At 37.9% G+C, this 72089-nt stretch overlaps 3 protein-coding genes across 3 annotated transcripts; 1 reads left to right on the forward strand and 2 right to left on the reverse strand.

The window, feature by feature from the left end:
* Positions 1 to 8280: 8280 nt before the first annotated feature.
* Positions 8281 to 10373, forward strand: LOC104590212 (glycosyltransferase family 92 protein RCOM_0530710-like). Its single transcript, XM_010248784.3, has one exon. It carries the CDS (start codon positions 8454 to 8456, stop codon positions 10191 to 10193), a length of 1740 nt encoding a protein of 579 aa, XP_010247086.1. The 5' UTR covers positions 8281 to 8453; the 3' UTR covers positions 10194 to 10373.
* A 2942-nt stretch (positions 10374 to 13315) lies between these two features.
* On the reverse strand, positions 13316 to 21734 carry RKD5 (RWP-RK domain-containing protein; the record flags this gene model as incomplete). Its single annotated transcript, XM_010248794.3, is given in 6 exon segments — positions 13316 to 13644; positions 15840 to 16051; positions 16877 to 17115; positions 21169 to 21368; positions 21371 to 21414; positions 21656 to 21734. Coding segments are annotated over 6 exon segments (975 nt in total), but the record flags the coding sequence as incomplete, so codon positions are not given.
* Positions 21735 to 28675: 6941 nt separating this feature from the next.
* On the reverse strand, positions 28676 to 40884 carry LOC104590213 (uncharacterized). Its single transcript, XM_010248785.3, has 9 exons — positions 40303 to 40884; positions 39650 to 39695; positions 39478 to 39556; positions 39341 to 39386; positions 39149 to 39247; positions 31186 to 31254; positions 30751 to 31108; positions 30491 to 30642; positions 28676 to 30034 (listed from the first exon to the last, which is right to left on the reverse strand). The coding sequence occupies exons 1-9, from the start codon at positions 40795 to 40797 to the stop codon at positions 28973 to 28975; spliced, it is 2406 nt and encodes an 801-aa protein (XP_010247087.1). The 5' UTR covers positions 40798 to 40884; the 3' UTR covers positions 28676 to 28972.
* Between the last annotated feature and the right edge of the window lie 31205 nt (positions 40885 to 72089).

The following is a 72089-nucleotide window of genomic DNA, read 5'->3' on the forward strand; positions in this document are numbered from 1 at the left end:
GGTTTTAAAAAATGACCCGGAAACAGAATCGTTCTAGCTATCGGTTTTCAGGTCGACGGTTCGACCATCTGGTTCAAACAGATGGTGTGTTCTGGCAAAAAATTTAGAAAATAATTAAAAATAAAAGCGGCCAAAAACCATTGAACAGGTCGATAGGTTGATAGTTCGACCGCCCGAGTCAACGGGTTGTTGACTAATACAATGGTTTTTTGCCAGAAACTGGGTTTGGGGTAAAACGGAACCAATTTCCTAGATGATTCCTCGGCCAAATGGTCCGACCGTTCATGTCAACGACAGTTCGAAAACCATGCTTTTTAGTGAATACGCTTCTAAAGGCTGAAACTGAATTTGGGTAGACTACTAAAACCCTTGAATATTTTATAATTAATTATTTTATCCAAAAAGACAAAAGCAAGAAATTGTTGGATTCAGCAAATTCAATGTTATGAAATTAGCTTAATTTTCAAAGGAAAAGTCTTAATTAAGACGTAATTTAATTGTTTACCTTTTAATATTGGATTATCTCATTGTTTGGGGTACGAATGACAATTTCTACCCTACTTGATGGGTATACACCCTGGCGGGGCTTTTTGCTTGAATGACGGATTTTGGGTCAAAAACAGGTTTTGGGATTCTACAACACATATGGGTACAAGTAGGGTACAGTATTGGATTAAACCCAGCCCTCCCTAACCCACATATTGTTGGAAAGTATATGATCTTTATGTATTAGGCATTGAATTTAATAATATTCTAAATTTTATGTGAAGAATAATTAATAGTTAAAAAAAAAGAAACGGGTCCTATATATTTTTTACATGTCTTAATCAAATAATTGGAAAATTTTACCGTTTCTTCATGTTATTTAACTTATTTATTGCTTATATATAATAAGAAATAATAGGAAATTATATTCGGATTCTAACCAAACCTGCCCTATTCTTGAATGTGGGGAAAATAGGATCGAGAAGGGTTTTGCATTTTCATGTACAAAGAAAATTTAGATTCTCAAAATCCAACATGCTACAAGTTCTGAGGCAGATATGAACTGAGAGATTTAAGAAGACATATATTGTCTATAATTTACAAAACCCTCCATGAATCCACCTATTGCCATCCCTAATTTGGGGTGGAGATTCTTTGAAAGAAATTCGTCACTAAGCTTTGGGTAGAAAATGGCTCCACATTGTACCAAGGTCTCGAACTAGACAACGAACCGGTCAGGGGTCCGGTTCCCAGGTCGAACAGTCAGATCGACCGCCTGCATCCGCGGTTTGTTGACCAAACCAATGATTCTGGGGTAAAACGGAACCACTCACCTGACCGATTTCTAGTTTTTCCGGTCCAACCGTACAATCCGTTTTTGAAAACCATGCATTGTATTGCTTGATCACCCCAAACTACAAAGTCTTCAACTTTTCGAAGAAGAAATAGAGATTATATAAATAATGGCACCGCCACGTGGGTGGTTCGATGAAAGAAAACTTTGGGTTGTTGATTTGGTTTGAATTATATGCACTTGGTAACTGGTATAGTAATAGACCGATCAATCCGTTAAGATTTTCGTTGTTATCAGAAACTAGGATGGGCCCAAGTATTTAGGGGTGCTTGGCAAGTTTTTTCATGTGATTTTTTGGGTTTTTCAAAATTTGGAAGATCAAAATTTGGTCTTTCTCTACTTGACAATGAAAGACAGAAGTCAGAAAGACCTATGCCTTAAAAAGTTCATGAAAGCTCAAAATGGCCAAAAATCTGAAAGTTTTCTATCTTTCTACATCTAAAATCTTTCATTTAACAGCTCTGTAAACTATGGTAGACTAATGTGCTTACCAAATGGTTTAGATCTTTAAAACCATGACCCCAAAAGCTCATTAGATGTTTTAGACATCTAAACTGTTAGAAGATCTTCCTAAAAAGACTTATCAAATGGCACCTTAGATATTGAAATATTTTTATTTTTATTTAAAAGTCAATAATACATCCAAAAATAATTACAAAAAAAATTGCAGCTAGAATTATTCATGGATCAGATATTTTTACGCTGTTTCAGGTTCGGGCTTCAGGCTGGGCCCATCCGAATTTTAGTGAAAGCTCAGCCTGAGACCGCCCATGAACAGCTCTTACAGCCCATGATGAAATTCCCCCTTGCTGTTTCTTTGTATGTAGGTTTTAGAATAAAACTTGAGACTCTTTGAAGATGCCGGAAGGTTCAAATCAATTGAATGCAATTTTTTATTGTTTTTTCTCTGAATTTACCTTGTTTTGTGGGGGAGATCATGGGCTGGGCTGGACTTGGCACCTGTTATAAGTGATCTAGTCTGGGCCCAGGTGTACGGCCGACGATCTATATTTATCCTTCTAATTTAATGAAAAATAGATTTAAAATTTACAACGTTTGAACAGAAATTATTCACAAACATTAACTTTATATAATAATAACAGTAACAACAATAAAAAATAAAAATAAGGCCCCGTTCGTTTTTACTTATCTAGATAAATATGTTTATCCAAGCAAGTGTTTTCTAGGTAAAACTTGTTTGAATAAGTAAATTGTAAGTTTCCAGCATTTTTGTACGCTACCAGTTATTCGAGATAAGAGAGAGGAGAGGGAGAGAATGCTTTAGCTTCAACAAGGGGGCAGGTAACCCTCCACAAAGGAGGGTATCAATTATTTGGGTATCTTAAGGGGGTGTTTGCTTTTTGGATTTTGAGAGGGGAAAATATTGGTCAATGGGATTTTGGTTCTCATTGATTTAGAATACCATGTTTATTTTTCAGATTAATGTGAGGGTAAAAGAAAATTTATTTTCCTGGATATCACTTACTCGGAAAAAATTTACCTAGATAATTACATTTATCCAAATAAATAATTTATCGAAAAACAAACGGAACCTAAATATTTTGAATTACTATGACCCCCTTCCCCTCTAAATACCGGCAAAAGAATAGGGCTTAAGAGGAAGAAGAAGAAGAAAGTTGAATTGTTATTTAAGAATGCATTGCGGGCCAAGGTTAGAAAATGGTCACCTCTACAGTTTTGCCTGTTTGCAATGTAGATGAGGTAATATAAAACCTCAAACAAAGTGAAGGGAACTAAGCTGCAGATTGGTTATTAGTACATGTCAATATATTGAATGAAGTGAAGATAACCAAATTGATAGTGAGTTGCTGAAGCTGGGAATAGAATATTACTTGAAGATTCCTGGATTGAGCAACCAATTGTCTCCTGTAATTTCTTTTTCTTTTCTGTTGATGTAAACCCCCACGGCCCCACTCCCACCCCACACACACACTAAAGCAAAGGTGATCTAGAATTCACAATATTTGACACACATACAATCGTGGTGGTCCATCTCTCTACAAAGGCAGCTTCAAGTGGTTCTACATGTTCATTCACGTTTCTCTCTTTCTATTGGCATTTGTAACCGTTTGTTCTGTTAATTTCCCCCTTTTTTCTTAATAAAACCAGCTCAGAAAAGTCATATTTGGCAAATTAGAAAGAGTCCAGAACCAATGTATTGTAACAAACACTAACACTGAAAACGTGGTGTGATATAGAGACAAGCTCTAAGTCTCCACCTCAAACCAATGAATGGATGGATGATTGCCCTGTCTCTTCCCTGTCATTTCCTCTCATCTTCCTGAATTAATTGCTTTAGTCCACTGCTTACTGCTTACTAATCTTAATGCAATACACCCTATAAAGTAAATAAATAAATAGTTCAGCTTTTTTACTTCTTTCTCTTCTTGTAGTTTATGTTTTAAATATATGAACAAAAATATCAATATAAAAATTTAAAAGAAAACAAACCAAAGTTACGAGACTAAAGAGAATCATACTAGCGGAGGGGCCCTGCTTGGCAGGGCTGGAATGGAACCGACCTGTCGATCCGTTGATTTAGTCTTTGGTAAAAAATCATTGAATCGGTCAATGACCTATTGATCTAAGTAATCGAATTATTGACTCGTTGATCTATTCCATGGTTTTTGTCTGTTTTTTATTTTTTTAATCGGCCTTCTGAGCAACTGGTTCCATTTTATCTTAATCTCGGTTTGTAGCCAAAAATTGTTGAATCAGTCAACGACCCATTGACCCAGGGGGTTGAACCGTTGACCCGTTCAATGGTTTTTGGTCATTTTTTATTTATTTTTTATTATTATAACGGGTTATCCGTTTGAACTGAACAGTCAAACCGTTCACCCAAAAACCGGTGACCATAACGGTTCCATTTTTAGGTTGTATAAGTCACACACTCAAATGACATAACACGTATGGTAATGCTTAATGGACCTCACACACTCAATTTTTTGCATGTAATTTTTATTGTCAGAATGGGTCGTCCGTTTTTTTTTTTTTTTTTTTAATTGGAAACTGTCCAGATAACCAGTTTCGTTTTACCCCAATCCTGGTCCCTGGCCAAAAACCATTGAATTGGTCAATGACCCATTGACTTGAGTGGTCAAATCATCAACCCATTGACCCATTCAATGGTTTTTTGCTGGTTTTTTTTTTTTTAACTTTTGTTGTTAGAACGGGTCATCCGTTCAAATTGGACGATCGAATCGTCAACTCGAAAACCAGTGGCCAAAACGGTTCCATTTTTTGGTCGTATGAGTCACATGCTCGAATGACATAACATGTATGATACTTCTTAATGGACCTCACACACTCAATTTTTTGCATGTAAATTTTGTTGTCAGAACGGACTGGACGGTCGAACCATTGACCCGAAAACTGGTGGCCAAAACAGTTCCGTAATTTTTTGCTTATAATTTTTTGTTGTTAGAATGAGTCATCCGTTCAAACTGAATGACCGAACCGTCGATCAAAAAACCGGTGGCCAAAACGGTTCTGTTTTCGGGTCATATGAGTCATACACTCAAATGACATAACTCATATGGTACTACTTAATGGACCTCACAAACTCAATTTTTTGCCTATAATTTTTGTTGTCAGAATGGACTGTCCATTTGAACCGGATGATCAAACTGTCGACCCAAAAACCGGTGGCCATAATGATTTCGTAATTTTTGCTTGTAATTTTTGTTGTCAAAATGGGCCATCCATTTGAACTAAACGGTGGAAGAGTCGATTGCTAGAACGTTACTAACAACATTTATCAATAATAGTAATTAATTATACTATTTAATTAAATAATCATTAATGATAGTTTTAATAATATTATTTAGTTATTTTTAATATAATAGTAATTATTAAGTTTATGAATAGGATTTATTAACAATATTCATTAAATTAATAATTACCAAAAATAAATTAAATTAATAATATTTATTAGTAATAGTCAGTAATTATAATATTTTATTAAATAATCAATAACAATACTTTTAATAACATTTTTTAATTATTTTGAATATAACAATAATTACTGTATTTATTAACAGTAATTTTAATTTAAAGTAAAATTTAAGTAAATATCTATTTATTAACAATATTTATAATAACAGTAATTATTAATTATAATAAATAATTATATATTTATTAAATTACTTTAATAATCAGTAATTATTAAAATTGGGTTACTAAATTTATTAACAGTATTTTTTAATAACAATATTTATAATTTTAATTTAAAGTAATCTAGTTATTAACAATATTTATAATAATAGTAATTATTAATTATAATCACTAATTATATATTTATTAAATATATAATCACTAACAATAATAATTACAGTAATTATATAATTAGTAACATAATCAGTAGTTATTATTACAGTAATTATATAATTACACTATTAATTACTGTAATTAATTAGTAAATATTGTTATTAATTAATAATTAATTAGTAATTAATTACTGGAAATGGGTGCATGTTACTACACTATTAATTACTGTATTAATTAATAATTATTGTTATTAGTTAGTAATTAATTATTGGAAATAAGTGCTCGCACGTGAATAGATCCCACATGCGAACACCTATTTCCTTAGTGGAGAGAGCACCCATATCCTTTTAATAGTGGGTTATTTTTTAAAGGTCAAAATTATTAATGAAAACCAATAATTATACTAGCTTAAAATCAATGGACTTGATGGTCCTTGATAAATCAGGATTAAAAAATTGAGATGGTATTAGCTGAAGGCAATAAAGGTTCAGCAGGGAAATGAAGGGAAACCTGTATATGTGAGCCTCTTGTATTCCGATCAGACCTTTTCTCTTCTCGATGGTCGGGTGGCCAAACAACGAGTTGCTAAGTGTCTAAGGGTCCAGGAGGGAATAATTGTAAAAATGGCAATAAAAATTCACCCATTCATTGAATTCTATGGCCAACATAAAAGATCCAGTTGTTCTCTATTCATATAATCATATAATCATGTATTTACTTAGACACTCCCCTATAATTTCACATGTTTACTAAAACCTACCCTCCTCCAATTCAACTTGGATGAGCCCAAACTAACTTTTTACACTGCTTCAGAGTTGGTCCTCCAGGCCACGTGACTTCTTAAAATGAGTGAAAAATGTGAGTGCATGAATGAAGTTTCTTTTTTTTTTTCAAAAATATACATAATAATTCTCTTATAAACATTTTAAGAAACAAAACCCTCTCGAATCCCTAAACCCATTTTCCACTCATTTTAAGAGATCACATGATCATTCTAACCAAAATATAAGTGGTTTCTCATCGAAATTTGATTAAGTAATGCAAAATTGGAGGGGGTGATTTAATATTATACAACTTAGAGCATAGGTTTTAATAAATATAGAAAACTATAAGGGTGTCTAATTAAATTGATCCTTCATTCAATTACTCTTTCCTTCCATAAAGCCGCCGGTTGCGTCATTATTCACCTGCTAAACTAAATGACTTATTTCTTCGTCTCTTAGTGAAAGTCATCAAGGTGGCCGTGAGCTGCTTCAATTATTTCTTCCACTAAAAGATAAAAGCAATAAGCGATTCAGTTCAACCACTTCCTTTTTGGGTACTAATTCAGTTCAGCCACTTGAGCCGTTATTAAAACTTCCTTTTAGTCTTTGGCCACAAAAATTGAAAGCTTTGCTGATAAAAGACGAATCATTAATATTAAATTAAATGTTTATGTTTTATTCGAGTGTAGATCTGTTCATGGGTTAGGCTAACAATTTAATTTTTTGTTAAATTTTGAATAGCTCCGGTCCACTCTGAAGTCCAAGTTAAAATTAAAATTCTGTAAAATGTTCATGGGCCAAACCCAAATACTGGCTATTTAAAATTCAAAGCATGGTTTTCAAAATCGGACCGGACTAGAAAAACAGGGAACCGGTCAGGTGATTAGTTTCGGTTTTCTCCAAAACCAAATTTTCTAAAAAATCATTGATTTTGGTCAACAAATAGCTGACTTTGGTTAATCGTCCGAACAGTTTTGATCATTCTTTTACTTTTTTAGTTTTTTGTTAAAACGGGCCGACCGTCGACCCAGTAACCAAACCCCTGACCGGTTCGGTCTCCAAGTCGGTTTTAAAAACCATGCTTCAAAGTGTTCTTAATAATCTCTTCCTTTTGTATCTTAAGGTTATGTTTGAAAAAAGTATAAATAAATAAAAATAATATAAAATATAAGATTTTGTACTCTACATATTTGTACTTATATTCTTTCCAAACTGAGCCTAATAATCAAAATATTAGCTTTGTCTCGAAATTTTCATTCCCATCCATCTTACTAATAGAGAAGTTTAGAGCTACAGTTGGTTAATGGCGAGTAACTGAGCATAGTGCATGTAGAGCTCTATATTTACCGAATCTATCTCCCATTTTCCCTTTCTCAATGGGTTGAGTACTTGAGTCTACCCAATATTAGATCCGAACTGACCGAACCAATTATAACGGTTTTAATTATATGATTTTGTCCTAATAAATAATTTGATTGGTTTCGATTCTTAACCATCTCAAACCAATTCACACCCAGGCTTGATTATTTTGTTAAACATATACTCTTTTTTTAATTTTTTATAAATCTTTACCATGTTTTATTTTTTTAAATGATAGATTTGATAAATAATAAATAAGACAATATTAATTAAAATATTTAATTTATTAACATATAAATGATTTAATATTTTTATTGTTTTTATTAAGATTATATTATCAAAATTTAAACTTTAAAATACAATTTAAATAAACAAATATTTTTGTTCCGATTAATAATCGGTTCGGAACTGGTAATATCGAAACCCGACATATAGATCCGATCCGTTGACAGCCCTACGTTTCTGACTCTGAGTTCTGACCATGTAACGTATAATACAGCCGTCACCGGATCTGACCCAAATTTCCTGTAATCAAAGTAGTAGGCAATCCACACACGTTAGGAATAAGAATTGAAAGCTCGATTCGATACCTTAAAAAAAAGTAGTCTCAGAAGTCGGAAGAGAAGAAGCCGACTCCCCTCCCCACTCTTCCATGTTCAATACCTCTCATTTCCTTTCCTTCTGCAGGAAACAACGTTAACATGCGAAGGAGGATCCATACACCGCCGGCCCTCTCAATCTTTATCTCCGTCCTTCTCCTCGCTTCTTTCTCTCTGTATCTCTCAAGAGATGTCTTCTCCGGCGAAGAATCCCGTCCCTCTCCGTCGCTCTTTAGAAAGCGGTTCAGTAATCTCCCCCTCAACTTTGCAGTAACCGAAAATCAGTATCGCCACCGCAGCAGCCATCACGTCTCTTCTCTCGGGGAACTTTCACCGGATGCAATCCTCTTTCCCGACTGGGAGGTCCTCCTCGTCCTCTCCCCGCGGGATTCTTTGCCGTCGGATTCCAGTGATGGTTACTTCTGCCTTTTCCAAAATAACGCCACTTCCCCGGCTAGACCCACCGGATTTCTGCCGTTTCATCAGCTTGTCACCTTCAAGTGTGTCCTTCCTAGCAGCGTCCGCCGCCTACGTCCGTTTTACCAGCCGATCCTGACGAAATCACCGGAATATTATTGGCTAGGAAACGATTCAGGCTCGCCTGAGTTGCTCCGATGGAGCCACCTTGCTTATGAATCCCTATCAACGGAGAATGATGTCGTCTTGTTCGCCAAAGGCGTTAACCAACGTCGAGACCGCAGCCGGCCCCCATCGGAGCTCCGGTGCGTGTTTGGCGACGACGCGACTAAGGCAGTCAGGACGGAAGTTACGATCTCTTCACAGGAGGTTTTCCGGTGTCGCCACCCCGACGAGGCATCGCTGCGCCGTCTGTTTAATGGAAGGGACGACGAGAGAATCAAAATTTCACTCGAAGTTAGACAACAGAAGAAGGTGACGGTGGTGCCATCGTTGGCCTATTACTCCGGCCCCCGTAAAGTAACCAGCGAGAAGGGGAAGTCGCTAGTGTGCGCATGTACGATGGTTTACAACGTGGCAAAGTTCTTGAAGGAGTGGGTGATTTATCACTCCAAGATCGGAGTTGATAAGTTCATCTTATACGATAACGGGAGCGACGACGGCCTGGAGAAGGTGGTGGAGCAGCTGCTTCTGCAGGGATACGACGTCAAAACCTTACTCTGGCCATGGCCGAAGACGCAGGAGGCCGGGTTCTCGCACTGTGCTGTGTATGCCAGAGACTCATGCACATGGATGATGTATGTCGATGTGGATGAGTTCGTATTTTCCCCATCATGGCTCAAGTCTCTTCACCCATCTCCTGACATGCTGAAATCTCTTTTGCCATTGCCGAGAACATCTCATGGATCATCGTCGTCTTCATCAGGACTACCCATTGCACAGATTATGATGAGATGCTTGGACTTTGGGCCGTCCAACCAGACATCCCACCCAATTCAGGGAGTGACGCAGGGCTACACTTGCAGAAGAAAGATGGAACAGCGGCACAAGTCGATAGTGTTGCTGGAAGCAGTGGATACGACGTTGATAAATGTAGTTCACCATTTTCAGCTGAGAGAAGGGTACAGAGGGAAGAGGTTGACGAGGGGAGAAGGGGTGGTGAACCATTACAAGTACCAAGCTTGGTCGGAATTCAAGGCCAAGTTCCGGAGGAGGGTCTCGGCTTATGTGGTGGATTGGAGACAAGAGTCGAACCCTATGTCCCAGGATAGGACCCCTGGACTAGGGTTCGCACCCATCGAGCCCAAAGGGTGGGCTACCAAGTTCTGTGAGGTGAATGATAGTAGGTTGAAGGTGGCCACTCAAAGATGGTTTAGGTTCGGGTTGGATTCTCCGACTGGGTACAAGATGGCTTGGCAAGATTAGGGTTAGGAATGGGGACTGGGGAGGCATCAATTCTGTCTACCTCCCTGCTGTCATGGTTTGGACCCAAGCTCTCAGCCAGATGGACATGGAAGAGAAAAAACAGAGGAAACATGGATTGGTGAATACTGTAGTCTGTAGAGGATATACATACACATTTGGAATTAATTCTTTATTTTTTTTCTTTGGATTTTCTTTTATTTTTGTTTATTCTCTTTCCATTTTAGGATATAGGAACAAAAACGGGCACATACTTTCCATTCTTGTAAAATAAGTTCAAAATATGGGTAACACAACAAATATCCAAAAGTCAATTTTAACCAGGGTAAATTGGTGAAGCCTCCGCTAATAAGTTTTTTGTTTTTTTTGGCTGTTGCTTAAACCTCTTGTGAATTTTTTGACATAGTTGCAAACAGACCCCTTTTGTTAGAATCCCTCTAAAAAGAGACATGAAAATGTTCAAAATACCCATATAGGTACTTTTGATGAAAATGTTTGTTTTCCAAATTTTCTCCTTATATAAATCACTAGATCAAACCTTCAATCTCTTTTCTTAAATTGACTTAATTTGTTTTTCAGATCTCCATTTCATATCAAATGCTCAAAGGTAAAGGTGCATCTTTAACTCTTTTTTTATTGTTTATAAAGTTTGTATTATTTTCTTTTTGTAGAAACGGGCTTCAATAGTAATTATATGGATATTTTGGACATTTTATGCCTCTTGTTAGTAGATTCTAATAAAGGGGATCTACTTGCAACTGTCACAAAATTCAAGGGAAGTGATTATAATTACCAAACTTCAGGGGAAGTTTCAGCAATAGTCAGATACTTCAGAGGAGGTTTCAACAATTTACCCTTTTAACAAACATATTGGGAGATGCTTTGAATACATATGAATACAGTAGAAAAACTAGGATGCGCTAGTAAAATTCAAATAAATCCCCCACCAACTAGACATTCTCTTACTCACTTGATATGTTGCTTGGATTAATGAGTTGGGATTTCCTATCCACAAGAACCCTATCTACACTTACCTATGCCTCACTACAGCTGTATATTTAGAACATCATCCATATTTGTATGTTAACATTCATGGAAAGATATTCCCAATGTACAACTTTAGTATCCTGTAGATATGATTCTTCTTGTGGATAGGAGATCTGAATTCTGGATTAAGGTGCAATACATTACTTCATTTATATATTTAGGATGAGCATGAAAAGACAAATGGTATTTGCTATCAATATGATGACAAAAGCCTCCATCTTTGTCCAACCTGGGACCAACGACGACCTAAGACAAGCTGTATTAACCGGCGGAGTTGCTTTCTGGCTACAAAGGATATTTCTGAGAAATTGAGACTTGATGACCCAGTCCTTGATTAGAGGTCTTACGTGGTGAAGTCATCAAAGAAAAGAATTCAGTGGGCAGCCAAACACCATAGCCGTTGGTACGTCATCTTAACTTGGATGCATCGCATACTCATTTGGTCGATGGTCGTCTAGATGATTTGATGGAGAGAGGTTACCTACCTGGGTGGAGCAGGAAGTTTCCCAAGAATCCCAACACCAACACAACCTACCAGAATTTAGACACCTGGAGTCATCCCTGATGGGATAGGAGAGGTTCTGGATTGACCCACCATATCATATTAAAAAAAAAATGGTTGTGAGATCAATTTCACCAACAATTGGTTTTGTATTGATAAAACGGAAAGGTACATGATGGAATCAAACTCAAGGTGAGAGTTTTGAGAGCTCTTTTCTAAGCAAGATTTTTCCAGCCATTAATTTTAGTGTTAATTACTCTGTAACCCAATACAGAATTCTGAATGACAGCCCCCCATGGTTTATTAGTAAATCTCCCCCCCCCCCCCCTTCTTTATAAATCGCATCCTATCCGTAAATTTGACCTTAATTCATGGTCAGGATTCATCCTCTGCACGATGGAACTACAAAATTCTGAACTGGATTGATCAGTTATGGATTTGATGGTACTGAAGAGCGGGGAAGGAGCCATGGGCCCCCTATGGCCGAGAATTCTCCATTTGAAATATAATTTTTCATGTAAAATCCCCCCCTCCCAAACTCTCCACCCCAATGGTTGCCTTCCCTATGGGCCAATCCATACATATTCCCCTTTCTCCCACTTCACTTTAGGTTTTGGCCCCCTCACAAAAAATTTTAAGCTCCGCCCATGATCTAGACACTGCCGTGGTCTCCCCCATTCTTGGGTTTCTACTTGCAGAGCTGAGTTCGCATTTGCTGCAACACTGTCGTATAGTGTCGTAGCACGCAAGGGTAAAACATAAAATCATAGCCTTGGATCTATTACAGTGGCCCCATCAAAAAGTCACCTCATCTAACTCAAGGTGGGGTCATGACAGCAAATCAAAGGCTTTGATAGGCTACAACACTATCGTAGCAAATGTGGATTGCCTAGACCGGGCTTTGAATTGCCATCTAATATGTCCGAAGTACAAATATGGCGTTTGAGTCGCCATTCCTTTCAAAGTGAAGAGCTCTCTACTCATGCTTTGCCACTCCTTAAATTTGTTCCAAGTTTTATCCAGCAATTTTGGATCGCCATTTTCAAAATCTATACCTTATCCCAACTATATAAAATCTAAATCTGCTACATAAATCTTATTTTATCAATCCATTCCATTCAATGCCATATCCACTATTAAATTATGATTAGTGATTAAATCATTTTTTAATTAATTATATCATATTATTTGTTTCTATCCCAAGCAACTTCGGTCTCTTTCCAGTTAAATATAAATGACCCTTTTCATTATTCATAAATCATTTTTCTATCAAATAAAATTAGGTTTTCGGACATAACTGTACAACCCGGTTGTGTGTATATTTTAGAGAGTCATTGTTGGGAGCAGATCTGGACCCCACTAGCGACCAGGTTGAGGCCAACTCATTCTCACTGTCCCAAAACTTGAAAGTTCCAATCCAACACTTCTAAGGTAAGAAGCCTGGACTGGAAGGACAATCACAACTGTCCTCCCAACGGAACGCGTTGTCGTGACCCAAACGGAAAAGCAACTGCTCTACCAGACGCTGACCCGAAAAAAAGGCAAAAAATAAAATGAAATGAAGTGAAAATGAAAATGCTAGAATCAGTACTCATTTTAATTGATGGATTATTTTTAAGTATGATTATCTGTCTGTATCAATGTTATCTCTTATTATTAACTGAATGGATGGTCCAACTTTCAAATTGGGCCGGAGAGACTGATTTAGCTTTTGCTTTTATTAAGAGAAGCTCTAGCTCTGTGCCTTCTCTTGAAAACATCTTGTCTGAACCTCTTGGTCTCGGTCTGTATCTCCATGAAGGGTTTCCTCTCTATGCCTTGTTTCTCACTCTCCAGCATCTTTTGCCTCTTTCTTACAGCCAGGGCTGCCACCTTGTTCTCCTGTTCCTGCCGCTTTGCTTCTTCCTGCAAATCGGTTTTTGTTGAGACCAGCTCAAAATGCAAACTGCATGTGTGTGCGTGCACGCATGTCCATTGCTAGCAGGGCTTTAAAGGGCAGGAGAACACCTAGAAAGGCGCTGGGATCTCTTAAAGAGTTGAGGTGTAAGGTGCAAGGATGCATTAAAAATCATACAAAGCCAGAAAGGACAAAGACTACTTTTACATAGAATACAAATAACCTTCAAAGAGTAAAAAAACAATAATCACATTCTTAAAGATAAGTGCTAAAACTCATATAACATCACTTTTACACACAAGGAAAAACAATATACTTGAGAGATGTTTGGGATCGATGGTAGAGATTTTTCAAAAATCACCAATTTCTGAGATCGAGAAATTGCTTGTTTGGAAAATTGGTGTCATGCCAGTCGGTTATAAGTTTGTTTGGTGGTGATTATCAACAGTGATTTTTGTGCTTATAAAATCTCTCTCTCCTATCCATGTCAGATACCACATCATCCAAAAATAATCGGAATCGATTTTAATATTTGATTTCTGAGAAATAGGCCAACCAAACAGTAAAATAATCAGTCTTTTTTGGAATCGTTGATGTGGCACCAATTTCTAAGAAACTTTGGTTTTTGAAGAAAACTCTACTTTAATGAATGTATAAAATACATGAAACATATCAAGGCAAGAGGCTTGTGCCTTGTACTTTTTACTTTTTAGGCTTGAGCCCCAAGGTGAAGCCTCAGGGAATCTTCCTTAAGTCTCACCTTAAAGTCAGCCTCAAGGTGTTAACCTCAAACAACTTTTAAAATGCTGGTTAAAGCATGTGAAATTGTGAATGATTGTATACATCCCCCAAGACACCTAAAACATTTGGCATCGATAATGATTCCTCCTTGCCGATTATCCAGAAATCAGTGAAAATTTTCGAAAAATTGTTGTTTGCCAATTGTTGAGAAATCGGTTTCGAGTCTGTTTGGTACTGATTCTCAATGGCCAATTATTTTTGTATTAGAGTTATTAGTCAATGCCATGCTTGATACAATGTCAAACTCAAAAAATCGGAATAAGCTAAAAAACAGAAAATCATCATTAAAAAAAAAAGAAAAAAAAAATCCCTGAAAAAGGGTTCATTTTAATAATCGATTTTTAACTGATTTCCTAAAAACCACCAAAATCAGCCAACCAAAAGGAAATTTCAACGCCAATTCCTTTTAATGCTGACATGGCTGCAACATGGCAGTGGTTTTCAAGAAATGATCATCGATGCCAAACATCACCTTAGTTGTCGTCTTGGGAAGATATTTTCATACTATGCAATTGGAGAATGCACCTCAAATGACCAAAGAAGCAACGAAATATAGGGGTTACCATTTGGTTGGGTCTAGGCCAGATTGGGGTAGACCTAGTCCCTAACTGAAGAAAAACAACCTAAGGGGTCTAGGGGTAATAAACCGGTAAAGGTTAAGAACCTAGACCGTGCATGTCATATAAAGGTGATTTTTTTAATTTGTTGTTTGAGTTGAGGTTCTGAGACAGCCTTACCATGTGTTCTTTCGGAATTGAAGATCCCATGCGGTCACACCTCTGCCTTCTAAAACAATATATCATAAAGGTATTATAAATCAACTCTAAAATTACAAGATTGGATTGGGCAGCCATTTGAAACACACAAACATATGCATGAAAGGGTTTGTCTACCATGCAGGGTTCTAAATATCGATACAGGCCGACAAGCCGGTTGGGGTGTATCGGCCTGTAAACATTGGGCACTTTTATTAGTTTTTTTCTTTTTTTTTCAAACTGGTTCAGGGGGGGTCGGTTTAAGCCTGTCTACCCCCTGAACCAGGTCAGACCCTGAAACACCTACTGAAGGGGCATATCGGGGAGGGGGGGTTTCACCGGTACGTTGCAAAATTTCAATCCTTGATACCATGTGATGTACATATATGATTGATATATCTAGCTAAAGTGGTTCAGCTAGGTCCTTGTTCCACTGAATTAGGGTACATCTGGTGCAAAAACCAATTGTTCACGAGTCCCAGTAAATTGGACCAAGAACTAACTCGTTGGAACAAGGACTTTTCCCAGATCTTACAATAAGGTTGGATTCATTCAGGTCTGTCAGGTAACCTATTGACAGTCCTAAATGCAGTACCAAAATCAGAAAATATGCAATGCAACTTGGCAGACCAAGAAAAGCAGAGTACCTGGAGGCTATGTATTAGAGTGTCAAGAGATTTAATCTTCCTATGTGGCCAACGAGGAATACCAAGTTCCCTGCACTTCCTCTTCAGCACAGTAACTCCAACCTTCAGATTTCTTGAAGCTTCTGCTATCGGAAGATTGAAGTATTTGACAATATCAGATAAAGCAATTCTAGCTATGTCTTCTGTTGTTGCCCTCTTCTTCTTCAAAACCTCTGCAATCTTTCATTTAAACTATAAGAAGATGAAAATGATAAATTGGAGGATAAAATGCTAAAAAAACGAAAAGATTTTCTAAATTCTTTTATAGGAATGGTCACAATGAACCAATGGGAACCTCCTTCCACAGGCTACAACTAATTGGCATTCCTAAGCACAATGGCATAGCCGCATAGGTGAAAGGTTGCATATCTACAACTTTACAAAAATAATTTTAAGGTCAAAAGAGCATATAGTTTGAAGAAGATGAGAGGTAGTCAAGGTTACTTGGAAATACAAGAACACGAGAACACTTAATAATAAAATCAAATATTCTTAAATGGAACATATCTGATTATATGATTAAGTGAAAATAATGAATAGCTTTTGGAATGTATGCACTGCATGAAAGCACAAGTATAGTTGGAATTTCTGTCACTAATATATATCGCCTGGATAAATGAAACAACCACCATCTTATTCATTATTAAGCATGTTAAGAATTGATTTTTTCTTCACATAAAGATAATTTAACGTAACATGGGTGGACACCATATAAGATCATGAATCAAACAATGTCAGATTCCTATTGGCAGGCACAAGTTAGTTCCCCATGCTCAGTCTTCCTTTAGTTCTAGATGATTCTGCAAGTGATGGCCGAGAATGAGAAGTCCAAAATTAAGTTCCATGGCATTTTAGTTGCTTATTTAATCAATAAAAGAGAAGTTAGCTGCTAGTGTATAATAATGCCATCCACCATGCCATTTCCTGTCTAGAGATTAGCTTTTTGTCCATTATGAAGAGAGGAAAAGAAAAGATTGAGTAAGAAAATAATTTCCAACCTGGTACAGCTTGGTTCAATTGCTGGTTTTCTGTTAACTCTGGTGAAACAACAGGAAGAGGGAGACAATTAAGATCTTGATTAAACATGGGTCTTGTTGATTGATTATTATCTTTCTTCTCTTCACACATTTTCTTAGGTGCAAACGGTGATGGCTCTTGGTTTTCACTTTGGTGCTTCAACTGGAAAATCTCTTGAAGATCATTAGCCAATGTTGAAATTGATGTCAATTTGGAGTTTCTGAAAGGTGGAAAACAAATATTACGTAAGTACAATAAAAAGAATTTACACCTAACTTTCTTTGAAATGCAATGACCAATGATGCCAATAAACATAAAGGTTAGTATCTTCTGATGGATAATGAAAGATCAGTGCCTAAGATGTTTTAAGCTTCAGTGGCCACCACAAACTAGTTTAATACTGTTCAGTCATGGGAATTCCCATTTAATAATCCACAAGAAAAGCCATAGTTTAATAGTCTGTAAATCTATAAACCAAAAAATCACAAAAGAAAAAAAAAAACAGGGAAGACAAGATTTGACATGGTTCAGCAACATTGCCTACATCCATGGATGAAGCCCTGCAAATTTTCATTATATTCTCTTAGTGGAAATACCACACTAGCTCTCTCCTGCTAACCTCTAAACAATAGAGTTTTCTGACTTTCTCCTCTACATCTTTTTCTTTGCTTTAAGAACAAAGATTCTTCATCTGGTGGAGAGGCTCCATCTTATTTTGCATTTAATTTTTTTTTTTGATAAATGACAGACTTTTATTAAAAGATAATAATAGAAAAGGTACAAAAGGAGGGGTAAAAATTCTTAACCCTCCCAAGAAAGCAATTCAAATTACAATGTTGCCCAGAAGAAATTAACTCTTCCCACCCTTTGTTTGGCCAATGAATCTGCCAAGGAGTTGGCGCACCTCTTTATACATTGAAACTTGACTTCCATATTTTGCATTTAAATTAGTGAGACTCCAAACCCCAAGGCAGGAATCAGGCAGAGAGTAAAGGTCATTAATCAATGCTGGTTCCAGTTATCAGGGGCCTTTGGAGGGGTGGACTGGATATGAACCTAGCACCTGGCATTCCTAACACAAAGTGGCTGCTCTCGTACTTGAAAACTCAATCTTGTCAGCCTGAAATTTTACCATGGCACAAGAATAGAGGAAAGTTTATATCCATATTTCTCCTCTCTCTGCCCTTCTCTTTGTCTCTTCTTTTTCTTTCCTTGTTTGTCCAAATCCATAAAAGATCCACTTGCAAAATGATCTATAAGATGCCATTACTGCCTCGGACATGGTATATTTACCCCTTTTAGCTCTTCTTTTGTGAGTAAAAAACTTTTTTTCCATTATCTTTCATCTGAGTCACCTAATCCATATCCTGCCAACTTTTTTTTTCAATAAGTTGTTTTCAAGTTACTACATCCATAAGGAATTTTGCTTGTACTCAGTGGTCTAACACCTATGATGAGCCTTCTTCTGCATTTCAAGGATTTACTTTCTACCACAGTTTTCAATGATTTACTACCTACAGCACATTGCACCTAGGCAATTAGATGCTGACTCCATTAAAGCTGGCATCCTCCATATGTGTGAAGCTTAGGGTGGATCCACAAAGCCCGAGCTGATGATTGTAATTTTAAGTGGCCTTGGGGAGACATTTCTGTGACATCTTCAAGGTTCAAAGAGAACAATATATCCACGATTTGTCACTGCAGGATAACATAAGCCTAGGATCCCTCCAAAGCCTAAATACGACCAAAGACTACATCCTACAACATTCAAATCTGGTGGCAGCCTTCTTAGGGTGGAGAAAGTTTAGAAAGATAAGAATAAGAACTCTTACTATTAGAACAGAAAGCAAAGAGATAAAAGAATGAAAAATATCTGGATACAACCAGAATTCACTAGACCAAACTTTTGTTCATCAAATAAATTCTTCTGAATTTCAATTACAATGACTATATTTATAGACCCAATATAAAGGCTGAGATGTCCCTTTACAAACTCCAAACTCAACTAGAAAACTGACCACTTACTTTATAATAACACAACTCCAAGAACAGCTTACTAATCCATTTGTAACTAAACAAACCCAAAACAGCTCCAAGAAAGTCCAAGAAGATAGAAAGACTAAATTCCTATCATAGATCAATGCCCTATCAATTGAACAGGCGTAACTCTCCCAAAACAAATAAGATTTACAAGATATTGGTCTCATTGGATAAATAACTCCATAAACTATCTAACGGCACCAAACTAATGCAAGATGGATGAATTTTGGCCCCTGAAAAGTAGGCTGAAAGAAAAATGAGATGATTTCATTTCAACTTTTAAAATTCTCAAAATTTTCTAATAAGACTATAATTTAATTTGATCCTTTGAAATGACCAACCCTGTTACTAAGATACTAACAAACTAGAAAATAACTATCAAAAGATTCAAATTGACCAAAATTAGAAACACCCAAAAGTTATGAAGTTTCCATTTGATAAGGAATTGGGAGAAAATGGCTTCTTTCCTCATGGATCCTTGCTTCCATCCCTGCACTAAAGATCCCATTCTCCAAAACTCAGTAAGATGATCTGCTTCTTGAATTTGTAAACCAAATAAAAAAACAAGAAAAAAGAACAGAAGCTAAAAATTGTTTGGAATCATCTCTTCAAGGAACAAAGCCAAAGTGGTTACCAGGAATTGAGGAAGAGCTTGAGAATATAAACAATTTTGCAAAGGAGAGACTAAATAATGGAAACTAGGAGACAAACCTTGAAATAGGCAATACCATGCTTGAAGAAAAGGGAGAGGAACACAAGATGCAGCCACTGTCCAACATCAAGTGTTGCCATAAGAGGACAATCAAGGTTCAATATCAAACTTAATGGCCTTCTGAGGCTTCCAGTGAGGCAGGATCAATAGTTTTCATGAAGCTTAAAATATATCCGAGTCAAGGTTCCTGAGTTTGCAACGAGGCAAATCTAATGCTATTTCATATATTGAATTATAATAATTTGGTATGCAATCTCCAAAACCAGTAGAGGGCAAGTCTAAAACCTATTCTACATATCTGATTAAAATTGGGTCAGATGCATGAAGGGAAATTTCAAGAAAATCAGATATAGCGGAAATCATGTGAGGATTTTAAATCTATAGGTTAAGGAAATTATAAGATCAAACAAAGAAAATAGGTAGGATGTCAGCAGCCTAATTGCATTTATATCTTGGAGATTTTATTACTTTGGTTGAGAGATATAAAGCAATTATAAACCTGGAAGGAAGTAGAATCTAAATTCAAGAACTAAAGAAATACAATAGTTCAATAACTAGAACAAGGGAAGATAAATAATCAAAGATAAATCAACAATTATAAGATAGTAACAAATAACAGTAGGCCAGACCCCACCCCAGCTTCAGTTAGAGCCTCACCAATTCTTGAATGAAAACCTTAATGTAGTTGCACTTCCAAAAACAACTAGAATATTTCCTGCAGAATTGTATAAAATAAAGCAATGCCAAAGGCAAAATCTTTATTTGAAACTCATAATTGTATTTGCAGCCAAATTATGGACTTCGTTCATTTTTTTCCCAAATGTGGCAATCATATATCAGACCCATAACTTGTATCTTCACCAGTCAATGAATTCCACTGTACTGAATGGAGAATAACTCTCTTCCCCTCCCGGGCCTCCCCCAGTTGGTAATGCTTCATAAAAGAGTTCTCTGTGGCAGAATTTTATTTGGATGCTAATATATATTGCCACAAGAACAGAAGCACCAGCTAGAGCTGCCAGCATTATAAGAACGGTCTGCTAAGAACACTTGGGATAATTCTCTATCGACCTTATTGCAATAACTATCTTAGGCCATTGCAACACTTCAGACGAGACCGAGGACATAATAAGGTATTAACTAGTAAAGACTACAGAGAGAACCTTAGAATTACGTCAAATCCTATAGCAAAAGGTAAGAGAGGATATTGATGGTATTATAATTGTTGATAAAGAAATGGCGCAAATAACAAGAGAGGCTACTTATGGTATTATCACTGCTGAAGAATGGCATGTGTATCACCCTCAAGCCTCAATTTGAATCTAATATTCTTTTACTCTGCTCTTTTACCCACTAACAATAAGGTTAATATCTTGGAAACACGAAACAGAGGTTCTAGATGGCATGCACTAATAACTGAAATTTATAAAAAATCGTAAATGATCAACTCAGAATTTTCGACTGTTTTATCCAAAATCATGTAAAAATAGAAAGAAAAAAAAAAGCAGCTGAAATGGGTACCTTGAGACTGCGAGAATATAAGGAATGGGGGTCAAGGGAGGGGGACAATCAGTATCAAATGCGAATATACAGAGCCACAGACCAATTACCAAACCTTGGAAGAGCTCCGAGAACTGGCGCCTCGACAACTTAAGAAGTGGTTGGGCTACCATTTCCGCATAACAATTCGGAGAGAACATGAATTCTCTCTCCACGCCCTTTTCGTCGCCATCCTCGAGCGATAGACATGAACGCTCCTGATCAGTTCTGCCAAGTAATCAGAAGTAAACGTGGAAAATGCTCATCAGAATATCGACAACTTGGAAGGTACCCAGCCAAAACCAAAAGGGAGGGAGAGAAGGAGAGGTGAGATCACGAGAGAGAGGCCCAGATTGACAAAAAACAAACGACACAGAGAACCAGGGAAAAAAGGGGAGCAGCTAAAAAAGAAATACAGAGAGCAACAATCTTCCCGCCACGGGCGAAAGCAATAAAAAGGCCTGTGTACCTCCATTGAGGATGTTCTTCAATACTGCGAGAGAACAGAGAGCCGGAGAAGAGGACTTCCAGAAGATTCCATGATCATGGTTTTATTTTTAAAGTTGGCATCGGAGAAGAAAAGCGTGACCTAGGTGAGAGGAGAGACTGTGGAACATCACTTTCACTTACATATATTGAGGGTCTGCATGTCTGGTCTGAGTTTGTCGTCCTCCCAGTCTGAGCTCAGGTCTGTTACTTGTTTGGTGGCCGACCAAAAAGTCCATATAGTCTTCACTAATCTAACATAATTCCAATCATATCCCTAAATTTTTTGTTACCGAATTTGGAGTTTTTTTGGAAAATAAATTAATAAAATAAAGGAAATATCATAGAAAAGACATGGTATGTGAAGAGATTTGAGTCATTTGACCCTTTGATGAATATCACCTTATTTGTCATCTCTTTTATGATACCTATTGAGCTCTAAAATAAATAAAAATCATAGTTTTTAAAATCGACCTGGAGACTGAATCGGTCAGGGTGAACGGTCCGATAGTTCGATTCGAACAATTGGCCCGTTCTGATAAAATAATTAAAAAATAAAAAACGGTTAAAGTTGTTCAAACGATTCAAACTGTTTGAACGGTTAATTGCCTGGGTCAACGATTTATTAATCAAAATCAATGGTTTTTTAAGAAAATCTGGTTTTGGGGAAAATCAAAATCGTTCCCCTAACCGATTTCTGGTTTTTCTGGTCCAACCATCCAGTTCGGTCCAATTTTGAAAACTATGATAAAAATTTATAAGATGGGATAACTTGAAGATTTCTATGGTGCTGAAAAGGCATAATACAAGAAAGGCTTTGAACAATTGATTGATTATAAGTTTTTTGGTATCATATGTTTTTGTGATTTACTTGGCCTCTTTCATGACTTCACTAAAACTACCCTCTAATTTGTATATTTATCTATTCCATTTTATGAATGAAAAGATTCCATTCTACGAATGGAGAAGTATGTGGGCATTTTTGTTGTTAGGTTATATATAGATATTACTATAAAAAGTACATATGAGGATATGAAATTTTTTTTACTAAAATAACTTCACATTAGAATTTAGTTCCCCTCTACTTGTGATGACTAAAAATGTAATTTGAATTACTACTTTTTACCTCATTTAACTCTCTCTCATTAAATCTTAAATATTTAAGGTATTAATTACTATCACCTCATTTAATTCCCTCTCATTGTATTTTATACTTAAGATATTAATTTCCATTTTCTCTCATTAAATCTTATTTTTATGGTATTTTTCTTACTGATAAATTCTATTAATTATCTAAAAAAGAGAATTCTACTAATCAAATCTACATCTACTACTTTTAATAATACAAAACTCAAGTTTTCTAAAACCAACCAAAAAATAAAATCATATTTCTATTCGGTGGCAATTAAGTAATTCAACCATCCAAGTCAAATGTGTCAACCCGTGATGTCATAATTAAATAATAAATTTTTTTTATTAATGATGAAAATGAAATGCAAAATTTAAAACTAACCAAAAAATTAAAAGTTTTTCCCATTTGGTGGTGAGTCAATAATTCAACTTTCAAGTCAAATGTACCAACCTTTGATGTTTTAATTAAACAATAAAAATTTAAAAAAATGTAAAAGCAAAAAAAAAATTACATAAATTTTGCATAAAAACATTTGGGCATATCTTTAATATTCCATATTCATCATATTAAATAATAGGGAAAATTCCCGATTAGTACTTTTTACTTTGGCCCCCAAACATTAAAACACAACAATTTAGTACCCGAACTTTTAAAATGTGTCAATCTAGTACCTACCATTAACCAATCATTAAGTAGCATTTAAAAAGGCACAAATACCCTTCGAGTGTCATCTAATTCTCTTTATCAACCATCCAAACGTTGATAAAAAAAGAACAGTCACAAATCCTTGCCTCTTCTATTCAAGAAAGTTTGGGTCATGTGAATTGTCGCATTTTTAAGTTCGATCACCAAAGTGGCACTAGACCCAAAGTATAGGGTTATTAATTGTGAATTCTCCCTAAATAATAATAATTGTGATGGATCATAATTATTTTTATACACATAAATATAAAAAAGTGTAGAAAATTTTGAAAATAAATTTTGTAGAAAATATTTGGACACATCTATACTATTATATATTCATCATATTAAACAAAAATAAGTGTAATAAATAAAAATTCTTTTTATACATATAAAAATTATAAAAATATAAAAAAATTAGACAAATGATTACTATCTCCTTTTATACTAATACTACTAAAATATCTACTATAATTTGCAACTGTTTTACTTAATTTCCGTATAAGAATGGTCCACCTATTCTTTTAAAATGAGTGAAAATGTGAAAGGGTATGGGTTCAAGGTTTATAATTCAAAAATACACATGATAGTTCTCAAATCACCTTTTGGACTCTCCATGCCTTCTTTATACGAAGCTATAAAGTGGGGGAGGGTTTAGTTCTTAGATCTCATTTGGTTTGCAGGAATAGGGGTTTGGAATCAGAATTGGAGTGGTTCATTCCGATTCCAACTATTCTCTCCCCCTCCCTTGGAAATGAAATCCCATTCTAGCTAATTTCAATTCCCATTGTAATTCCTGTTTGAATCAAATAGACTATGGAATAAACCATTTCTATTCCAATTATAGGGGATTTAGATTTGAAATCTTACTATAAAGTATAAACCAAATGGACCCTTAATGTTTTACTTTCATTTTTTTTGTCAGACTATATTACTTGGTTCTGTAGTCTAGACATTAATGAATGAATTCTACCTTCATGGCCATAGATTAAGAAAAAAGAAGTCACTAAACTATTTCAAACAAGGTTTTTAAAACTGAATTGGACAACGAACCAGTTAGGGATCCGATTTCCGGGTCGAACAGTCCAACCGTTTGAATTGAACGAATGGCCTATTTTGACAAAAAAATTAAAAAATAAAAAAGAATGGCCAAACCATTAAACGGTTTGAACAATTTAACCGCCTGAATCAATAATTTACTGACCAAATCAATAATTTTTGGAAAAATAATAATTCTAAAATAAAATGAAATTAATCATCTAATCAATTCCGGATTTTTCCAGTCCAACCATCCGATTCGGTCCGGTTTTGTCTCGTCAACAGAAGAAAGAGAGAGGATATTAAGGAATATGGAGAGAGATGGCAAACGAGAAGAATAAATATTCCTTAGCCGTTACATTTAATGGCTACCATACGCGTTTGTGAGCGTGTTAAAAGAACACACTCATTTCACGTGTACTCACCTCGACTCGGGATTGATTTATGTCCACACATCATGTATGGGACCCATCACAAGACAAAGACAGGAACCACCATGCATCATGCATGTGATGTGATGTGATAAATTGATAATATCCTCTCGTTTTTGGGTTAAATATGTCCACAGTCCACACCTCTGGCTAAATTAATTCATGGGCGATTGGGCTCTGGTTCTGATTGCATCCGTGGATACCCAACAGTCTGACACTAATTCGTTAATCAAGGAGTGCTTTTCAGCCATCAGACTGGTCCGGGTATGGGTGACACAGGACCGTTTCTTGGATTTGGACGACAAATAGTATTCCATTTACCCTAAGACAGCCCATAATTCAGCAATCAAGATCATATATATATACACGGTAAAATAAAATACAAAAGAATTATATAAGAGAATAAATGCTAAGAGGAACAAATGGGAATAAGACACGCCACAATCAAGATAGTCAACCAGCTTTGTACACTCTTTGACAATGGTCTTCAATTTGCAAGTGCCATCAACATGCTTCTTTTTTTTTATCAATAGTATTTTTATTAGTTCATCAGTAGAAAATTTATAAGTGGAAGACAAACATATTTATCTTCCAAGAGTCACAAAGAGCTTCAAGAAAGGAAAAAAGAAAATACAAAGACATTAACGTTACAGCTTAGCCCAAAACAAGGAATCCCTTTCTGCCTTTTGTTTAGCTAAACCGTCAGCTAGGGAATTAGCTGATCTTTTAATCCAACATGTCTTAATTTCCATCTCCCGCACCAGCCACTTGAATCTCCTCTTCTCATTATTATACTTCCATAAATCAATTTTATCTTTAGTCAGTCATCCTATCACCACCTCTGAATCCCCTTCAATTATAAGTTTATTGATGTTCAATTCCTTAGCTTTCTGGACTCCTTCCATAACTGTACAGATCTCAGCTCTAAGGGAGTCCTCCACTCCAATTGAGCCTGAGAACATAGTAGAGATGACCCCATTTTCATCCCTAAAAACACCCCGATCCCCGATTGTCCCGGGTTTCCCCTACTACATCTATCAAAGTTTAATTTCAAGAATCCACTAGGTATGGGGGGGGGGTCCAAGCCACTCAGTCACTGTACCGCCCTAAAATGTATGATAGTCCTCAAATCTGTTGTTCCTCTCTAAGTTTCTGAGAATAACCTAGAGTTTCTTTCTTCCCACAGTGTCCAACATACTGCAGCCCTTAGTCCTCTCCACATTGTCCTTCCCCTTTTTAACCGCCACCTAAAAAAGGAAGGGGAGAAAAGGCCATGCATGTCTGATGGGGGATTCTAGTTGCATCCAAATAAGGAGAAAACCCAATCCCACAATGATCTCGCGAAGTGGCAAGACACCATTAGGTGAAAACCAGTCTCCCCATCTGCTTTTCACAGAACACACCACTGAGGTGACAAGCAAATACTAGGTCTCTTCTTTTGGAGTAGATCACCAGTGTTGATTCTTTTCAGATAGGCTTCCCAACAAAAACTACCAACCCTAAAAGGTATAGCTCTGCACCAAACCTCACCAACAGGGAAAGGGGACAAGGTAGGACTAGTGGACTGACTTAAGACTTTGAAGAACGAAGCACAAGAGAAAATTCCATTGGGGGTAGGTGTCCAAATTCTAGAATCCTCCCTAGTGGGGTCCAAGACAACGTTATCAAGAAGTGCAAGAAGGCTCGAAATACAGTCGAAGTCTGAATCCCTCAAATCCCTTCTTAGACCCAAGTTCCACCCAATCCCAGAAGTAGAAGATGACAGGGTGGTGAAAGACGAGATCGGCTCATTTTTCAAATCAGAAAGAGCATACAAAGACGGAAATTAATCCTTTAGAGGGGCTCTCCCCACCTAGGTTTGTTCCCAAAATTTTATGGAGTTACCGGAATTCAAGTCATACCTGATATTAGGGAAGAAAATTGGTAGCAGGTCATGAATGGCTTTCCAAGGAGAATTGCTTGTGATCCTAGCTCTGATTCCAGTGTCCCATCCATTAGCCCGTAGCTTCTCCTTCTCCATAGGAAACCTCCACAACCACTTCCCCAACAGAGTCATATTCCTTCTCCTAATACTCTCAAGCCCCAAACCACCACACAACTTACTCCTACACACTATTTCTCAACTAACTCTATGATCCCTCTTCTCCTCTCCCGGCTCCCCATCAACATGCTTCTTTAGGCAAGAGATCACCGCAAGAGAATCACCTTCAATGCTGATATATATAAAGGTTCCTGAAATTTAGGGTAGGGGTGCAACTTTTTCGGATTAGAGTTGGGTTTTTGTTAAAATTTTAATAGGCCCAACTCGAAACCCGAGCCCGAAACAGTGTAAACTGTTAACTCGGGCCAACCCGACTTGCACCCCTAATTTAAGATAATAATATGAGCTTTCCACACAGTACACCAATAAAATAGGCTTTTGCATCAAGGACTCCCCTCTAGATGGTTCCTAGCAATATAAGCAATTGAACAATCTCCATTGTCATTTCTAAAAGCATAAAAGTTTATTTGTATAACCCCTTTTCCTGGGCTTTTCCATAAAGTAGGTCTTCAATTTTTCACATTACTAAAATTAGAATTTCTAGCATCACAAGCTATAAGTTTTATATAGGAATTTAAACCTCGATTAACTATAATCAATGGGGAGGAGGGGGAATCGATTATAAAAAATTTTTCATTCGTATTCTTCTATAGATACCAAAGAATGAAACTACATCTATATAGAATAATCAATAATGTTGGTTTAAATGTATGCTTGGTAAAGATTTATAAACTTAAGTCGTGTGAGAATTATTATCAATTCATTTTATTAATAATATATAATATCTTTGATAATTTTTAGTTTGATTTATCAATTGCACTTAATATCTAAAATTCTAAATACAATCCAAATTTGACCTAGATTGGATCTAAATCAAGGATTTTGCAAGAGTCACTACAGAACTTTTGACCACCATCTAAACAAATGCATGGAAATACAAATAAAGTGTAAGTTCCAGTTTACTTTTGCTTCAGACCTAATCTATTATTCTTTGTTTGTGAAAAGTAAAATGGTCAGATCTCATCACCTTCTATGCAAGAGAATGGAGGTAGAAAGAGAAAAATGTATCACATCAGGTAGAAGTGTAAATCATAGTTGCAACTTACAAACAAAAAGATGCAAAATCGAACCAGGTACAAAACATGTATCCGATTCAGATTTTCCTGCAACCAAATAAAGACTCACGTACAAAATCCAGGTGGACGGTTATACCTCCATTGCAATTCAATAATGGTTGCTTTATCCTTCCATAGATCGAGCATACAGCAAGCAAGGTTCAAAATATATATGGCCTATGCACAAGGCTCATTTCTCCTTTTTTTTCTCAAGTTTTTTACAATCTGGTTCATAGGGTCGATTTAAAACCCATCTACCCCCTGAACTATAATCTGACCCCAAAACACTCACTATAGATACATATTGGGAAGCCCCCGATATGATACATATCGACCAATACAGCCCAATACATATCGGAACATTGAACCTTGACGTCAATGCTTGGTATTAGTCGGCATTAGAGGACGAAGCAACCTGGACCACAAATAGAAAACCATACCAGCTACCAGCAAGATAAACAGAAAAGAGCCATCAATGCATGTCACTGTTGATTCTGGTAGCAGAGGGACGAGGTTTCCACTTTCCTGGAGATGCACCAAATAACTTAAAATTGAAAACCAAGCATTTAAATTAATTGGAATAAAAAAAATTTCCTTCTGCTAAATGATGGATTTAATGTTACAAATGGAAGTTTAGTTTCCTTTTGGACCTCAGAATTAGGATACATTATCTGTACAACGACGCCCCTCCCGGCTGCCGGCGGGCAAGGGAATCAAACTCTTTTACAGTGCAATTAGAATTAGAGTGTGGGCATGCGCCTTGCTCCCTCCTCTTCAACAACTTGGAGCTGCAACTCCTCAAAGCTGCAATAATAATATCTTACCAAGCTAAATAATAAATAACCACCCAATCCAACCATCCTCAAAGCTGCAATGCCAAGTCCGGCTGTGGCGACTCAACCCTGACGCTGGAGTTTGGAGATCCTGGTGACTGGAATCTGACATTCAAGTCGGGAGGAATTGTATCTGGCTTCTGCTGAAGTGACAGTCCCCGCCAAGTTGTTATGGGTCGGAGCCCAGATCCAGGTGCTGTTGCTGCTTCCTGTGTCTTGTCACCAGAATCCACCAAAGCACTACTGCTGATACTGCTGGGATTCATTGAACTCCCAGTCACAGGCAGCTTTGTATTATCCGACTGTAGATGGTTTACGGGTGCTGAATGGACAACGTTGTTATTATTATTATTACTAGTATTGTTATTATTATTGTTATTTTTATTATTATTATCACTACCACTATTATTAATATTAGTAGTCCTGGAAACCATGTCAGGAGGTGAACGAGAGGGCATTGACGTTTCTGAACCAAAACTCCCAGATGGCCTAGCTGGTCTGACCACTTTCCCCATCTGAGCCGCAAGGTTAGATCCAAATCCACCCCGAACACCATTCATTGCAGGTTGAAGTATAGGACCCTGATGAATCTGAAAGGGAGGCCTGGGCCTGATGGCTCCACTACCACCATTGTTCAGTAAAGTAAGCCCACTATCTTGTTTTAAACATCTACCAGCTTCCACACCCTCCGTGGTAGGCACAACAGATCTGTTTGTGGCTTCGGAAGATGAAAGGGCAGAGTTAGCTGGAAATCTGCTTGAAAGCCCATTTGAGGGCAAATTTTTCGAATGCTCTTGATTCTCTGGTGGTCTGTCTTCTTTCAACTCCATCAAGCGAGGTGACACCATAGATGACGAAACCTGGAGCGGAGGAAGTGACTGAGACGGCAGCTGTCCTGGTGGAGATGTTGACTGCAATTGCAGCTGTTGCGGTTGGGCATCATTTTCCCCCACCCAACCAGGACCAAACTTCATCCCAGCAGGCAACGTCCTTGATATCTTCTTTGAGGCAACTCTCCATGCAATGGGCCCAAGATTTGCGGCAAATCGAGCCAAACTCCTTGTATAACCATGTTCCGAGTGGAGACCCACCTGATTCAGATGTAGCCATTTCACAATTAGAGCACTCAAAAGTCAACAGAAAAAGAGGAATCTTAAGGTATTCAATGGGAATGTAGGGATTCAGGGAAGACAGACCATCAACAGCCAATAATGCACTTACCAAGGAAATTTAAAGCCCCCTCCTTCAGTCTTCAGACTGATCAGGGTATGAGCACCTCCCAAGCCAAATGACTCCAAACATCAGACGTACTGCGTTTTTTAACCTTTTGGCCACTATTTCTTGGGGGTTTTGTTTTAAGATTCATAAAGCAAGCACACCTATTTTGGCCAGGTATTGGGAATGTTTCTGGTTAGGGGAGTAATTAGATGATATCTTCAACCACATATATCCCACTGGTACCAATACGACCATGTGCACTGGTAAAATTTATTATAGGTATACAGTAAAATATATTCCTCAAGAAGGTAAAACTACTTGATACTTACAGCCATTAGCAGTTTCTTCTCTCCATCAAAGGTAGTAAATACTGAAGGCTCACGTCCACCAACTAATATATGTGATTGTAAATAAGTGTTACGCCTATTTTCATCCAGTATAAACTGTTTCTTTCCACACTTCATTGACATACCTTTCAACCCTGAACCAACATAACAAAAAGGTGCATTAATAAGGTGGGCTACACTGAGGAGAAAATATTGAACCCAACCATTTATTTAAAAATAACCAAGTAGACCCAATCCCAAACCTGAAAATTCATCATTCCTCTCAGTTTTATGGTCAGCCAACCAACTAGTATATGCTTCGCCACTGCCAGACCCCTGGATAGCCCTTGCTGATGTATCAGTAGGGCCAGACCCGTCCAAAGGAGGTCCTCTTTTGATATCATAAGAGTGGGACCACATTGCACCATCTCCTCCACTAGCAAGAGTTGCACCTGAGAACTCAGAACCAGCACGCTCAAGGGAAGGTCTGCCTTGTGGCTTTTTAAGATTTTTGGTTGGTGGCCTACCCCTCCTTACTATTTTGGGTTCTGGTTCATTATCATCACTATCTTGCCTTAAATTTTCAAAGTTCTTCTTTGCCAATTCTTGTATGGACCGTGCCTGAAGAAAAATTCATATTTTCAAACAACAAATAGAAAGAAGGTATAAAAGAAAATTGAAGTTGGGAATAAACGTACCTGTCGGAAGTAAATGGTATCCGATGCATTATATGTCATTGCATTTGAACAAATCAAGAAGACATCTTTCTGCACAATATCACAGTAAAAATTGTTAAAAGAATCCCTTTTAAGCAAACAACAATTTTCCATTTTCTATCCTTTTCAGGATACCCAAGAGGCTAGCAAAACCACAATTTCAACCGAACCTCTCAAAGCTCCAATCTATGTTATAATAGAAAGATGGAATGGTGGGAGGCAAGGAGTCATCTCACTCCAGTGCTTCCTCTCCACCACTTTGGCTCCATTTGGGAAGAGTGCAAATACAAATCAAATACAAATATGCAAGGTTCATTAAAATGACAGCATTTGTATTTGCACTCTTCCCAAACAGAGCCTTATGTGCAAATTAACAATTTTTTAAAAGATAAAATGGTAAAACAAAATATCAAATGAGTAAAGTCCACTTTGATTATTTCTCAAAATCAAGGTTCAAAATTTTGACACGATACACCCCGTATCAGGCTTATCGTATCATATCGTATTGGCAAGACAGTGATACTACAAATACAAGGTGTTGGGGACTTTGGGCATTTTCAGAGGGTAGGCAGGCCTAACACTGACCCCGTGACCAATTTTGAGAAAAAAAACTATAAAAAAAAAAAGATGTTTTGTGGTATCAAAACAACCAATGTGCTTGTTCATGCATATAGGGTGTATCAATACTTTAAACCTTGCTCAAAATTTTCTATTAATGATCTCTATAATGTGGCTTAGTAACCCCGGAGAAACATCCCTAATAAATATATTTACCACTGATGGTTTAAAACTCATTGAACTTTCTATTTGGAAATTCTCCAATCACCTCTACTTGTAGAATTACTCCTCTTTAATTCTCTTCCTGCTGATACCAACATTACCACATCTTTTACTGATACCACCTTGCCATGTTCTCTAACTCTATTGTAGTAGGTGTGTTGAGAGGAAAATCTAATTGCCGCAGCATCTATCCAAGGAAAAGAAGATTGTAGGTTTCCTGGTGGTTCTTTTATCTATAATTGTAGGTTTCCCTTGTTTGGCATCAAATAATAGCCCAAAAATAATGCATAGATTTTATAAGGCACACAAATGTACAAGGCCACAGAAAATCGGTAAACCAGCCTGAAAAGTTAATAACTAAGTCAATGTCCAGCTACCATATACAGGACAGTGGGGGAAGAAGTTCAGCAAGAACATCAGGAAAGGTTGAAAGTGATGCATAAAATAAATCTGTTTGCCTGTAGAGGTTTGAAAGAAAAGGTAGGGAAGGGTAGGGAAACCTCTACAAACCTTGTAGAGGTTTCCCTACCATTTCTTTCAAACCAAACACAAGCCTAAATGACTAAAAGTCAGATGGCCTTACTCCAATAAATGGTCTCGATCCTCAAAATACATACAAGATGGTGAGTTGTGGTAGGCTGGTAGCCCCAGCCTACAAGTCTACAACTATAGACTTATAACCCAAAACCCCAGCCATTCCCCACTAAAAAAGTCATCTAGAATCTATTTTATTACACTTATCAACACCTAAAAAATATAATTTTACATACATTTAAACCTTACACAACTGGCAACCAAAATGGTTTAAGCAAACCTTGAGTTTTCAATTGAAAAATGATAGTATTTGAAGTAAGAAGATGGACCAATACTGATCTATTCCAGATTCAGTCAGGCCAGGAATTTATATTCCCCAAGCTAAATCCACCCTAGCTGCTCCTTCCATACCTTCCCTGGCCAATGTATCAGCAACTATTACACCCAAATATTGATGTGGACATGGACATGGATAAGGGAAACAAGGATACGGCTCTCCATTTCTAAAGTCATGGACACAGATACAGGAATAGTTGTCCCATGTGGCATGCTTGTATCATGCATTTATATCTACTTTAAAAGCTAAATGTCATTTTTTTATTGGAAACAGTAACTTCATTAATCAATTAAGATATATCAAGTACAAATGTCAGCCCCTGAACAAGGTGCCAACCCCCAAAAATCTTTTTACAATTCTGCCCAGAAAAGATTCTCCCTCAATGCCCCCTGTTTAGCTAAAGTATCAGCTACTCCATTAGCTGATCTTCTAATCCACTTGACAGAAGCTCCAATCTCCTTTATTATGTTGGCAATCTCCCTTGTAGCATGTCTATAAATCCAAGCTCCCAAGCTACCCAATTTCAACCAGTCAATGAGCATTTTAGAATTTCCTTCTATCTCTATTTGGTTTAGCCCCATCTGTTTGGCAAATCTCACACCTTGAAGCAAAGCCATTACCTCCCCCCTCAAAGAGTCTCCTACTCCTACAGGCCCTCAAAACATAGTGACAATTTTACCATCTCCATCTCTAAATACGCCCCCAATTCCTAGCAGTCCTGGGTTGCCTCTAGGGCTCCCATCAAACTTTAGATTCATTCTGTGTTGTGTTGTTGAGGACCATAGTTCCTGCACTTTAGGACTAAAGGAAGATGTAGCTGCAATCTCTCTCCAGTTTCTGTAAATGTCCTCAGCTGAGAAATCCTTAAACAAGTCAACTGATTTCAACCAGTGTATGACCCTGATGGATATTCTTTCAATAGTTTCCTTCTTATATTTCTCCACTCCATTGAAGATCCTATTATTTCTTTCTTCCCAAACTGACCAGAGAACCAGTGTATGACCACACGACTCTACCACGCCTCTTCGGTTGCCTGAAAAACCTGGGCTGGATAGGCTTACCACATCCAAGGGAGGTGTCCACCTGCTTCCAAAGAGAGAAGAGAACCAAGTCCATATAAAAAGTACAAAGGACAAGTGATTAAAAGTTGTCTGAATGTCTCACCAGCACTCAAGCAAAGACTACAAGCATGGAGAGAGAGGCAGAGAGTAGGCCTCTTTCTTTGCCATTTCTGACTCCCTTAGCCCTCTCCTCAACCCCAAGCCCCATGAATTATTAATATAAACCGAAAAGGTTTTTCTTTTATTCTCTGAGAGTGAATAAATAGAGGGTAATCTGTCACTAAGGGAACTCTCCCCAACCCAGACATCTTCCTAGAACAGCACTTTGTTTCCTGCACAAGCATCAAATTTGAAGTAAGGAAGCATAGAGGGCAAGGTACCGTGAATCACTTTCCATGGAGAGCAACAAGAAGCCCTAGGATCGAGACCCACATCCCAACCATTGCCTGCCAATCCGTGAATGCTCACCATCACTCTGTACCACCATCTATCTTGTTCCAACGGCAATATCCATAACCATTTCCCCAACAAAGTTGTGTTTCTTAACCTGATATTTCCTATTCCTAGGCCTCCATCATCTCTACATCTAGAAACCATCTCCCACTTCACTAAGCAATCCTTCTTAGTGTCTCTTGGTTCCCACAAAAAGTCCCTCATGATCTTCTTGAACCATTTTGCCACTTTCACTAGAATTCTAAAGATAGAAATGAAGTACACTATTATATTGGCTAGAGTTCACTTTATGAGAGTTATCCTAACCCCAGTGAGATGTAGTTTCTCTTCCAATTTGCCAATTGTTTGGTGAATCTCTCGATCACTAGGTACCAAAAACTATACGAGTTTGGATTCCCTCCCAAAGGTAGCCCCAAATACTATAATGGCCAATATCCCACTTCACACCCCAAAAGCCTAGCTAGAATATTCACCTCTTCACTCTCTAGGTTCACTCCCGCCACACAACTCTTGCCCCAATTCACTTTAAGGTTGGAGATTCACTCAAAATTATTCACAATCCTCTTTAGGTTCACAAGCTCTTCTATTTTTCCTTCACAAAATAAAATAACGGCATCCACAAACTGTAAGTGTGTAACCACCACTTCCTCCCAACTCTCCAACCTCTAAGCAAATTATTAGCATTTGTCTTTGTAATTAAATCACTCAAGACATTGACCACTAAAGTAAATAGAAAGGGGGACAAGGGATCTCCTTGTCTAGGGCCCCTCTTAGTAGGAAAAAAATCCCTAGCTACTCCATTCACCAGAATTGAAAAATGGCAAGAGGATATGCAACCCTTCACCCATTTACACCATCTTGCTCCAAAACCCCTTCGGTTAAGATTTTTTTTTTTTTTGAAGGATAAAAGGAAATTCATTAAACTGAAAAACACAATGCATCTCAAAATGTTGGTTGTCTAGCTGACAAACCAACTTCACAACAAAAATTACAAGAAATAATTTCTTGAAGAAGAACCACCTCTGGATTGATACTTTGAAGCATGTTCCTCACTAACTTCCTCCTTCTTCCATTCCTTATACCCCTTACAACTCAACTAAGAATTCTCATCTTCCTCCCCCATTCCCTATCTTCCCCCTCCCACCGATACACTCAATTTCGTCCCGCCCCTCCTCTTCTCCTCCTTCCTCATCCCACCCCTTTACTTTTTCTAAGTATTCTTCCCTCTTCTTTTTCTCTTCTCTTTTCTTCTTTTCAAACTTCTCAAATGCTATTTTCGCAAAACCTTTGCCTCCGCAAAAAACTAGGCCGAGAGACTTTCCAACCTTCACTTCCCTCTCCACTAGTTTATTAATATTTACTTTTCCATTTTGAACTATTTCCTTGACTTCTTGATCTTTTGTGATTGTTTTTCTTTATCTCTCGTTGTCCCTATCCCCCGTCTCTGAACCTTCTCCTTTTTCCCCTTGTTTCTCTTCTTCTAAACTCTGAGTAGTGTCTATTGGCCTTCTTTTTCCATAAGGAATTCCCAAATCCCAATCAACCATGTCATAAGCCTTTTCTAAATCCAACCGGCATATCGGCCCCCCTTTGTTTTTCCCTTCCTCTAAACTCGACACATGCATTGGCAATAAGAATTTGATCCATTATTTGTCTCCCAAAAACAAAGGCCCTTTGATTCGGTGAGATCAGAGAAAGAAGTACCTTTTTTATTCTTAAGGCCAACACCTTAGCAATAATTTTATACATACTCCCCACCAAACTTATAGGCCTGAAGTCCTTTGGCTGAAGAGCATCTACCTTCTTGGGAATCAAAGCAATAGAAGTCGCCTTTGCTCCTGAATTAAACCTGCCCCTCTCAAAGAGTTCTTCAAAAACCTCCATTAGGTCATCCCCAACAATCTTGATAAAATGCCATCGTGAAACCATTAGGCCCAAGAACTTTAGACCAGTCCATTGAAACCACTGCATTCCTTACTTCTCTGTATTGCAAAATTTTTCTCCAAAAATCTCCAACAATTCTCTATTCCCTGCCAAAATTTAATTAAATTTTTAACATGTGCAAACCACAATTCTCATTATGGTATAATTTGTTAAAACATAGCCTCTACATATTTTAGAAATGTTAATGCTCTAAAGTACATCTAGAAGTGTCTACAGAATCTACTACCGTATCCGACATTGGCAAACAAGGCATGTATAGGTATCTGGGTATCATAGATCAGCAAGAAAATTACCCAATCTTGACCGGGCCCAGAGAATATGCAAATTTTAAACTTAAAGCAATGCCAATATCTCTACCTAAGCAAGATTCCTACCCCAACAATATCTAAAAACTCAATCGAAGTTGCCCATCATGGTCCCCAAAGAGACCACCAATGCAGACAAACCTGGATTTCATAGAGAGCATTAGGGTTGTCAATAGGTCGGTTCTACCCGACCAAACCGATTATATTGGTTCTGGTTCTCTGATTTCATTCCAATTTGAGTTAATAATATATAAAGGTTTCATAGTTTTTCTTTTACTTTTATCATATCTTATGTCTAAAAGGGTAAATTTTATGAATAATATAGTGTTTTAAAAGGCGTGGGAGGCGATGCCCTGAAGCGTATGCCAGAGGCGCTGACACCTCTGAGGTGTACGCCTCTTGCGCCTCATGCACATCTGATATGAAAATACAGAAAAAAAAAAGAAAAAAAGGAAAGGAAAAGAAAGGAAAGGGAAAGAAAAGGAAAGGAAAGGCAAGAAAAAAAAAGAGAAAAGGAAAGAAAAGAATAGTAAGGGAAGGGAAGAAAAGATAAGGCGTACGCCTCTTGCGCCTCATGCACATCGACAAGACCCCCCCCCTTTGAACTTCTGTTATGAATCTTTATTCTTCTTAATATAAAAGATTTTTATTAAAAATAAAGAAAAAATGAGATCTCCCTACATTTCCATCCTCCTCATAACCCCCCTCCTCTTAAGGAGGACGCCTCCTTGTGTTCGGGAGGCTTATGCCTCTTGCGTTCTGAATTACGCCTCACGCCTCTAGGTAGTGGAACGCCTCTTGCGTTCTGAATTACGCCTCACGCCTCTAGGTAGTGGAACGCCTCCGCGTTTTAAAACACTGGATAATATATAAGATAGTTTTGGTTAAGAACACTTGATTTATATAAACAATATATTATTTTACTCTCATTTTTATTAAGTTTTTTTTGATAATTGGTTATTTTTTATTAAGATTATATTATCAAAAATGAAGTTACATGTCCCTCATTCATCATCTTCATCTAAAGCCTTGCCCCAACTATATAGGGTCGGCTTATATATCCTTCATTCTCTTTATAAAATGTGCTGTGAGAGACTTTTTTAATAAACTAAATAAAAAGAACATGAGATACAAGATAGAGGGATAACATATAAATCAAGAAAAACTTAAAAATAAGACCTTTGCTTGGTATGATGGTAAAAACTCAGGCTGACAAAACAGGATCCATGATCATGAGAGTTTGGCAAAAGTTTTAGTGCCAGTTGCCTTCTTGACACAACCCTCCTCCTTTATCCAGGGGGGCCAGTGGTGTAAGGCAAGCTCAACTCAATGTAAAACCTCAGGTTGACAAGCATGAAAATACAACTGCAAGAAATGGAACGTCAAAAAATTCTTTGGAATCTGAAGTCCAGGATAAGTGTAGAGAGGAAAGAGGTGAAGGGGAGAGGGACGGAGGAAAATAACAAAATAGAACACTTTGAATAAAACAGAAAGCAGGAAAATAACAAGCCAAATGCAATTGGGGAAGGGGGCAAGAATTGGGAGGAAGAGGGAGGGGAAGCTCTAGAAATTGTTGATGAAGAGTGAGGGAAATGTTGGAAATGTCACAGGTAAAGGGAGAAGACTGGTGTTCCTTGGCAGCCTTGAAATGGTGCTCGGGTTAAGTTCAGTTCTCTCAAGAGAATGTTTCCAGATTTGGGTTTTTGCTTCTTTTTGTATTCTGTTTTGGGGTGGTTGGGGTGGTAAGTTGTTCAGGGGATTATAGTATTGGGCTTTGGGTGCCTAGCCTCGCCTTAGTTTGGATGGAGGTGCTGTCTTAGCACCCCTTCAGGTTGTATTTGTTTTCTTTTTTCATATATTTTCGTTTTTATCTTAAAAAAAAAAAAAAAAAAAAACATGAAAATACAGGTCTGAGTCTGAGAGAGTGCACTTCATGCTAGAATGCCAAACTTTACATCCATATCCAGTCCACCCCTTCCTAAGTTCCAAGATCGCAGATAGAAGAGACCAGCATGCTCAAAATTAAAACTCTATATTTGAAGTGCAAGTGAGATAAAGCCTTCGTGGCACGAAATGTTAGAGACTTCATATTTAACAACACCAGTAGGTTTGGTGATTAGCTCGATTCACAAACTGGGTGTTGATCTAAAATGAAACGACTTCATATCCAGCAGGGTGAAATTATTCAGTAGGTCAGCAATAAATAATTAAATATATAGGTGGGGTAAAACCATTCCCATGCAAACCATGATTTTACTATCCTCCCATCCCATGTATGAAGTAACCAATAATATAATTTGGAAACCTCAGTGCACTCACAGTAAAAGTGCATCAAAGAGCAGTAGATCATCAAGTATTCCATCCCCCCCCCCAAGAAAAGTGCATCAAAGAGAAGTAGAGCACAACATAATTTGGAGACCATGAATATATACTTGAAAAATCATTCATACACTGATAATGCACATTACAAGTCAACTTTAATGATTAAAAATCGTATAGACTTATTAGAACTCCAAACAAGTGTAACCAACCTCAAATTGCTCCAAGTTAGAATAAGCCCCTCCATCCAGTTTCTTCCTCACAGTTCCAAAATCCATGGGATGCTCTATAACTTCATGGTAGTCCGGAAGCTATACATAACAAACTTCATGATCAAACTCTAGACGACAAAAGAACGTCTAATATAAAAATTAAATGCATTAGTTCCAAATTCCAATACGCACCTCTTCTGGATCCACTGGTTCAGAGAATACGCCGTACGTGTCCTTTCTGCAGGTAGATTGGGAAACCTCAGTGCACTCACAGTAAAAGGCAGAACGGCAAAAGGGAGAAAAAAAATCCAAGAAGCCAGAAAACATACTTTTGAAGCCTATCGAGGATGAACACCAGCAACTTTTTGTCCGGTAAAGGCGTTGTGGGTCCAGTCTCCAACTGCGTCCCTGTTAATAAATAATATTAATAAACAAATAATTTCATATAAATTTCCGAAAATGTCTTACCGGAGGAAACAAGAAAGTAGATTGACAGCGAACCTGGAAGACTGCCCGTCCCTTTCGAGGAAAAATTCGACTTTGCTCCCTGCAACTCACATAAAGAACAAAAAAAAAAGATACCCATTTAAGTAAATGGTTATTTTCTATCATAGTTGAATAATCAAGCAGAGAAAATAGAGAAAAATAATTTAGAGTAGTTCAACACAAACCAGAATGAGAGAAAATAAGCAGCAGGAAGGGTATGCATTTTAGAAACTGAGACTGTTGATACGACAAAGACAAACTCACACTTTTTCAGACATAATTAGCCCGAAAATAATTGCAACAGAGAATAAAATAAGACCCGGAAAACAAAAATAGAAAAAAGATATCATACGCCGATTTTCAAAAAAACAAAAAAAAAATCAAAACTTGACCAAGTCAAACACAATACACATCCGATTCTGGACAGAAACCCAAGACGAAAGTTCAAATAAAGAGCGAATTCCAAGGGAAATCCAGGCCATGTCGACAAAAGATTCTCCAAGAAGCCAAAAAAGATCAAAGTAAACCAAATTCCTCCAAAATTCGCAAAATTCGTCCCCTTCAAGATCGAAAAAACAAAAAACAACGATCTTTTAAGTCACAGAATCTATAAGTGACAAAATCCAAGGATAACAACATCCGCCAACACAATTCAAAGAATTCGTCACCTTTTCGGCATCACTGTGACCAGATCCATCGAACACAGCATTGATCTTCCGCCTCTTATGAGGTGTCTCGCCATTATCATCCTCGGCGTTCGAATCAGACCCATAGGAACCAGAATTCAAAGACGAATTATGCTGCTGCTGATGTGCGGGCAGACGGAGAACGAACTTGAGCTTCTTCTCTCTGCGGCGCCCGTTCGGTTCATCGTCATCATCTTCGTCAACGTCGGCGTCTCCACCTTCGTTTCTCTCAGATGACACGGCGGTCCCGTCGGGGCAAGGGTTCCGGCGAGTGAATCGGCGGTTGGGGTTGGGGTTAGGGTTAGGGTTAGGTACGATAGGGTTTCTAACGTGATTAGAATAGGGATTAGAATTAGGATTTCGTTTCTGTTGTTGTTGCTGCTGTTGTTCTTGTTGTTGTCTGAGACTTCGCTTTTGGAGATCTAAAAGAGAGGGTCGTCCTTTCTTCTTCTTCTTCTTCTCCACTACCTTACCCATTTCCGGCTGTGGCCTCACCTTCTCTCACCTTCCCTCTCCCCCTCTACAAACAGGGGTAAAATTTTTCTTTTTCTTTTTCTTTTCTTTTCTTTTTTTTTATTTTTTGTTTTATTATTTTGTTTCGCCTTCGCACGTGAGAATCACCACTCACACGGATTGTGTGAATAACTCGTACGTGCTTATATCAGCTCCACCTCCGCTTACAGAGCGGAGCGGAGAGTCAACTCAACAGTCCAAGAGTAAGCCCATGAGACTGGCCCTGGCGAGACCGGATCTGCTCCTCACACCTTGCGTCTCACTGGTGTCTCACACACCCATCCTTCCATGCATCTCCCGTAAATATTCATGGAGATGCTCCAATGCATGGTGATGTTCCTGTGAGGCGCCCATATATGAGGAACAGATCCCGTCACGGCCCTGACCATTTTTGTTTGGACTCCAGAGCAGTTCAATTGATGCCTACAGATCCGGGTACGGGTTAAGATATATATGGTCGGTCGGTAAACGATACTGTAAAGGTTTAAAATAGCGATCCCTAAAATTTACAACTTACAAGAGACTGCACTGCGGGTACAACCGTACCCTTTTGAACTTTCATGCCTCGGGCCTCGAGTGGTCTGGGCCCATATTATGTTTTTCGAAACTTGGGCCCATATAAGATACAATGGACGAAAGGCCTAATAAATCCAAAATGTGGAACCTGTGGGTTCTAAATCGAATATCTGTTAAGACAAAAAATAAAAGGAAACAATCAAATGGGAAATGATCATCCTTATCCCACTAACAGGTCATTTTGTGGAATGGATAATTGCAAAAAGGAGTCTACTATAAATAAAAATATGTATACTATAAATGCATACAAAAATAATATAAAATATAAGATTTTGTATTCACACTCTTTTTACAAAATCACATAATATATAATAAAAATACATAGAGTATATATTTAGCATCGATGTTGTAGATACAACATTGTTTTCTAAGAATGGTGTCTTTTTCTGTTTGGAAATGTTGTTGCTAGGTAGGACGTTTTCTAGAGCAATAACAACACTTTCTATTTGGTACCAAAGCTCCATATCTATTTTCAGCACCGATACCCATTATAGGAAGGAAGTCTACATCACTGCCACATCATGTCCTCATTGGTAACAACGAGCTGCAATCTGATAAAATGTTAAGTTCGATGTTGCTCTAAACCACGCCTTCTCGATTTCCAAGGTGTGGCTTGGAGCATCATTTTTTATGGAAAAACAGTTCCAAACATATTGGTGTTTTCTGAAGTACTGTTTTTACAACGTAGCACTAATGTGTCACCGTTTTCTGGAGCAATGGCGTCAATACCAAACAAACGCATAAAATATAAGGTTATGCACTTTATACATTTGTATTTGTACTCCTTTCAAATTAAGCCTAAAAGGTAAATGTTAATATTATTATATAGTAAAAATTGTATAACCATTTTCTTATCTCTCTCTCTAAGGTAAAAGTTGTATTATATTTGTACTCCTTTCCTCCTCACAAAATGGATCATCACAACACTTTCAGTCGTGCATTGGGAACATCCTCCCATGAATGAAAACATACAAAAATTTTATCTGGATTTGCTCCCTCTCATAGAGCACCTCATATCAATCTCAAAGCATGTTGTAGTCTTGCATTGGAAATATCTCTCCATGAAAGATAACATACAAGCATAAGTGGTAATTGTATTCCCAATATGTTGTTGTAGCCTACAAGTGTTGTGAGCTAAGGTTGGTGTGAGGCACACTCTAAGGCTATGTTTGGTTTGAAGGAAAAGGTAGGGAAAAGAAAGGAAAGCTAGGGAAATCTATACAAGATCTATGAAGGTTTCCTTAACTTTCCTTTCCTTTCCCCACTTTTTCCTTCAAACCAAACATAGCATAAGAGAAACAAATTCGGAGTCTACAAATAAGGAGTTGTTCCCTTCAAGTGTTGTGAGGTTGGTGTCAAGATCAATTTTATGAGGAAATCCAAACTTATAAAAGTTGAAAGAAAAAAAGAAAAAAGAAAAAAAAAAACTTCATATAATAGAATATGAATAACAATTAGGACATCCCGACCATGAATAGATGACTAATCTATAATTGCACATTGATTTTTAAGCCCTCCAATTCTCCAACTAAAAGTAAAAAATATAATAATCAAAATTAGTATGTTATAAACCAATGGAATAAATAATCTATCAAATTCACATTTATCAAAAGATGATTTGACTTAACAAATAACATTTTAATATAATAACTATTTTAGTACTTAAATTTTATAATCTGAACATGATATGTATCTTAAAATTTTTATATATTTTTTATATTATTAATTAAATAACAACATACTTATTATTTACAAAAAAAAATTATAAAAGATTCAAAAACATAATATTAAATTGAATCTATCAATTCTACTAATCAACATTTATATCAAAAACAATTTTTAATTTCAGAAAATTTATAAAAGTAAAAATATTAATAATGGAATAATTATTTTAGTGATTAGAACTATGAATTTGCATATGATATGTATCATATAAATTTTGAGTTGAGATTATATATTTTTATAAATTATCAATTGATATTTTAATTTACATTTGGGAGTTTAATATTTGGTTAACCTTTTTTGTTAATTTAAAAAGAATAAATGGAAAAATAGAAAATAATTAGTATAATAATTAAAATATAATAGATGCATATGTTTTGTGTCTTAGAATCTTTGTTGGCATAATCAATAAAATTCTGTGATATCTATACATCTTGCTATTTTAATTTAATATAGTTTTTCATATACATCATTAAAATATACATTTCCTAGGTATTTATACAGTTATACATTATTTCTATCTATCTGGCTTAAATTTAGTTTTATTAATGCATTTATGGAATTTGTATGTATTTTCCTAACATATCCAAGGTTTTAAAAGGTTAAATGCATAATTGAGGCATAATGGCCTAAAAAGGTGAGGCGTAAGTCCCAAGGCATTGCGAGGTGTAAGCCTAAAAAATTAATTAAAATTTATAAATGATAAAAATGGCATGTAATAACCAAGTTAGAATGGTGGAAGGTATAAACATTCATAAAACATAAGTTTATAAGTAATAAGTTTTAACTTTTAAGCATTAAATAAATTGATAATTAATCATTTAACAATTATAAGCACTTTACGTTTTATGTTTCAAAATGCAATCTTATGGTATTTATTCATCTAAAGAATCATCTATATAATGGGCATTAGATTTATGGTCATCCAATGGTTGGAAATAAAAGAAACAATGTAGTTAATTTGATCCATGCAAAAAAAAATCAATAAAAAGAAAAATAAGTCCCTTAGGAAAAGAAATGAGAAAAACAATAAACTTGGGATGTTGAATTAGAATATTAAGAAAAAAATTCTACTTGATTTATCCGAGAGAAACTAATAATTTGGAAGTATTTTTTATATATTTTTGATAAGGGACAATTTGGCCTATCAAATAATATGATGACACGTGGAGCGACGAAGTGACACGGTGACACCTCAGTGACCTCGAACACCTTAGTGATCCTAGTCACCTCGGGCACCTTGGTTCACACAACTAAACCAAGGCCCGAGTAGTTCATTACAACCACCAACCTGCCGAAGTGCCACATAGCCTCCTTTCAAGTCAATTGTCTCTAATCTCCTTGGGATCACAACATATGTCAACGGATTTTATCTTCTCGTCGCCCAAATTGAACGGACCTGGATAAGCCTTATCAACTTACTCAGAGTCCATCTTTGGGTGCAAAACCAACTCCGGACTAGATGGGCCGATGATCTTGGGCATGTATCGTGAGACCCATGACACCTTTCCTATGTAAGGGCCTCACCTCCAGCCTCACAAGGTACGTGAGGTTAAACTCTTTAAGATCTCTACTAGCTCTCAGCTCTCTCTAGATCTCCACATCGCTAACTTAAGCATTAGAGTGCCCACACTGGGTAAAAGCACCCTAGATACTTTGATGGTTTTGTTTTGTAGTTCGGCCAAGCCACATCACTAGCCCGACGTCCGAGTTGTCCTCTAGTAGGGAGCGTTCATTAATGCTTTCCATTAATACTTTCCACTTCTCTAGACTATCTATAGGAGAGGAAGGAGTTTGACACCAATGCTTTCCATTAATGCTTCAAACTCTACCGAATGTTGGTGAGGTCGGTGTACCCCGAGCTCGATCTTACGCCCATATAGTCTTTGGCCTGTACCGATGAGATGACAAATTAGGTCGATCTGGAGCCTGATTCTGAGGATGAAAAAGTCAAGGTTGGCGAGGGAGCCGAGGTCAGAGTCGACTTAAATGCTGTTGGAGAGGATGTCGCCGAAGGGGATTCTACCAATGTGATTGGTGATGGGGGCGAGGAGTCCCAAGATGTCTAAATCATTTCTACCTCTTTTCTTGGACCCCCTGTTAATATGTAAAGTGCCAAGCCTCTGAGCTCGGCCTAAGAAACTTTTCTCTTTCTTTTATGTTTTGATGACAATGTAATCATTTTCTTATGTTCAATGAAGTAAACTTTTTTGCACACCTCATATCTTTCTTCTTTTGAATTTCTTTTGAACTTGAAACTTCACAAAAATATTCTAAGTATGGGATTAATCTGAGGTGCCTAGGTGCCGAAGTGACTAGGCATAGCATGTGATATAACCCAAACTACCTATGTGCCAAAGCGACTAGGCACATCGAACTACCAATGTCATTGCTAAGTTGGCATAGGGGGCCTTTAAGCTAAAAGTGACTTGGCGTCCCCTTTGAGATGTAGTTTAGCCGATGTGCTTCATAATGCAGGTCGGCTCGACCAGGTTACCAAGGCGGGTGGTCTCTTTCTATACTTAGTGAAATTTTTAAAGTTATGGACGCTGACTCTCAAGCCCAAATGTAGTACCTCCTTAGATTATCCATGTTCCAGGTACGGGGTACTTGCTTCCCCTCCAACATCTTAAGCTTGTATGTTCCTTCACCGATCACCGTTAGTACTTTGTAGGGACCTTCCTAGTTTGGTCCTAGCTTACCTACATTGGGCTTAGGTACCATAATTTTTTGAAGTACTAGGTTGCCAATTCGGAAATGGCGTCTCTTGACTTGGGCATTATAGTACTGAGCTATTCGTTGTTGGTAGGCCATAGTCTGGATATAGGCTAAGTCTCGGACTTCTTCCATGAAATCGAAGTTGGTCCACAACTCATCATCATTAGCCTCCTCGTCATACGCCTCAAATTGTAAGGTGGGCACTTCGATCTCGATAGGGATGATAGCCTTCGTTTCGTACATCAGATTAAAAGGGGTATCTTCGGTTGCCATTTTGATCATAGTTTGGTAGGCTCAAAGAACGCTAGGTAGCTCGTCCACACACAAACCCTTAGCTCGGGAAAGCCGAGCTTTAAGTCTGCAAAGGATTGCCTTGTTCGTTACCTCGGCCTAACCATTTGCTTGGGAATGAGCTACCGAAGTGAAATTCTACTGGATTCCCATCTCGGCACACCAATTTTGGAATTTGATGTCCTTGAACTACTTCCTGTTGTCTAATATCAGCACCTTTGGAAGTTTGAATTTGCACACTACGTTCCTTCAAAAGAAGTTTTGTAAATTCCGGGTTGTGATTGTCACTAGTGGCTTGGCTTCTACCCACTTCGTGAAATAGTCAACTGCCACGACCAAGAACCTTCTCTGCTTGGTCGCAATTGGAAAATGACCGAGGATGTCTATCCCCCACTGAGTGAACAACCACAGGTTGGTCAGGTATTTTAGGTTGATAGCAAGCTGGTGTGGTATATTAGTGTGCCTCTAGCATTTGTCACACTTTTGGACGAGCTTGAGTGCATCCGCCTTCATTGTAGGCCAGTAGTAGCCTTGCCTTAGCACCTTTTGGGCAATCGCCCTACCCCCAGGTGTCCTCCACAAAGACCCACGTGGATCTCATGTAACACCTAGCTTGCCTCGATAGGACACAAGCAACGCAGGTAGGAGAGCGTAAAAGACCTGTAGTACAGTTGCTCGCCAATGATGACATAGCAAGCTGACTATTGCTCTGCCCTCCAAGCTACATTGTGATATGTTGATAGGGTCTTGTGGTGCAGGTATTCAACGAGCGGATCCATCCAGCTCGTCTCTACTGCCAGAACAGGAGCAATCTCTTCTGCCACCCTTTCTATGCTGGGTTGTAGCAAGTCTTCAACGTAGACCGTTCTCATAACTTTTGTTGCACTAGCTGGCTTTGAAAGAGCATTAGCTTCTGTGTTCTTGTTCATCGGTATCTATTGGATATACACGGAGTGAAAGTCGGGCAGGAGCTCCCTCACCTTGGCCAAATAGGCCGACATGGCGGGCTCCCGGTCCTCATACTACCCATTGACCTGGTTTGCTACCAATTGAGAATTGCTACATACCACGATGTGCTTTGTGCCAACCTCATTTGCCAAGGTCAGCCTAGCTATCAGTGCCCTATACTCCACTTCGTTGTTTGATGCTTCGAATGAAAACAAGAGGGCATACCGCGTTGGTGAGATGAGCCCGTAAAATATCAACCCTAGCCCCGCTTCCGCGTTGGTTAGATGAGCCATCAACATGGAGGATCCAAGGCTCCCCGTCCCAGCCCGTGACTTCCCAAGCAAAGATGGGTGTCACACTAGTTGATGCCTCCGAAGTGGTGGCAGGCTCAACCACTCTAGGGGTTGGTATGTTGAATGTGCACTCAGTGACAAAGTCGGCCAGGACTTGCTTTTTGATTGATGGGCGCGGCTCAAACCAGATGTCATATTCACTTAGCTCGATGGCCCTCTTCGTCAACCTTCATGAGACCTCGGCTTCTGAAGGACATCCCTCAGAGTTCGGTCAGTCAGGACTACGACGGTATGGGCGTGAAAGTATGCTTGCAACTTCTGAGCTGCACAGGGCGTCGGCCTCAGCGTTCTCCGACCTAGGGATTTGTTTGATGAAGTGTGACTGGAAGTTGAGCAGGGCCTCTCTAACTTTGGCTAAGTAGGCGACCATGGTCGGCTCGCGAGCTTCGTACTCGCCAGTGACCTGGTTGACCACGAACTGGGAGTCACTGCAGATAACGATGTGCTTGGCTTTTACTTCTCTGGCTAAGGCTAGTCCAGCTATCAATGCCTCATACTCTGCTTCATTGTTAGATGCTGCGAACTCGAAGCGTAGCGCATACTCCAGTTTCGTACTGCTTGGGCCGTGCAGAACTATTCTGGCTCCGCTGCCCTGTTGGTTCGTTGGGCCATCTACATGAAGGATCCAAGGCTCCTCATCCCAGCTCGCGCTTGGCCAAGCTAGGAGAGATGCCACACTGGCCGCTACCTCACGGGGCTCGGACTGAACCAGCCTAGGAGCTTCGGGCCAACCCGAACTGGGGACCTCGTGCTCAATCGGCTAGGGAACTTCGGAGCCGAATGTGCACTCGGCGATGAAATCTGCTAAGGCTTGAGCCTTAATGGCAGTTCGCGGCTTGTACTGAAGGTCGTACTCGCTGAGCTCAATGGCCCACTTCGTTAACCGACCAGAGACCTCGGGCTTAAGTAAGACTTGCCTCAGAGGTTTGTTGGTGAGGACGATAACAATATGAGCTTGGAAGTACGAGCGGAGCTTCCGAGCTGCAATTACCAGTGCAAATGCTAGCTTTTCTATCTCCGGGTATCTCATCTCTGCTCCCTGCAATACTTTACTAACATAATAGATGGGTCATTGGACCCGATCTACTTCATTTATTAGTACCGAACTGACCACTTTGTCGCTCGCCGAGAGGTACAATTCTAAAACATCGCTCTCCTCGGGCCGGGTTAAGGTTGACACACTAGCGAGATATTTCTTGAGCTCGTCGAATGCAAGTTGGCAGTCTTGGGTCCATTCGAACCCTTTGCTCTTAATTGCCTTAAAGAACGGCTGACAGCGGTCAGCCGATTTAGACATGAAGCGGCTTAGGGCGGCTATGCGGCCATTCAACCTCTGAACCTCCTTCAACTTTCGGGGTGGTATCATATATAAAATGGTCTTAATCTTATCCGGGTTGGCCTCAATGCCGTGCCGGTTAACAATGTATTCTTGGAACTTGCCCGAGGTCACACCGAATACACACTTGTTTGGGTTCAGTCTCATATTAAACTTACGCAGAATTTCAAAAACAGAATGCAAATCTTGTATTAATTCATGTGAGAATTGAATTTTGACGACCATGTCGTCTACATAGCATTCTACTTTTCTGCCGATTAACGATGCAAACAATTTATTTACCAGCCTTTGAAAGGTTGCCCTTACGTTTTTCAACCCGAAGGGCATAACCTTGTAACAGTATAGGCCGAATTCCGTGATGAAGGCAGTCTTTCTTCTTCATCCGCCGGGTCCATCTTGCCCGAATAGGCATCCAAGAAACTTAGCAACACGTGCCCTGAGGTCGCGTCCACTAGGCGGTCAATTTTGGGGAGTGGGAAGCAGTCTTTTGGGCAAGCCTGGTTCAGGTCGGTGTAGTCGACGCACATGCGCCACTTGCCGTTGGCCTTCTTTACCAGGACGGGGTTGGCTACCCAGCTCGGGTAATGGACTTCTCTTATGAAGTCAGTTGTGAGGAGCTTCTCGACCTCCTCGTCGACCGCTTTCCAGCGCTCTGGGGCTAGGTTACATTTCTTCTGTCTAACGAGCCTAACTACAGGATCAGTATTTAGCTTGTGAGTTATGAGTTCGGGGTCTATACCGGGCATCTTTGCCTTGGACCATGCAAAAATATCTAAACTTTGAAGTAATAAACTTAGCAGTTTGGATCGTAGAGGTTCCTGGACGGAAGCGCCGATCTGAAGCGTCCAAGCTGGGTCTGCTGCTGAGGTCAGAACTGCGACTGTTTCTTCTGTGGGCGCGACTCGTTATTCACCTTGCTCCATAGGCCGCTCCAGCTCGAGGTCATTGGCCACCTTGGTTTTTCCCTTCAGAGCGGCGACGTAGCACTTGCGGGACTCGAGCTGGTTGCCTTGCGCTACCCCCACACCGAAGTCTGTTGGAAACTTCATAGCCAAATGGTAAGTGGAGACCACCGTCTGTAGGACTTGGGTGATCGGTCGACCTATTATGGCATTGTATGGGGAGGGGGTCGCGACCACGAGGAAGTCGTGTTTGAATCTGACCACACAAGGCCTTGTGTCGATTTCCACAGGTACTGTTATTTCCCCTAGGGGCCGGACTTCTTCTCCGCTGAAGCCCACCAAAGGAGTGTCTGTAGGCTTCAGGTCGCCTCTCTGCAACTGAAGCTGGTCAAACGCCGCTTTGAAGAGGATGTCGGCTGAGCTGCCCGAGTCGACGAGTACGCACCTGACCTCGAAGTCGTTGATTCTTATCTTTATTACGAGCGCATTATCGTGGGAATAGTGGACCCCTCGTGCATCATCTTCTGTGTGAAAGAATTGTAGGATCCATCTAATGGACGCCACAAAGGTTTCGGAATGGGTGGGCGAATTTCAAAAATTTTCCTACCTTCTTCCAACTGGGAATTATATTCCCTAAATTTAGAATACAATATTCAAGGATCCTACTTGAACCATAATCAAACCAGAACTGTACCAAAAGACAAATGGGAGGAATATACCTGATCCGGAGAAGCAGTATCTCCCAAAGTTGGTGTTCACGCCCAAAGAATGCACCAAGAACCGTTCCTGCTGAAGATGACACAGCTGTGGATGGAACAGACCCAGCAGGGTGCGTCCTACACACTAGATCCTTCACAAGGATCCTCTGGAAACACTAAACACTGAATCTGTTTAGTCTTTGTTGCAAGACTAATGTCAAGAACAGATTTCTTGACTTTCTTTTTCTGCAAAGATCAAATTTTGGAAGGGTAGATGGCAGCGGCAGGAGGTGGAGAACTCCAAGAGTGAAAAAGGGCTGAACTGCTTCTTCTTCCTTTTCTGGAGTATGAATGAGATCCTTTCTCAAATCGCAGGAGATATCCTATATCTCTTCAAAAGGTGGTTCGAAATTTGATGATTTCTCTCTCTTAGGGTTTCTCCTCCTTTATTCTTGATTAAGAAACCTCCTAATGAGGAGTTATCCTAATCCAAATCAGTATTTGGATAGGGAATTATTTTAATCCTATTTGCAGATAAAGTCAGCTTACTCCTGATCTTATCAGGAGGTTACCAGATTCAAATCCAATTTGAATTTGGTCTCCAAGAGTGGATAAGGCTAAAGGACCAATCCTTTTACTAACATTAATCTCAGATTCGCCCCATGGATGGGTGATCATATCAGCCCACCTCGAAATGGGTTTTCGGCCCATTAAGTGTTCAGTGTCTAAATACTTTCCAATCTGCTGCACAGTTGGGCTTCTTTGTATAGCGTGGGACCCAAGCATTGATCTACACACCAGCCACATGGGTTCGGCCCAGCCTTTAATGCAAGGCCCAGCCGAATTCATTGAAAAACTCAATGAACCCCTTAAGTCCATCACATGGACCCTATGGGCCCAACACTTACATTAAGTGGTCCCTGGGCCAAGCCATCTTATAAAAACCCAGGGACTGTGGGCAGGTGCAAGATTAGCCCATCAGGTATTATCCTAAATGGTCTTACACTTAACCTCTCAGCCCTTAATGATCAAGCACTGCCCGACAAGAGAGGACCTCTCCCTCGGCTGCAAGGAACAGTGCCGCACTCTCCTCTCATATGGATCCCAGGAATTAAAACCATTTGCAAACAGTTTGAAACCGTATATATATATATATATTAAATTTGCAAAACAAAATTCCAATGATTGAAATCAACTGCCGGCAGTTCGGTTTCCATCAGAGAAAGTGCATTCCCGATCATTAGCCTTTGTCCGACAAAGTGGCTGATTCTGTCACTATGATCACCCACTCAGATGAATTCTCAAACTGCCCCAACATACCCAAGTTTTGATCCCCATCTAAGGATCTCACTGATTGGCATATCAAAGACAGCCTGATCCGACACCTAGTGAAGTGTCATAATCGAGTCTAGGGGTCAGGTGTAACTTTCCAGTTTTGCCCATCTGTCTCCAAGGTCCAGGGCAACACTGGAAATCTGGTCCGGTTCAGGGATTCAAGTAATCCCATACTGCATGTGCCTCGGGTCTTACCCTGGTGGCTGAGATAGGCCATCCCAACACTTGGTGGCACACCAGTATTAGCCTTGGTAGGATAAATCTCCCTAGACTTTTCCAATGGCTGTGAACATTTAAAACTAGCACGAAACTCTATAAAAGTCCAGTTTTAGGGTTTTGTACATAATTAAACCAAACAACATGAATCAAACATGCACTTTATTTATTTCCACTAAATAACAAAAGTACATCAAATCGGATTGAAGCTAAGGGCATACAAAACTGTCTAACACTGCGAAGAAAATTGGCTCTTCTGTCCTCGGCCGCTTTGGGGGGTTCTGCTCCTCCGGATGGCCTCACGAACTGACGTCCGAGCTGCTATTGAAGTGCAACCCGCAACGATCGAACCACCTACTATCATGTGGATGGTCCCCCGAACTGGCCTCTCCTCCGGAGGCTGCCTTTGCGGTTGTTCAGCCGGCCTGCTCTGGACTCGGGAGCATCCTTATCGTGCTCCCCTTGCCGACCTGTTTTATTACTATTGCTATTATTATTTTGTACAAAGTTTCTCAAATATCCGTGACGCATGAGCTCCTCTATCTCGTCGCGGAGGTTTTTACAACTCTCGGTACTGTGACCGTGATCTTTGTGAAAACTTTAATATAGATTCTTATTTTTTTTCATTGGGATTCCCCCTCAGACGGGGTGGCCACTTCACGTACGGGGCGTCCTTGATCGCCATCAGGATTTCGGCCCGTTTCGCGTTCAGTGGGGTGTAATTAGCTCGGTCCGCTATAGGAGCTCGGAACAATTGACCTGGCTTTGCCCCCCGAACTGTATCCTTTTTCTTTCAGTTGTCCCCTTTTAATGGAAGGCTCTCCTTCCCTCTTTATTTTTTCGGGTGCGCCCTCGCCCTTTTGGTTGATCTCCTCTTTGGTGGCTATGAACCTGTCCGTAAGTTTCAGAAACTCGGTTATGGTCACTGGCTGGTTGACGACCATGCGCCATTTGAACTCTTTGTGTATCACGCCTTTCTTGGCTGCTGCAAGGCGTACGATGGGGTCCATGCACGGTATCTGCATACAAGCATCGTTGAACCGCTTGATATAGCCCCGGATGGACTCTCCCTCTCTTTGCACTATGCTGAGGAGGCTTTCTTCAGTTTGTGGGCAACGTTTGCTGGTGACGATGTGGGACGTGAAGGCTTGTGCGTACTACGCCCAACTTCTTATCGACCCAGGTGTCAAGTTCCGGTACCACGTGCGGGCTGCTCCCCTAAAAGTAGTGGAGAAGGCCACACACATGCACGACTCATTGGCTCTCGCCAGGTGCATCTGTGACTGAAAGGCATCTACGTGACATTTGGGTTAAACGACCCGTCATACTTGTCAAGAGGGGGGAGCTTGAAGTCTTTGGGCATTGGGACTGCCAGGAGTTCGGAAGGCAGGGGGATGGAACTTGATGTAACCGTTTTTGGTCACGTACCATTTTTTGTGATGTATAATTTTTTTTGGCTAAGTACCTCATGTTTGACCTGGTGGTGACGTGCCTTGGTGATGAGCTACTTGGTGGCGAACTTCCTGGGGGAGAACTGCCTAGTGGCGAACTGCCTGGTGATGCTCCCTGGTGGCGAACTGCCTAGGGGCGAACTGCCTGGTGGCGAACTGCCTGGTAGTGCTCCCTGGTGGCGAACTGCCTGGTGGCGAACTGCCCGGCAGTGCTCCCTGGTGGCGAACTGCCTGATGGCGAACTCGTCACTTGACTTGCTCCTAGGTGTTCTGCAACTCAAGAGGATGGTGGAGCTCCCTGGTGCAGCGCAACCCGACTACCCTTCGCATGAGGTGATTCTCTCTCCTTTGTAGACGGCAGGAGCTGAGGGACCTGCGGGAACTGAATCAGAGGACCCGGGGGTATTTTCCTGGCGGGGACTCTCTGATGCCTAAGTTAGCATTCTGATTACAGAGGGCTTGGAGAGAAATGGGAGAGCTAGAGAGCGGGGGTTACCATACTTTTTTATCCCCTTGTGGCTTTGGGGGTCGGAGTCCTTATATAGTGGTGCCCTCGCGGGTTAGGTGGGTGAAAAGCCTTCAAATGGTAAGACATCTTATCCCGTCAGAACCGAGGTACGGTGATGAACTCCTCGAGGTTGTCAGGTTGGCGCTTGTGCCAGGCGGCCAGGTCGGCGCCTGTCAGTCGACGGGTCGGTGTCCGGGCCAGGTTGCCAGGCCGGCGCCTGTGTCTGTCGGCGGGTCGGTGTCCGGGCCAGGTTGCCAGGTCGGCGCCTGTGTCAGTCGGCGGGTCGGTGTCCGGGCCAGGTTGCCAGGCCGGCGCCTGTCAGTCGGCGGGTCGGTGTCCGGGCCAGGTTGCCAGGACGGCGCCTGTGTCCGGGTGAGGTCGTCAGGTCGGCGCCTGTGTCCGGGTCAGGTTGTCTGGTCGGCGCCTGTGTCCGGGCCAGATTGCCAAGTCGGCGCCTGTGTCCGGGCCAGGTTGCCAGGTCGGCGCATGTGGCAGGGTAATCCGGCCAGGTCGCGCAGGTCGCACCAGGTCGCGTGTAGGCCACGCCTGGTCGCGCCAGGCCAGCCAGACCGGTGCCCGGGGGGGGACCAACTTGGTAAGTTGTTGCCTGGGGGCTTGCCTAGTTGTCACGAGGTGCCACGTGTCGCAATTTCACTGGAGGGCCAAATCTGCCCTCATCAGAACTGAGAGGAGGGGAGCTTTGACTTCGGCCGAGCTTACCTCTTCTTTGCCCCTGAGCTCGGACAAATTGCGGGTGACAGATCGGCGAGCTCGGCGGCAGCGTCTCTGCTTCTTGGTGGGCTCGGCATTCATGTTGCTCACCTCTACGCTGTCCGGAATGGTTTGTGCAGGAAGTTGCCTGGTCTGCTGGTGATGGTTGCGAACAGAGGGATCCTGCTTGGAGTTTGTTTCCAGAATCTCGAACTGGTTCTCAAGGAGTGGGGTTTCGAACTTCAACTGCCGAGGTGATGTAGACATGGCGAGCTGGGGTCCTCTCGACCTGTCCGCCCGCGGCGAGACCGGGGTAGCCGGTCTCTCTCGTCTGCCGCGAGGGGAGTCCTGGTTTTTTGGGAGGTTTTGGGGGGCCTCTCCTTGGCTAGAGGGGCGCTCGTCCTGGCGGCGAGACTTAGCTTGCTGCAAGGCTGGGTGTTGAGGCGGGAACTGCGACTGCTGAAGTTGAGGTTGAGGTAACTGGGGGAACTGCTGTTGATACTGATACTGGGAGACCTGGTGCAGTACGTGTTGTTGATAGAGCTGAAGTTACTAGAACTGTTGCATTTGGGCTTGCATGGCCCGCATGCACTGCATCAAGTCCTCCAGTTGGTTCGGGCTGGCCGCTGGGGGCACGACCGAAGTTTCAGTGAACGTCGCTCCGACTGTAGTAGGGAGTGGGGCGATGACAGGTGCCATTGTGAGAGGCACATTCAAGCTGGGATTCCATCCGCCGAGAGGGGGACGGTGAACTGTCCGATACAGACGGTAGGAAGCTAGGGTTGTTCCCTGGAGTTATCCATTTCCGTGCTTCGTCCGACGTTGCTAGAGGAAGCCATGAGTGTTGAATTTTTTCAAGGAAGAAAAGAACTGTGAAAGTTTAGAGAGAAAGGCCTTTTGAAGCATTTCCCGCAGACGGCGCGAATTGATGTAGCGCGATCCGATCACTAAGAGTGCAGATTGCGCCAATGGTTCGAAGATACCCCTTTCCTTGAGAATAAGCCCCTTATAATAGAATTCCGTTGCTTCAGGCCCTTTGACTTCTAACAGGGCAGGTATAACCGCCACTGTCAGTCTGCCACAGCCGTTACAGGCAAGGTTGAGGTGGCACGCACGAGGCCGTCGTTGTAGGGTACGTGCCTGTCAGGTTCGAGACACCCTTCTAAAGGTAACAGGCGCGACGCTATCTAACGAGGGACATGTCTGCTATCCACAGATTTGTCGGGTACGGCGGTCGAGTAGGAAGCCTTCCTGTGGTATACCGAACTACCCTTCCGCGAATTACTCTGAGCCGGGCTGTCTCTTGAGTGACGAGCTGCCTGTAGCAAGTTATGCCGAGCTGGCTAACCCAAGGTGTCTATGCCTCGGGGTGTCCAGAGATGGATCGATGCGTTCTTGCCTGGGAGTGGCCCGAGGTCCATTGGGAGGAGCTCGGGCCTTAAGAGAGGTCAGGGTGCTCCGAACTCGGGACGCCCCGAAGTGCCTTAACCCCGGGGAGGAGGTACGGGTAAGGTAGATTCCGGTGAGTAGTTTACCCGCTGAGTTGCCGAGCTGAAATCGGTGGGACTTTTCCTCCGAGTTGTGGTCACGCTCGTTATACTGTCATATTGAGTCACTGTTTAAGCAAGGTCACGCCCACGTATACCCATATTGCGAGTTCAGGCCAAATCACCCTCCATCAATATCCATGAACAACTAATACTTGTTCACAAGACAAGGAGTTACTTGGGAACAAATTTGCAATGAAGAGGTGTTAGGCACAACTTAACCTATTCATCCCATTTGCTTTACTCTTTTATATTTTATTTTATTCCTTCATTTTATTATTTAGTTGATGATGCCGCAATTTAAGTATTTTACCCATTTGACCCATACAATTGAGCTACTGATCTGGGATAGGACGAATAGCCACTCAAAATTCATGATGTTTTACAAAGATAACCCTCCACAAGTGCAAAAGTATTAATATGCCTCAAACCAATCAAGCCTTGTCCCAACCAAATGGGTAGGTTACATGAATTTTCTAGATTTTCTACTCACTTTTCCTATTCACTTTCTACCCACCGTGAATTGCAGCCATACAGAATCCTAGTAACATTAAATTAAACTTTTTAAATTAAAGAACACATGAAAGTATTTTATAAACTTTTTAAACTTCATATATTTTGCCTATATGTAGTTTACATCAGAATATGCTTTTCTCATGTTTTGTTTCTTTTGTAGGGTTTTAATGTCCAAAGAAATTGAGATAGAAATGCAACAAAAGGTTTAGGGTTGCAAGGGGAGGAAGAACTTTACCAATTTGGGATTTCTAAGTAGTTTTTTTTTTTTTAATTTTCTTTTCCATCTTCTTAAGGCCGCATTCATTTTTACTTACCTGGGTAAGCATTCATTTTTTACTAATTTACCCGTGTCACAAGAGGGTATCAGTTACCCAAGTGACTAATACTCTCTGGTATTATCATTTTCCTTGGAATCCAATATAGCAGAAAAAAAACAAGGGTATTGTGGTCAAATTACCCAGTTGGCTAACTTACTCCCCACTAAATACCGACAAACAAGGCCCAAGTGAAATTGATTACAGGGGTCAATTACATCAAACTGGGATTTCTAGGTCATTTCCTTTCTTTGTTATCTTTGGTGAAACTGATAAAAGGCATCACTGCTATTTCTTTCTTCGAGGCTTTCTGTCTATACAAACACGAAGGACAAAGATTCTAACAAAAAACTGGCTTACAAAAAAAAAAAATAAAAGGAACTAAGAACACTCGGTTATGTCAACAATCAACACTTCTTGTTTATTTTTTGATAAGTTCTCAGAAAGCAACAATGAATGAGATGAAAGGGAGGAGGTAAAAAACGATCAACCCTTCCAATGATACATAGACTAATTCATAGACACGAAAACAATAAGACACTAAACTAATAACAACCTCTACCTCCAAATTTCAGAAGAGAGAAACTTGAAGTAAATATGAGGTTTGTGCACCATAACTAAATAGAGGAGATTGCTTAATCCCAGATAGACATACAAAACATTTTAATTCCTTGTTGCATACTATTGCCCCCACCAAGTTCTTTCCAAGAGAAATTATTAAGATAAACACCAAAACTAAGTCATAATAATCGTTAAAGCCCTTTTTTTGAGATATTCCATTCATTCAAATGAGTTCATTTCTGGCTTAATCCCTTTAAGTTTTCCTACTCATCCATCTGGCCATCTTAACATTGTCAATAATACCCAATTTTTTTTTGGTCCTTTCACCCTACTTCTTTGTACTCTTTTTTACACTTTAAAACTTGGAATTACAACCAGATCAAATTGAGACTTTACAAAACTAAAAGTCCCCTTTTGACATAATCCACGGGACAAATGAAAACCTTGAGATCAACATTGACGTCTAACCACACATCCACCGTTCATTACACCAACTCCCTTTCTAACGGCCCCGAAATCAAATCCAACGTATACATCACCTTAAGACCACTAGGATACAATCAACTAGAAAATCCTAATACAAATCTATGACAATCAACCGTAAAAACACTGAGGTTCCATTTTGATGGCCCTAAATGATTACTAAGGTTGACCATTTTTTTCTCAAATCAGAACCATCCACTTGATTCTTCACCTTAATATGTGCCTACTCACCAAAAGTCAACTCAAATTTCCCACGTTTGACCCACCGTTAAGCCTAAATCCTATTTTAGCAATTCTTATTGATTAGATCTTATCATCCACCATCCTAATTTCATTTGACCAATTAAACCTCACCATAGTGTTCAAAAACCAAAAAAAAAAAAATTAGCACGTCAAATTTCATGACCAGATTCCTCCATTTGACCGTTAAAAAAGTAAGATTCCATTTCGATCCCTCTTGTTGATTAATAACATAAAAGCTAAGACCATGATCTGAAATAAATATGTCTCTTTTATTTTTCAATTGATTAAGATATGTCTTTGTTACTTTTCAAATAATTAATATATGTGTCTATTATTATAAGTGCAACCAAAGCTTTTAACTAGATGACCTGGCATCTCAGAGTATAATACTCAATCACAGTTGACACAGAGAGAAGATTATAGAGATAAAACAAGTATGACAGATTTAACTTGATTCATTGGAGTCTGACTTCCAAGCTGGATTTGATGACAATGGTTAATAATATAAAATTAGTGATTTTGAAGCTTTCTTAAAAGAAAGAAAAGGCTAAAACTATATATATTTCTTAGAAATTAACTGTTGAACCACCAAATTTGTGGTTGGGACTAGGGAGAGAAAATGACAAATCTATATTACAGGGTCCCCACCCAAGGTATATATGGTCATATAAATCTATAAACCTAAAGCAAGTCCTACATCAACAGTTGATGGATGATAGACTTTAAACCATTGGATCCATTAATTTTACTTTTAGGATTGATTAAAAAGAAAATGGTCCACACCCCTAAGTCCCAGGGAATAATTGCTTGAAAAGACATACACCTCCAAGTTTTAAGCCTTATCAGTAGGCAATGATGGGCTTTTCTTTTTTTGTTTTCTTTTGTAGTTCCCAAGTTAAGAAAAGAAAACATAAATATATGAAAGAAAGCAAGATAGTACCTTGAAGCTGGTGTAAGAGTCCAGCCATCTATGTGTGCCCCTAGCCCTTTTAACTGTACTGAAAAATCACATGTTGTAGAAGTTGGTCCTCGAGCTCTCAACTCACTCTCCAGCTTGGCCAATTCTCTCTGCAAATGCTTTACTAATGCCTTATCAGACATGATCGACTATATTAATTTGTGCATTGGTGGTCATTTCTTTTGCACAGCTTGGAAACAGAAAGGTATTTCTGGACTGCTCAAGATGGCTTTGTGCCAGGGAACATTGTACAAATAAGGGCAATTCTAGCATTTCTTCCTAACGAGGGTTGCAATATGCAGTATGCAGGTTAACTTGGAGTCTTTGTAGGGAATAAACCTGTGTAGCAAGTTTTGAACCCTTAACTTCAGTCAATTCTGGTTGTGAAGAAAATGATGGTAATAAGTTCATTAAATGAAAATTTTCTGTATATTGACTCAATTCACATTACCTTGTCCTTTCATTGCTAATGAAAATGCTGAATTTACAGCTTCTCTTTCTCTCAAGAAACCCTCTTTGGCTTGAGAATCCTCCAGTTTAAAGTTTAAAATTCATCTAATTGTAAACGTTTTGTAGTTCTTCTAAATCTTTCTCCAACTTGTGAACCTTGTCCCTGTATAACTCTCTTTCTGTTATGAAATTCTCAGTAGTTAGTTTGCTCTCTTTCAATTTATTCTATAGATCTGTAAGACTATTCAGAATTATTTTCTTTGCTAGTATTGAAAGCTTCAAGATTTTGAATGTATATCGATTCATTACAGTATTCAATGTAAGTAAAAACTTAAGCCTGATATTTGGTGTATAATCAATTGGTTTTCATGTTGGGTATCTATTGAAGCTACTGTGGTCTGCTATTTATTGCAGCCATTTCTACTATTTGGTGTATAACTGTTAGTTCTATTTATGATGCAAATTTAATTTTTCTGTTTGTTGCTAATGTTATTATTATTGTTGATTTTGGTTGTATCTGCTATAATTTATGGACCAACCAGCAATAGTTTCCATATTCTTGATGGTCTTTGTAAATAAGAGGACATGTACTTATTGTTTGAAAACAAGATTAATTGGTTGGTTGTATACATTGAATAATAAACATAGGAGGACATGTACTTATGACATATGCTGCATAAAAAATGACTTGGAATGATAAAAATTGATGCGCTCTTCATATTTCTACATTATTTTTCATATTTATGAAAGCAATAAAAACGAAGTGACAGCTAAGCCAGGGAGCTTGGAGAAGACAAACTCCATTTAAACTTAACTAGGATATTGCAAATTGAGATGCACTGATGCACCAAGGCCAAGTCTTGAAAAAACTGGAATTGTACACTTGTACTGAATTGGGAGGATAACTTACCCAAATCACTAGTTTGGTTCCTTCTTCAAGAAATGTTTCATCCATTGGTCTTTTTCCAGTAAGAAGCTCAAGCAATCAACACCAAAACTATAAACATACCCTTTTTCTGTTGCTTTTCCAGTATCAAAATATTCTACAAAACAGCATTAATACATCATTAAACAAGACTTTCACATAATGTTGTCACTTTGACAAGGAGAAAATGAGCCTTGGGGTTTGGTTATGTTATCTGTATCAGGGGCTAAGTAATCGAAAGTCCCAGCAACAAATGTTGAAACATAAGTATTATCTGGTTCCATCAATGTAGCCAATCCAAAATCAGATACTCGAGCCTCCATGTTTTGGTCCAACAATATATTACTCAATTTAATATCTCTGTGGATTATGTGAGGGATACAATCATGATGAAGGTATGACATGCTTCTTGTAGAACCCAGAGCTATTTTGTATCTTGAAGGCCAGTCTAAAGGTTTCTTGTCACCTGATCTACCTGCAACAGTATTTTCTTTAAGTTGAAGAAACCCAGGAAGTACTAGAAACCAATCAATGACACAGAGGATCAGATTAAAATTTATGCAGACAAAGCTATAAATTTTATACCATGAAGAAGTGCATGGCATTAGATCTTGTATAAGAAGATTAAACTGAAGAGCACTGTAATATCCATGAAGAGTGACAATATTCCGATGCTTTATATCCCTCATTGCCTTCAGCTCCTCTCAAATCCTCAGTCATGTCTGCACTATCCCTATTCAGTCTTTTTACGGCAAAGGACAAGGAATCATTTATTATCAGTCTGCACTACCCCTGCTTTTGTCTCATCTAGCATTGTTTTGTTACACAAGAATGCAACAAATTTGGTCTAGTGATTACCTTTTCAAAACAGTAAATTCATGGGTAAATTATAGTAGGCACCACCATCAAGATGATTTTTCATTGGTAAAACCACCAAGATGATAAACTGAGTCCAAATTTGTCCCTACAAACAGTCTCCTTGTCCTGCAAGGAAAACCAAAATTGTCCCTCGGTTGAAAACATCCAAGTCTTTGAAGCAATTACTTTTATTCAGGTCAAAAGATATATACACTATAAGGACAGTCATATAATATCATCATCCATGTTGCTTCTCAAACCCTTAAAAACCACCACTACATGGTTGGAGGAATTCACCATTGCAGATGCTGGAAGTGGCAGAGAAACCAAGAAAAACCAGAGGTGTAGAACTCAAGATTCACTCTATCATTCTTCACACCTTGATAACTCCAGATATAGGTTTGGCTTTTTTTTGTTGCTTATTGAATAACATAAAATATTTGCACATGTAATTATCATTTATCAGTATTCACGATGCATTAGTAAATCAAAATACATGAGGGCTGTAAATCACCTCAAAACTATAACTGCAGGCCAATGGGTTCAAAACACATAAATGTCCACCAAAGAAAGCCTAAATGTAAAATAAATCCTGATGGAAGGTTAAAAAGCCACATAATGTTTCATTTAGCCTACTCCAGCCATTAGATCTCATTTTATGAGATCTATAAAATATCACTTGTAATTTTCTCTTTTCCATTAATGGGTAGCACCATGTTTGAAAATCACATATTAGAAGATCTCTTACTAATGAATTATTAATTGCTTGAAGTTTAATTCTTGGCTTATACTAACTTATTTTTTGTTCTTATTTTTCTATGATTTGTTTTAATTAAACCAGTAATTAAATATCAATGTATACACAGCGAAGTCTACGAAAATCACGTAGTGGCCAAGAGTTAGGAACTTCTAATCAACCGCAACAAATAGGAGCAGATCATAGCCAATCCCAACCGCATCAAGAGGTTGGGGGTCATCAGCCCTTACCATCACATTCAAATGAAGAACACTCAGATGCTCCACGAAAGAGAACTCGAGCGCCCACACATCACAGTGATTTATGGGGAATGGGTCCAAATAAAAGAATTGAAATTCGAATCAATGATGGAGGACAAGGTTATGGCGATGGGGCTAGAAAGGTTGTTGATCTCATGGAACCTTTGCAAGAAATTGCCATAAGGTGCCAATTGATATCTTTGATTGGCGAAAAATGCCACAAGAGATTAAAGATGAGGCATGGTAGCATGTTAATGAATATATATTAAATAAATTATTTCTTGTATCATGTTACATTATTCAATATAAATGATTATAAAATTGTATGCTTTTTTATATGTCATTTAGGAACAATTCATAATAAAGGATAGAGCAAAAAAATGGGTTATGGACACCCTCTCTAAAGCTTGGAGGGAATGAAAGCATGCATTAAAAGCTAAAAATTATGATATTGATCCAATAAATGCAAAAAGAAAGCAAATTGATGATTCACGAGTCAATCTTAATCAAAGGAGGAAGTTGGTTAGATTTTGGAATTCGGAAGAGGGCAAGGTAGTTACTTAACCTTTTTAGATAGTATAATATGTGTATGATTTCCTCTTTCTAATTAATATCACATTTTAGCTCAACATGCATTGTCTTACCTTGTTTACTAATTGCAAATTACAGTATTTGAGAATATATTATCTTTGCTAATGTTATATTATAGGCATGTATAACATATATATATATATATATATTATTAAAACAAAGTGGTCAAGAAATTTTCTCCTTTTTTTGAATTTTTTATTTGTCATTCCATGTCATTGTTTGAAACAACCAATGAGATGCACTTTCCCAATAACCTAAATAATCTCTTTTCCTAAAATTTCTCCAAAACTACCTCCCTCACTTTCTCCAAAATTATCTCTAATTTCTATTTATCCTCTCCCCTCCTTTTTATCTAAAGAAAGTTTGGATTAAAAAAAATTAAGAATCATTTAAATATTATAACAAAATTATATAATAACTTTAAAATATTTATTAAAAACACAAAAAATAATTTTATATTTTTACAAAATATATCACGAATTTGTGTACTAACAATTGAAATTATGTTTTTTCTGGATTATCAATTTAAATGTTTTTAAATATTTAATAATATGTAATAGCTTTAAATAAATAAAATTCAAATAACAAAAATTTTTAAACATTTTATAGATTATTTAAATATTTAAATAACTAAATATTTATCACAACTAGATTTTAAATAGTTCAAATAACGAAATTATGTAATAAATTTTAAAAATTTCTTCAAAGTAGAAAAATAATTATAACATAATATTCAAATTAATAATAACTTAATATATTACAAAATTAATAATGAAATTATGTAATAATAGTATAAATTATGATTTTATGGATAATTAAATTCAATAAATATTTAATATCTTAAATTTTAAATATTTTACATATTATTTAAGTATTTAAATAACTAAATATTTTGAATAACAAGATTTAAAATAGTTAAAATAAAGAAATTACGTAATAAATTTTAAAAATTGTAAAAAGTAGAAAAATAATTATAACATTATATTGAAATGAATAATAATTTAATATTTTTACATAATATTGTAAATAATTAATTTCACTTATATCAAATAATAATTCGAGAAAATAACTTTCAAAAAAATTAATATTTATTAATAACAATTTTAAACTCTTAATCTGTATTTATTATATAATTATATATACTGAAATTAATATTTATTGTTTTTTGTGATAAATGTGTTTTCAATGATTATGTATAAATTTATTTTGTTTTGTTATTTAACAGAAAACTTTCAATAATTATTGGAGATTAAATTACTATTATTGAAATTCTTAAATTTAACTTATCGTACTTATTGTATTTTTGTTATAAGTTATTGATTAATATCTATTAGATATTAAACTATTATTTGAAATTATACTATTTATTTACTAAGTTAATATACTTTTAGTACTTATTGTATTATTGAAATTTCTATAATTATTGTACTTTTTATTATCAATATATTTTCAATAATTGTGTATTTTAGCTATAAATTTTCAATGGTTATTAGAGATTAAACTACTACTATTTATCAAAGATAAGACTATTAATTTAGTTGAAATTATGAGTGTTCATGAGTTGGTTCGGTTTGGTCATAAGCTATTTGGTCAACCAAATTGACCTGGTTAGGTTATGGAGTTGGTCAACTGAAACTGACTAACCTTTTTTGAAAACTGACCCTCAAGTTGTATCGGTTTAGGTCAATTTTTTTGGTTTGATCAGTTTGTTCAAAAGATTTAAACTTGAAAATTAAATTAAATTTCAAAAATTATAGTGCAATTATTAAAAATAAATTAAAAAATTAGATTTATGATATAAAACATTTTAGACTAAGAAACATGGAAAAATTCCCACTTTTCCAAATTAAAAATTATTTTTAAATATAGAATATATATATATCCATGGTTAGGACATTCGATTTTGGTCGGTTTACAAATGGTCAAAGTGAAATTGATCCAACTTGGGCGAATTGGGAAATTTTTGAACCAAAGCCAACTTCAAATACTAGAAAAGTCAACCAACTTGGGTCAAGTTAATTGGGTTGGTTGGTTTCATCAGCTTGATGAATAAACCTAATTGAAATTAATTAATGTGATTTTTGTATTATAAAAATTATATTAAAAGTAGTATATAAAATATGATTAATTATTAATTATTTATATAGTTGAAAATATAAAACAATTGTATACTCTTATGTGTTTCTATTAGGGTCATTTACTAGAACACACCTTTAGGGATGGAAATTTCCCCATCCCCAACGGGGACCTAACTTCCCCGACCCGATGGGGCTAGGGATGAGGATTGTTTTGGCAGGGCAGGGGAGGGGACGGGGATTAATAGGAATCCCCGGTCGGGTCCGGGGTCGGGGGTGGGGGTTGAGGTCCCCACCCCGCCCCAACCCCAATTATATATATATATATATATATATTAAATGTTATTTTTATTAAATATAATATAATAATATTTATATTATATTATATTATATATATCAAAACATATTTAAAACATTATTTCTAATTTAAAATTTTTATTTATTAAAAAAATACTATTATCTGAATTCATTTTTGGGATTCAGCTCCCCACGAGAACCCATCCCCGTCGGGGATCGGGGATGGGGGTTAATTTTAGAATCGGGGTCGGGGATGGGGAATATGATCCCCGTCTCATTGCCATTCCTACTCACCTTATAGTTTTACATATTTATTTAAACATACCTAATAGTTTTCACTTAATCAACCTTTCATTAAGGAGTGTTTGTTTTGCCATTAGGCCCATTATTTTTTTATTCCAAAAATACCCTTAACACTTTTTTTGTATAAATAACAAAATTGACCAAATATAGCCAATAGAGTGGTTGTCTATGTCTTATTAAGGGCAAAAATGGTATTTTATTTTAATTGAATTTATTTAAATGAACATTAGGGTCAACACTGTCATTTTCCATTGTCATCTAATGGAAGATTGATTAAATCCATTGCAAATTATAAGTGGTGTTTTAGTAAAATGCTAACTATAGGGTAGATTTTAGAAAATCCATGAAACTATAAGGGGTATTTTAGTAAATGACATTTTCTATTATTTAGCTTTTGCTTAATAAATCCCATGCATGTCCTTACTAGTAACAAACAAATCCAATGGTACAAAACAAAAAATGGGTCATATCACAAGTTTTAAGAGCTTTGCGAGGATTGGGGAAGAGGAGGTAATTTTACTAACTTTGTGCCTTTAATTTAATAAACTATTTAGACCTTTATTCTAATTATTAAATGATGTCATATATGTAATTATAGCGGGAAAAAAGGGGTGGAGATGAAATATCTTGAGCAGAGTTATTTATTATAACTCATACCAAAAGGATGAACAACTTGTAGATACAACATCAGCTAAGGTGATGGTATACATATTATTATTTGTATTAGTCTTATAGAAATATTTTTCTTTGTAATATAGCAATTGCTTCTATATTTTGTTTTTTTTTCTATTCTTTAAGTTTGTTTTTTTTTTATAGACACAACTCAAGAACTTGATATCTGAGTACCAAGAAGAATCATTGAACAATACTACCAAGGATGATATCTTTTCCCAAGTAATGGGAGAAGAGAGATGTGGTCGTGTGCGTGGTTGTGGATTAGGTGTTACTCCATCATCTCTTTGGGGTTCAACACCCAACCATGTAGAATCGGCTACAACTACTAAGCAAGCACAAAAAAAAAAAAAACAAGAATAGATTGATGTATTAAAAGAGAGCCAACGAAAAATGGAAGAAAATACTGAAACTATACAAATTGAAATAAGAGAGATTAGAGAAATGATGATAAACTTAAATGACAAATTGGTACTGTCCTCTTAATTACACATATATTTTTATTACTTGAATTTCAATGTATATTACATTTTATAATATATAATTATTCTTTTCAGGATCACAATGGCTCTAGAACTCCTAATGCATCAAGGCCGCAAGTTCCATCTGTAAGTGCAAGTTATGCGTTTCCATCTAATGAGGTGATGATATTTAATTGTGGCAGGGTTTAACAACATCGGGCATGAATATCAATATCCCCATTCATAATATGCCCCAACAATCTCAGGTACTATCAAAATTAATTGGATAATGTATACATATTTGGTTTATTTTTTATTAATAATTTGTAGGAAATAAATGAATGTAATTTGTTGAACTATTCTAATGGGTCTAAAAGAGTTATATCAAAAGGAATAATTATTACTGAGGACCCATATAAAAATGTTGGTGGTATATTATTGAAACGTGGATGGATTGAAGTATTAATTACAGTTCCAATTGCTAAAAATGAACCCTTAATGCGACCTTATGGGAGTTTTAAAGATATTGGAAGTTCAATTGGAGTATATGTTGCTTGGCTCTCCATATTTGTAAGTGTTTTAAATTACAAAAGGTTTTTACATTTAAAAATGATGCTTAATTATTGTCACCGAATCTTTTTTTTTTTTTTTTTATAATTTTTTTATTGCAAGTTGAACGAATATTGAGTTGATGACCAGCCTTTTCAGAAAAGGATGAGGATATATTGCATTTTTGGATATAGAAGGTTGTGTTGCTACTACTAACAAAGATAGAGTAATCACAGGCAACATCTTGGAAGACATTGTTTAAGGGGAGGGGAAGTCACAAAAATCAAAATACAAAACAATCTAAACAGAAACTCATCTTTCTTATACTTTTTATTGTGGAAATTAGGAATGTCTTGTTCATAAAGGGAAAAGCTTATGGATGATTTATATAAAAATTAATTTTTATTTGAAAATGTACTCTCCAATATTATTATTAGACACAAAACTATTGCCTACCAAAGGAAGTCAAAGAATAGATGGAACATTCAAGCAATATGAAAAAAAAAAAAAAAAAGAAAAGAAATGGGAGTGTAAATTTGAACATTCACCGAAAAATATCTTATTGAACGGGGTAGATACCCATAAAAAATGTCACCTATCTTAACTTCTATCGACACATTTCATTAATTTTGACAGAAATTTTAATCGTCGCTTAATACCTTTTACTGATGGGCATGATTGTTGTTAAAATCATAATGTGTTTCATCTATTTCAAGTTTTTTTGGAAGACGATTTTAATTGTCATTAAAAAAAAATTATCAGCGAATAAATTTGTTACTAAAAGTATTAAAAGTATCATTTATTTCAATCCTTTTTTGACAAAAATTATTACTTTAAATGGCGGTTCTGACCGCTGGCCTAACTATGTTTTGGCCGACAATCTATACAACCACCGACCAAATCTACCACAACACTAGATAATATGACGTTCACATGATCGCCGTCCATCCGTCGGGATATCCTTATTGCAGTGGTTTTATTCACTTTAGCCAGAAGTTCAGACTGTAGGTTAAAAGCCTATTTCTTTTAGTGTATTAAATAGAGTTCCATATAGTTTCAATATGTAGGTAAACAAGGCTCCTACTTAGTATCTTTTTTTTCCTACTATCCCTAAATTTTTGCAACTTTACCAAAGATGACCTTACATATTTCACTACAAAACGAATCCTAAAAACACAATCATCTAAATTTGATAATCCCCAGTTGACAATTAGGCTCAAAATATGTGCATCCATCTAATGTCTAAGAACTCCCTTTTTAAGTCATTTCCTTTCCAATTTTCATGTATCTTTTTTGTGGCATGAAATGTCTACATCATTTGAACTTGCATTATCCATTATTATAGTAAGCACTTTCAATGGCCTTGTCAATTACCTCTCTTAAATGACTATAAATTGGACAAAAATTTAAAATTTTTATGCAATTCCCATTCATCATCAATGAAATGACATATAAGACACATGTAACGAAGATTTTGAGATGTTTATGTGTTTGTCGTGAGGCAGACCCTTGATTACAATTTTTAAAAAACTGTTTCAATTTCTTGTTCTCCTCCACGTATAGACTATAACAATTTTCTGGTTACTATATGGTGTGAATGAATTACAAATATCGATTGCATCTTATCACAAAAACCACATAACCCCTCTCTTTCCACATGCTTAAAAGGTAATCCACATATAATAGCCATTTTAACAAGTTTCTTTTTACATTCATCTTGGTCAAACTTGCAATACATAAGTGTTTGTATTGTGCACCCTCTTTAGCTCTTTGAGATGAAGTTTTCAAAGTCTTTTGCCTCTTATCTAGCCCTTTAAGATGTTAATTTTTACATCTAGTTAAGTGATTACTTAAGTAACTAGTACCACTTATAGATGGACAAGTTAGGATTTTTACCACAAAAATTACATGTTGCCTTTGTTCTTTTTTATCCTTATAATCAAACTTGGTAAAAGGATTCACACCCAATATTTTTTCCTATAAGAAGAAGTGGCACCAACCTCTGAATCAATCACTGAAATAGCTGGATTTGATGAATTGGCAACATTACTTGAAGGTATAAGGGTTTGTGCTTATCCTTCTAATTATAGTATTAATTTGTCATTTTATTATTATCACCTGTACTTAATATCTGATAAACAAAAACTCATATGTTTAATTACAAAATATAATTAAATTTAATGAAATTTAAAGATAAAGGAATCAATATATGTTAAACAAGAAGTCCCATAACATTGAATTCAATTATAAAAAAAAAAAGATAAAACAATAAAAGAAGATAAGAGATAGGCTTCAACATAAGCCACAAACTTTTCTAGCTAGTGTATGAACAACTGATGTGGACAGAAAGACAAATTACATGTAGTACCTCAAGTATACAACAATAAGCACAAGAAATACCAAGCTGAAAACAACAAAATAAGTTGGATTTTTAGGGATATCAAACCTGAACCTGAGGTAAAACTCCTCCTGGAACAATTCTGCTATAGTAACAATGACAACAAGTTGGCCTCCCGTGCAGACATGCAGGGATGAAGGGACTGGAAGGTGCCAAAATGGGTCGACTCCTCAAAATCCAAGGTCCCAATGCTTGAAAACCCTAGTTGGGGCTGAGCTACAACTCAAACAAGATAGAAAGAACCAAAAAAGACCCCTATAGAAACAACCCCCTTCTCTTTTATAAGACTCACTCGCTTGCTAGACAAGCTAGTTAAAATACTTACACATAAGCCCCTAGAATGTTTCCCTCTCACCAACAACTCCTTAGGAACAAAAGTAACTTCAAATGAACACCTAAAAGATAACTTTTGTTACAAAAAGACCCAATAGACCAAAACCCAACAGAAATGCACCCAACTACCCCCTGACCAAAAATCTAACTTATAAAATGATGAAAATACCCCTAGTCCCAAATTGTCAACAAAGCTACCCAAATTTGGGATCCCACTAAAAAAAACATGCAAAACAAAATACATTCACACATTTCTTTTTTTTTCTTTGCCTCATCATTCCCGCCGGGTTAAAAAGAGCTCGACCCCGTGCAAGCAGCAATTTTAGCAGCATTACACATGTTTCCATCTAGCTTCATAAACTCCTCTTCACTAATTCAAGAGTTTTCAAATTGATGGTTTCCCTTTCCACTTGACCAAGAACCTAAAATAGGCCGCATTTCGAGTGTTGGTGACTTGAACATCTTCTACACCCTCTACTTGTTCAAACTCATTAGAACTACTTGCCCTTTATGCTTGTCCTCGTCCATCATTTGTTACTGGTTCTAGATCCCCATGGTAATCAAAGAGGTCTGCTACATTAAAAATGGGTGAAATGGACAAATTAGTTGGTAGCTCAATTTCATATGCATTGTCACCAAACCGTCTCAACACTTGACATGGACCAATCTTTTTCTGCTTCAACTTATGGTAGGTCCCAATAGGAAACCTCTCAGGCTGCAAATAAACCATGACTAGATCGAGCTCATTGAACTCTTTCATCCGGCAATGCTTATCCTTAGCTTCTTTATACCTTTGGTTTCTTTCTTTCAGCTTCTGTCGTACATTCTCTTGAATCTCTCGAATGGATTCAACTAAAGCTTCGACATCATCACTCACTTGCCACAACCTTGTTATAGGAGTTAGATCAACAACACTTTTAGGTGACCGACCGTATACAACCTCAAAAGGAGTCTTCCCTATAGATCTAATAACTGAATCATTGAAGGAAGATTCAGCTTGTAGTAGGATGAGATCCCATTGCTCTAAGTAGTCTCCAACTAAGCTCCTCAACAAGTTGCCTAGGCTTTAAATAGTCTCCAACTAATAGTGCTAGGGAAATGACCAACATTTGATCTACCAATTAATGTTTCGAAAAATTAAGTTCATCCCAATAGAGCCATAAAACAAAGGAGACGAGTAATGTTCAACGAAAAACATCTTTTTAAAACATCATAGTGGAATTTTCACATAGTTTATAAAAAAATTAGCAATTTTTAACAATTTTTTTTAACATAAAATAGAAAAGTATTTTATTAAAAATTGAATTAATAGTTAAGTTAATACTTTAACAAAAATATGTTTATAATTTTGTTTCTAAAATTTACTTTTCAAGATATATTTTCTAGAAGTTTATATAATAGATTTGCTAGACCAAACTAGATAAATGAAGATATGTTCAAATTGGTAACTAAATAAATTGGGGTGATCACTTTTTGGTTTTTGAAATGATCCAATTCGTTAGAGTCATTTTATTGACTCATCTTCTTGTTACAATGTTAGCTTGATGAACATCATTAGAGTCATTTTATTGTTTTTACTTTTATTATTTGTCTTGTTTCATTATCAAGTTTTTTCCTTATTTTAGATATTTTACTGCATTATTTCACTATTTAAGTTTTAACTGAAATATTAATATTTTAAAACATTGATGAAAAATTAAATGCATGTAAAGGAAAGGCGAGGAGTGAGTGACTGAGTGAGTGAATGGGGAGAGGAGTGCCACGTGGCTACATGGGGGTTGCGAAGGGGGAATGGAGGAATGAGAGAGAGAGTTAAGGGTAAAAAAGAAAAGGGAATGGGAGAAAGGAGATGGAGGGTGGCATGGGAACATTGCTTTATATAGATAATATTTTTGTGGCATGAAAATTTTTCATGCCCCATCTTACCAATTCTTTTTTCGTTCGAGTTTCAAACTCGAGTC

The sequence above is a fragment of the Nelumbo nucifera genome, chromosome 6 (genome assembly GCF_055504915.1).
Source record: "Nelumbo nucifera cultivar China Antique chromosome 6, China Antique-T2T, whole genome shotgun sequence".
NCBI classification, from domain to species: Eukaryota; Viridiplantae; Streptophyta; class Magnoliopsida; order Proteales; family Nelumbonaceae; genus Nelumbo; species Nelumbo nucifera.

Coding starts and splice junctions, on each gene's coding strand:
- LOC104590212 (XM_010248784.3), top strand. CDS start 8,454: ATGCGAAGGAGGATCCATACACCGCCGGCCCTCTCAATCTTTATCTCC.
- LOC104590213 (XM_010248785.3), bottom strand. CDS start 40,797: ATGGGTAAGGTAGTGGAGAAGAAGAAGAAGAAGAAAGGACGACCCTCT. Junction 39,696..40,302: donor GTCACAGTGATGCCGAAAAG/GTGACGAATTCT, acceptor TGTGAGTTGCAG/GGAGCAAAGTCGAATTTTTC. Junction 31,255..39,148: donor CTAACTTGGAGCAATTTGAG/GTTGGTTACACT, acceptor GATATTGTGCAG/AAAGATGTCTTCTTGATTTG.